The 72,089-nt window shown below is 33.5% G+C and overlaps 3 protein-coding genes across 5 annotated transcripts in view; 2 read left to right on the top strand and 1 right to left on the bottom strand.

Annotated features, from left to right (window-relative positions):
* ttc14 (tetratricopeptide repeat domain 14) overlaps window positions 1–14,540 on the top strand; it is a 16,077-nt gene extending 1,537 nt beyond the window's left edge. Inside the window, exons 2-12 of one of the 2 annotated variants that reach the window (XM_051094831.1) lie at window positions 993–1,111; window positions 1,204–1,403; window positions 5,567–5,651; window positions 5,746–5,875; window positions 5,955–6,110; window positions 6,206–6,277; window positions 6,747–6,866; window positions 6,959–7,081; window positions 8,873–8,990; window positions 10,079–10,185; window positions 13,551–14,540. In XM_051094831.1, the coding sequence (XP_050950788.1) occupies window positions 993–1,111; window positions 1,204–1,403; window positions 5,567–5,651; window positions 5,746–5,875; window positions 5,955–6,110; window positions 6,206–6,277; window positions 6,747–6,866; window positions 6,959–7,081; window positions 8,873–8,990; window positions 10,079–10,185; window positions 13,551–14,256 (1,936 nt within the window). In that variant the 3' untranslated portion in view covers window positions 14,257–14,540. Of the gene's footprint in view, window positions 1–992; window positions 1,112–1,185; window positions 1,404–5,566; window positions 5,652–5,745; window positions 5,876–5,954; window positions 6,111–6,205; window positions 6,278–6,746; window positions 6,867–6,958; window positions 7,082–8,872; window positions 8,991–10,078; window positions 10,186–13,550 lie in introns of both variants that reach the window. The other variant, XM_051094830.1, reaches the window with a different exon arrangement.
* A 20,863-nt stretch (window positions 14,541–35,403) lies between these two features.
* fxr1 (FMR1 autosomal homolog 1) lies at window positions 35,404–52,984 on the top strand. 2 transcript variants are annotated; one of them, XM_051094780.1, is made up of 17 exons: window positions 35,404–35,534; window positions 38,189–38,241; window positions 38,338–38,431; window positions 38,522–38,593; window positions 38,675–38,823; window positions 40,587–40,680; window positions 40,766–40,882; window positions 43,029–43,199; window positions 43,293–43,371; window positions 44,654–44,763; window positions 44,848–44,934; window positions 45,019–45,223; window positions 45,346–45,561; window positions 47,653–47,853; window positions 48,104–48,187; window positions 51,139–51,224; window positions 52,648–52,984. In XM_051094780.1, the coding sequence occupies exons 1-17, from the start codon at window positions 35,484–35,486 to the stop codon at window positions 52,792–52,794; spliced, it is 2,016 nt and encodes a 671-aa protein (XP_050950737.1). In that variant the 5' UTR covers window positions 35,404–35,483; the 3' UTR covers window positions 52,795–52,984. The 2 variants fall into 2 exon arrangements, with proteins under 2 accessions (XP_050950737.1, XP_050950738.1); XM_051094781.1 differs by lacking the exon at window positions 48,104–48,187.
* An 817-nt stretch (window positions 52,985–53,801) lies between these two features.
* dnajc19 (DnaJ (Hsp40) homolog, subfamily C, member 19) lies at window positions 53,802–58,537 on the bottom strand. Its single transcript, XM_051094782.1, has 6 exons — window positions 58,387–58,537; window positions 57,858–57,909; window positions 57,685–57,755; window positions 57,513–57,592; window positions 54,047–54,117; window positions 53,802–53,953 (listed from the first exon to the last, which is right to left on the bottom strand). The coding sequence occupies exons 1-6, from the start codon at window positions 58,387–58,389 to the stop codon at window positions 53,883–53,885; spliced, it is 348 nt and encodes a 115-aa protein (XP_050950739.1). The 5' UTR covers window positions 58,390–58,537; the 3' UTR covers window positions 53,802–53,882.
* Window positions 58,538–72,089: the final 13,552 nt, after the last annotated feature.

Genomic DNA, 72,089 nt, shown 5'->3' with positions numbered 1-72,089 from the left:
CTAACATGTTACTAGCTTGTTGTTAACATGTTTCTAGCATGATTAGCATGTCCCTAGCATGTTTCTGGCATGATTAACAAGTTGCTAACATGTTTCTAGCATGATTAGCATGTCCCTAGCATGTTTCTGGCATGATTAGCAAGTTATTAGCATGATGTTAGCATGATTACCATGTTACTAGCATGTTGCTAGCATGTTTCTAACATGATTAGCAAGTTACTAACATGCTAGCATGTTTCAAGTATGATTAACATGTAACTAACATGTTGCTAGCATGATTGCCAAGTTACTAGCATGTTAGCATGTTTCTAGTATGATTAGCATATAACTAGCATGTTGTTAGCATGATTGCCAAGTTACTAGCATGTTGTTAGCATGATTAGCATGTTAAAAGCACATTGCTAGCATGTTTCTATCATGATTAGCATGTTGTTAGCATGATTAGCATGTTACTAGAATTTTGTTACCATGTTTCTAACATGATTAGCATGTTACTAGCATGTGGTTAGCATAATTAGCATATTACTAGCATGTTCCTAACATGATTTAGATAGATTAGAAATATTAGAGTGAAGCTTAAATGAGTGTAAATGGATTAGAATCAGTACATAGAAGGGAAGCTTGATTGAGCCTCAAGGGATTCTGGGAGTTTAGATTTGAATTTTGTCAGCTGGAGTTTGAATAGTGTTGCTCATTTGAACATTCCGTCAATGTAAGTCTGTGGGATTTTTGGTGGATTTGATAGTCTGGTTTACGAAAACTGTAAGGCGGATCAGTCTGAAAAGATACAGCACACCGAGTCAGACCAGTCTGAAGGTCTGGACCGAGTTTGGTGGTTCTAGCTTGAAAGCTCTAGGAGGAGATAGATACTGAAATTTGTCTCAGAAGAAGAATAATAATAATCTTAAATAGTAGATGAGTAAGTTGGCTTTCTCAAGACAACTTAATGAGTAATAATGAGTCATATGTCATTGGTATGTAATATGTCACAGAGATAAAGATGAGGTGAGTCCTGTTCTGGAGCAGTTCATTGCAAGGAAAGCTGATCTTTTGTTTGCACCGACATGGAAAACATCTACACCTGCAGATGAATGGCAGGAGGAATCTGGAGGTGAGTTTTCTCATTCATTTCTAATGAAATTCAAAATCTCTCTTTTTTTTTTTATGTGAATTTTATCATAAAAGGTTCTGTGTTGTTTTCAGAGGCGTACGCCGTCATGCCTCCACTGGAGCAGTTCATGGAGGTGTCGTTCGAGGAGAGACGGGAGCTTTTTTACAGAGATGTTGAGCGTGGAGACATGGTTATCGGACGGATCAATTCAGTGCGAGAGTTTGGTTTATTCGTAACTCTTCTCTGCACTGCTGGAGGACTGGAACGAGATATTGAGGACCTGGAGATAAAGGTTTGATTTTATGCTTTTTTTAGTGTCTATTTTTACATGACTGCATTTTCTAGATTGTGAATATGTATATGGGACAAAGACGAGATGTCCCATTTTGGTAACCGAAACCATTTATATGTATAAAAGTGATTTTATATACACAGGAAGCTTATTAGATGCAAGTAAAATGTCCAAATAAAATGTTAAAATATGGGTAAAATAGTTACGTCTTCATTCAGCGTAACAGATATACAGGTGCATCTCAATAAATTAGAATGTTGTGGAAAAGTTCATTTATTTCAGTAATTCAACTCAAATTGTGAAACTCGTGTATTAAATAAATTCAGTGCACACAGACTGAAGTAGTTTAAGTCTTTGGTTCTTTTAATTGTGATGATTTTGGCTCACATTTAACAAAAACCCACCAATTCACTGTCTCAGCAAATTAGAATACTTCATAAGACCAATAAAAAGACATTTTTAGTGAATTGTTGACCTTCTGGAAAGTATGTCCATTTACTGTATATGTACTCAATACTTGGTAGGGGCTCCTTTTGCTTTAATTACTGCCTCAGTTCGGCGTGGCATGGAGGAGATCAGTCTGTGCTGCTGCTGAGGTGGTAGGGAAGACCAGGTTTCTTTGACAGTGGCCTTTTTTGGTCTCTTGTTTCTCATTTTCCTCTTGATAATACCCCATAGATTCTCTATGGGGTTCAGGTCTGGTGAGTTTGCTGGCCAGTCAAGCACACCAACACCATCGTCATTTAACCAACTTCTGGTGCTTGTGGCAGTGTGGGCCGGTGCCAAATCCTGCTGGAAAATGAAATCAGCATCTAAAAAGTAGGTCAGCAGAAGGAAGCATGAAGCGCTCTAAAATTTGTTGGTAAACGGGTGCAGTGACTTTGGTTTTTAAAAAACACAGTGGACCAACACCAGCAGATGACACTGCAGCCCAAATTATCACAGTCTGTGGAAACTTTACACTGGACTTCAAGCAACTTGGGCTATGAGCTTCTCCACCCTTCCTCCAGACTCTAGGACCTTGGTTTCCAAATGAGATACAAAACTTGCTCTCATCTGAAAAGAGGACTTTGGACCACTGGGCAACAGTCCATTTCTTCTTCTTCTTAGCCCAGGTAAGACGCCTCTGACGTTGTCTGTGGTTCAGCAGTGGCTTAACAAGAGGAATACGACGACTGTAGCCAAATTCCTTGATACGTCTGTGTGTGGTGGCTCTTGATGCCTTGACCCCAGCCTCAGTCCATTCCTTGTGAAGTTCACCCAAATTCTTGAATCGATTTTGCTTGACAAGCCTCTCAAGGCTGTGGTTCTCTCAGTTGGTTTCTGCATCTTTTTCTTCTACACTTTTTCTTTTCACTCAACTTTCTGTTAACATGCTTGGATACAGCACTCTGTGAACAGCCAGCTTCTTTGGCAATGAATGTTTTTGGCTTACCCTCCTTGTGAAGGGTGTCAATGATTGTCTTCTGGACAACTGTCAGATCAGCAGTCTTCCCAATGATTGTGGAAAGTGAAAGTGAAAGTGACGATGTATTGTCAAGTATGGTGACCCATACTCGAAATTGGCCCTCTGCATTTAACCCATCACGAGTGCACAAACACAGCAGTGAGAAGTGAACACACACACACACACACACACACACTGTGAACACACACCCGGATCAGTGGGCAGCCATTGCTCCAGCGCCCGGGGGGGCAACTGGGGGTTCAGTCCCTTGCTCAAGGGCACTTCAGTCATGGTATTGAAGGTGGAAAGAGCGCTGTTCATACGCAGTCCCCACCTTCAATTCCTGCTGGTGTGGGAATCGAACGAGCGACCTTTGGGTCTCTAACCATTAGGCCATGGCTGCCCCCTTGTGTAGCCTAGTGAACCAAACTGACCATTTTGAAGGCTCAGGAAAACTTTGCATGTGTTTTGAGTTGATTAGCTGACTGGCATGTCAGCATATTCTAATTTGTTGAGATAGTGAATTGGTGGGTTTTTGTTAAATGTGAGCCAAAATCATCACAATTAAAAGAACCAAAGAATTAAACTACTTCAGTCTGTGTGCACTGAATTTATTTAATACACAAGTTTCACAATTTGAGTTGAGTTATAGTTGAGTAAATAAATGAACTTTTCCACAACATTCTAATTTATTGAGATGCACCTGTATTTAGTGAAAATAAAACGACATATTTATTTGTACCTGTACTTATTAAAATAATTAGTGCTGGGCAATAATTAACCGCAACCAAAATAAAAGTTTTTGTTTATATAATACGTGTGTGTGTACTTTGTACATGTATTATGTATATATAAACACGCACATGCATGTATATTTTTAAGAGAAATAGGTTATGTTTATATATTAAATATAGTACTGGGCAACATTTAATTGTTTAATCGCATCCATAATAAATATCATGTATTTGTCTTTAACTATACATAATAAATATACACAGTACACACATATATATAAAAATTATATAAACAAGCGTTTATTTTGGATGCGATTAATCACGAATAATCATTGCCCAGCACTACATAATATAAATTATATGAATATAAATATATACATGTAAATTCATGTATTTGTTTTCAAAATATATATGTGTGTCTTTATATATACATAATATATATACACTGTACACATATATATTATATAAATGAAATCTTTTATTTTGAATGCAATTAATCGCAATTAATCATTGACCAACACTATATTTAATATATAAACAATATTTTTCCTAAATATATACATGCGTGTGTGTGTGTGTATTTATACTGTACGTACATAAAAAAATATGGACAGTACATACACATATTATACATACAAAAACTTTTATTTTGGATGCGATTAATCGTTGCCTAGCACTACATTTAATATATAAACATAACATATATTTCTTTTAAATATATACATGCATGTGTGTGTATTCATACTGTATATACATAATAAACAGATATGTACACACAAATGTCTATTTTGGATGCGATTAATCGCAATTAATTGTTGCCCAGCACTATATTTAATATATAAACATAACATATATTTGTTTCAAATATATACATGAATGCGTGTATTTATACTGTATATACATAAATATGGACAGTGCACACACAGATTATGTAAACAAAAACATTTATTTTGGATGCGATTAATCATTGCACAGCACTATATTTAATATATAAACATAACATATATTTCTTTTAAATATATACATGCATGTGTGTGTATTTATACTGTATATACATAATAAATATACAAAGTACACACACGTATATTAAATAAACAAAAACTTTTATTTTGGATGCGATTAATCGCAATTAATTGTTGCCCAGCACTGTATTTAATATAGAAACATAACATATTTTTCTTAAATATATCCATGCATGTGTGTGTTTATATATACATAATCAATAAACACAGTACACACACATATATTATATACACAAAAACTGTTATTTTGGATGCGATTAATCATTGCCCAGCACTAATTCTTTTAATAAGTACAGGTAGAAATAAATGTTGTTTAATTTTCACATAAATATATGTCTGTTATGCTGAATGAAGTAGCTTTATTTCACCCATATTTTTATTTGCACAAAACTTATTTTAAACATTAAAGTGGCATTTTACTTGTATTTAATATGCTTTCTGTGTATATAAAATCACTTTTATAAATTTAAATGATTAAACAGAACTGTGATCCTTACATAGTCTTTTAATGTCATCTAATGATTCTTGATATAAATATGTCTGAAAAGATTAATTGATATATGAACTATTGTTACATTTAAATTTAATTAAATTCTTTTCTAATTATTTTGGTCAGAATAAAATAAATCAATAATAAACAGGACACATTCTAATGCACAGACAAAAATGAAAGCTGTTTTGTTTTGTTGCTTGAAAACAGTTTTCATCTTTGTGCTATGTAATAATTATATTTATAATTAATTAAATAATTATAGTTATTTATTTATTGATTTTTATTTTTCCATTCATTCATTGATTAATCAATAGTTATTTTTTGGAAAATAATAAAGATGTATAAGGAAAATGGTACTACTTTTTACTTGAGCCTTTCAATTTTTTGTAGATTTTGAAAACACTTTTCATTCAGTTGCAGCTTGTCAGTCAAATGTGATTCTAAAAATAAATGTTGTTTATTTAAAGGCCCTCTGTCCATTAAGAGATGTACCTTCAACTGGAAATCATGATGATCCTTTGTCTTATTACCAAATTGGGGATTTGATTAGAGGTATGATACCTTTTTTGGCTAATATTAAAAATGAATGTCTATATATTAATCATAAAATGATTAGTTTTAATAAAGTGGTATTTTTTTCTCACAGCTGGGGTGAAGGACATTGACCGCTACCACGAGAAGCTGACATTATCACTGTATTCCTCCTCACTGGCTCCACACTTGGATAAAGTTAAACTGGGTGTCATAAGCAAAGAAGATCTTCCTCTTCATTATACGTATGTAAAAAGAAAAAAATGAATTCTGACCTGTTGGTCTTTGATGTCCTATTGTTGATCATTCCCTCCGCTCTTTCAGCCGGGGTGAAAAGGTGGCTGCAGACTGCAGTGAGACGTATGAGAAGCTTTTGGAGAGCTCTCTTGGTTTGTCCAACCCTTTAAATGTAGACTACCTCCTGGGAAAGCTGGGAATAAGCGATACGCAAACTCCTTCACTAATGAGGGGCTTGCAGAGGTACATTTTGTCTTTGGCTTTCATGTTATTCCCATTTTTCTTGGTGTATTCTCAGTTAAAATGATTTTTTTTAATATATGAATTTATATACGCAGCAACCGCTTCAAAGAAGATGATTTTGCAACAGCTATCCGGAAGAAACAGTCTGTATCCTGGGCCCTGAAATGGTTTGTGTTTACTTGATTTTATCTTTATATTTCATAAAATGAATTATTATTGTATTTAAAAGTACATTAAAACTAGTGATATTGTAAGCTACAGTGTTGGGGAAAGTTACTTTTAAAAGTAATGCATTGCAATATTGCGTTACTCCATTAAAAAAAGTAACTAATTACTTATTACGAGTTACTTAGTTACTTTTTATGGAAAGTAATCCATCACTTTACTTTTGCATTACTTTTGTCAACTGGACTGAGCTTGCCTATTTGTTTTTTAATAGCAAAAAAACCTTTCACACCAAAAATTGAAATTAACAAGCCTCCGGCTAAAGAAAACATCAGTGCTGTCAGTGAATAAATGAGAACGTGCGTTACTTATTTGAACTCTTTACGTTTAGTTAGTTAAAAAAGTAATCTGATTACTTGCAATGCACTAATAAGCTAGAAATGACCGTATGATTTTCTCATATCGTTACAGTGTTAAAGCTGGTGTTGACCATTTCAAATCGGGTCGTCACGTTGAAGCGATGAATGAGTACAACAAGGCCTTAGAGATTGACACAAACAATGTGGAGGCTCTCGTGGCACGTGGAGCTCTGTAAGTCACTATAAAATATAGAAACTAATATTTGCATGTTTATTTTTCTGCCTTGTCGCATAATTACTGAACGTGTTTTTATTTTGTTGTAGATATGCAACCAAAGGAAGCTTGATGAAGGCTATCGATGATTTTGAGCTTGCCTTGGAGAACTGCCCTACACACAGGAATGCCAAAAAATACCTCTGCCAGACGCTTGTGGAAAGAGGAGGACAGTATGTCATTGAGAAATGCTGTTACTACTTATAGTTTAAAGGAGCCAGTTCCAGAACAAAGCTTCACATATAATGCACTCGCCCCATTGTCATCCAAGATGTTCATGTCTTTCTTTCTTCAGTCGTGAAGAAATTCTGTTTTTTGAGGAAAACATTTCATGATTTTTCTCCATATAATGGACTGATATGGTGCCCCGATTTTGAACTTCCAAAATGCAGTTTAAATGCAGCTTCAAATGATCACAAATGCGGTTGTAAATGATCCCAGCCGAGGAAGAAGGGTCTTATCTAGCGAAACATTCGGTTATTTTCATTAAAAATAATACAATTTATATACTTTTAATGTCAAAGCCTCATCTTGTCTCAACTGTTTTTGTTCCAGTTCATGACAGTTAGTGTATGTCGAAAAACTCCCATCTCATGTTCTCCCTCAACTTCAAAATCGCCCTATATCGCTGTTTTACCATTTGTTAAGGGTGTTTGATCTTCTTTGCATGTTCACTTTGTAAAGAATGTGTCGGAGTTTTTTAACATACCCTAACTGTCTTGAGTCAGAATACACAGAGTTCAGGGAGAGCAAGACAAGACAAGCATTTGAGAATAAAAAGAATTTAAATTGTATTTTTTTTAATGAAAATAACTGATCGTTTCGCTAGATAAGACCCTTCTTCCTCAGCTGGGATCATTTACAACCGCATTTGGGATCGTTTGAAGCTTGTTTTTTTAAATGTAGTTCAAAATCGGGGCACCATATCAGTCCATTATATGGAGAAAAAACCTGAAATGTTTTTCTTAAAAAAACAATTTCTTTATGACTAAAGAAAGAAAGACATGAACATCTTGGATGACAAGGGGGTGAGTACTTTTATATGTGAAATAAGTGGGCGTGGTGCGCTTTGGAGCGGAGGGGGATAAGGGGAGCGAGTCAATTTCGGGTTCAGACAGTTTCATTTCGCTCCCATTGAGTTAACAACACAAATAAATGCACAGGCATTAGCACTCTGCATCGAAAACATATATATGAACGTGCTGATTTGTGATCGCTTAAATATTTAATTTAACATGGTTAAAAAAAAAACAAACATGCAAGTGATAAACTTTCGTGACAACGCGGCAGTGGCCTAAGCGTCTTTCGCGCTGGCCCCAGGCCATCGGGCACTCCTTATTGTGGAAGTGTGGAAGCTGAATAGTAGCGCGCTCCTTGCATGACAGATGAACAGACTTGCACTTAAAATACTCCGTCATTTTTGCTGATACAGATAACAGTAATAAATCCTTTTGAATCTGTAAAGACTTTACGTTTATTTGTGCGCACTCCCAATAACAGCGAAACATTGTGCTTTTGTAAAATAATGAAAGCAAACATGCACTTTCTGCCGTCTAAGTCTCTGTGAACTTGAGCGCAAAACTTGCCTTACAGACATGAAAAATATATCTATAGAGAGTGAAATGTCTACTTTCAAATGAACCAATTTAAATAGAAATCCGTATGAAATATACAGCTAGTGTCGCCCACGTCACCTCCTAAATCGAAAACAAAGAAAGCACTAGTTTATCAATATTGTCACATTCAGAAATATTATACCATCATAATAAAGGTCTAATTTGTCAAATATCAATATAGACATTGCAGATAGAAGGACTCCACTGCACTGATGTTGAATTCAGTTGTGTACAGGCTGTTGTAACATGATTTTATAATAATCTTTGCAACATGATTTTATAATAATTTTGGTACACCTTTAAATCTATAAAATGAGTTTTGATTATGCTCTGATCTTTTCTGCACAGACTCGAAGAGGAAGAAAAGTTGGTGACCGCTGAGGGTCTCTACAAAAGAGCCATCGTATTAGATGACACGTTTCAAGAAGCAGCAGAAGCCTTGGAGAAACTTCAGCTACGCATCCAGGTGAGCTGGATAAACCTGCCTGTCATGAATGCATGCTTGGAAGTTTAATCAGAAAATTAGCTTCCAGTGTTTTAGGTACACAGATGTGTCATGTTTAAGAAACAGTTCACTCAAAAATGAAAACATCCTGAAAGTTTGCTCACCTTCAGGCCATCCCAGATGTACATAGGTTTGTTTCTTCATCAGATTTGGAGGAATGTAGCATTGCATCACTTGCTCACCAATGGAAGTGAATGGGTGCCGTCAGAATCAGAGTCCAAACAGCTGATGAAAACATAACAGTAATCCACAAATCCAAACCAGTCCATCAGTTAACGTCTTGAGAAGACAAAAGATGCATGTTTTTAACTTCAAACCATTGCTTCTGACTAAAAAACTAAAAAACAGAAGCGTCTCGTCTGAATCAGGAGAGAAATATGCACTTGAAATCTCAAGTACAGATCTCTTAAGATGTTAATTGTTGGACTGGAGTGGTTTGGATTATTTGTGGATTATTGTGATGTTTTTATCAACTCTCATTCTGACGGCACCCATTGACTGCAGTGTTGCAATGTGATGCAATGCTACATTTCTCCAAATGTCATGAAGAAACAAACTGGTCTCCATCTTGGATGGCCTAGGGATAAGTACATTTTTAGCAAAGTTTCATTTTTTTGTACCCTGACGCATTGCTTTTTTAAATTAGTGTTAACAGAAAGTTCATTTTAACTGTCAAGTATTAGAGTACTGATGAAGTATTTTTGTCATTTATGTATCTATCTGATCTTGGACCTGTGAAACCTGACTGATGGGACCTTTAACCCTGATTGCACTGGGTTGACATAAATGCCCCCATGTGGAAATAAAACCCCCTACCACCTTTGGTTTGTATTCTGTTCCTGATACGACGGTAACTGCATCTCACGATCATTGCTAAATCTAAAATGTTTTCTCGCATTTTGTCATTGCTTTACGTATCCTGACGCCTGGGGTGCGAAAAACGGCACTTGTGCGAAATTGCTCACGCTGTGTGCCTGCACGCATATGCATGCTTGATTAATTTCCTGAAAATTATTCCAATTTTACCCTGTCAATGAACTGCTTTAAAGAAATCGCTTAAATTGAAAGAGCAGGAAGCTGCCAAAGAGCAGGAAAAAGCTAAGACCGTGGAGACGAGTGCTGAGAAATTGCGTAAGATCCTAAAAGAAGAGAAAAGGTAATGTCAACACCACCATATTCATTCACATTTTTATTCCTGTTAAGCATATATTTGGTCACATAAACACTGTAGCTACATACAGTTGTTCTGTACACACAGTTTATTTATTTACTGAAATCAAAGGCCTGTTTACATCAAGGATTATACAGTTGAAGTCAAAAGTTTACATACACCTTGCAGAATCTGCAAAATGTTAATTATTTGACTAAAATAAGAGGGATCGTACAAAATGCATGTTATTGTTTATTTAGTACTGATCTGAATAAGATATTTTACATGGAAGATGTTTACATATAGTCCACAAGAGAAAATAATAGTTGAATTTATAAAAATGACCCTGTTCAAAAGTTTTCATACAATTGATTCTTAATACTGTGTTGTTACCTGAATAATCCACAGTTCTTGTTCATGAGTCGTTTGTCCTGAACAGTTAAACTGTCTGCTGTTCTTCAGAAAAATCCTTCAGATCACACAAATTCTTTGGTTTTCAGCATTTCTGTGTATTTAAACCCTTTCCAATAATGACTGTATGGTTTTGAGATCCGTCTTTTCACACTGTGGACAACTGAGGGACTCATATTCAACTATTACAGAAGATTCAAACACTCACTGATGCCCAAGAAGGAAAAACCTTGCATTAAGAGCCGGGGGGGTGAAAACTTTTGGAATTTGAAAATCAGGGTAAATTTTACTTATTTGGTCATCTGGGAAACATGTAAGTATTTTCTGTAGCCTCTGAAGGGCAGCACTAAATGGAAAAAAAATATGATATTTAGGCAAAATAAGAAAAAAAGTACACATCTTCATTCTGTTCAAAAGTTTTCACCCCCAGTGAAAATGCAAGGTTTTTCCTTCTGGAGCATCAGTGAGCGTTTGAACCAATAGTAATAGTTGCATATGAGTCCTTCAGTTGTCCTCCGTGTGAAAAGATGAATCTCAAAATCATACAGTCATTGTTCGAAAGAGTTCAAATACACAAAAATGCTGAAAGACCAAAGCAGGCAGTTTGACTTTTCAGGTCAAACAAGGGACTCGTGAACAACTATCACTAAACAAAAAAACACAGCTGTGGATCATTCAGGTAACAACACAGTATTAAGAATCAAGTATATGTAAATGTTTGAACAGGGTCATTTGTATTTTCAACTATTATTTTCTCGTGTTGACTATATGTAAACATCTATGTGAAGTATCATATTCAGGTCAGTACTAAATAAACAATAACATGCATTTTGTATGATCCCTCTTATTTTGGTAAAATAATGAACATTTTTAATGATTCTAAAAGGGGGATGTAAACGTTTGACCTCAACTGTAACTATAAATGTACTTTTTTTATTTATTTATTTATTTTTTTAGCTGGTGAATGATAAAAACATGTCAGGCTGTCAGAATCCATCTTATTTTAAAGAGCTTGAGCATTTAAAGCGACATAAAACAACAGCAGTTTGTTTGTAGTAAACAAGGTTGTTGTAGTTTTCATTCTTGGTGTGAACAGGCATTAGCAACTAAATTTACAATTAAACTGTGTAGTAGTTTATGTAATGGATGGCATTGTCAGAGGTGGCTCATTTTCCTTATGTTAAACAATAATTTAGGTCATTCAGTCCAACATTTGAATTAGGGCTGGGCAATATACTGAGTATTCACAATATATTTGCCATGTTTATTCTGGTGACATAAAGTTTAAGGTATAGTTTACCCAAAAATGAAAAAACTTTACACTCTGAAGTTGTTCCAAACCTGTTTGAATTTCTTCTTTCTGCTGGACACAAAAGAAGATATTTTGAAGTTGTTGGTAGCCTTGGTAGCCATTTACTTCAAGGGGTCCTTGATTATGGTTTCACTTTTTTTAACTTTAGTTAGTGTATAATGTTACTGTTTGAGCATGAACAACATCTGGAAAGTTAAGACGCTCTAAGGTCAATGCAAAGGGAAATATAAATAAACTAAACAAAGCATAAACACATTGCAGTACACCACATAAACACAATCAAGCCTTTGAAAATAGCTGATTGACCACCCCTTTAAATAGTATTTTTCTTTTCCATACTATGGAAGTCAATGGCTACTGTCAGCTGTTTGGTTTGAACCAACTTCAGGGTGAGTAAATATGACAGAAGTTTAATTTTTCAGTGAACTGTCCCTTTAAGCAGTATTGTAAATACCATGATGGTTTATTTATTTTATTTAATATTTTTGAATGCATTACTATTAGCAGTAATGATTGAGACATTAGTTTCTCAAACTCTTTTTGTATTGCTATTCTCAAATATGAGAAAGTCTGATTTCAAAGCTTGCAAAGCTTCGATTCGTTTGTGCAAATCATTTCTGTTGATTCAGTGTATCAGCCAGTGTATCAGTTCAAGAAAAAAAAAAAAAAAAACATTCAAGAAAATGAATGCAAGTAGTTTAGTTTAGCAACTGAGAAAACATGCTGAGAGCATAAAGTGTTTAAGTACCCAAATTTAGTGAGTTTAAGTACCCAAATTTTAGGTTTAAAAAAATAACTAAAAATATTTTGGCGCATCATTTATAGACCTTTTTAACTATTAAGATGCATGTGTTGAATGTAATCAAAATCTAAAAAAAATTAAATAAAATAAAAATTAACAAATAAATAAAATAAAATGACTTTTCCCCTGCCAGTGTTGAAACAGAAAAAAATAAAGGTACGTCAAAAGAAAGAACAGAGCCTCTGCTTTGTAGCAAAAAAATAAAAACAAAATAAAATAAAAATTCTAGCTTCATGCATTATTATTATTATTTTTTTTTTTTATCAACACTCGAATGTGGGCAAGTTTCTTTTAAGCACAAACAAACAAAAAACTTCTTAACGAAAAGCTGAGGAAAATCATATTTTTGTCGAAGGCTTTGTCCTGAATGGTTTGAGGAGGATGATCAAAACATGGATTAAATCAATTAGATAAAGGAGTAGATCAGTTCCATCAGCACCCACAAATCTTCACAGTCCTAAACCACTTATTGGGTCATAGTTTCATTTGGTAACTTAGTTTTGATTTATATGCTGTTTAATGTTTGATGATTGCTTTATTTTACACGTGCGTCTGCTTATATATGCATGTTCTTGGCTGTGTTTTGATCCAGAGATGTGTAATAGCTGAAAAATTCTGTCAATGGCATGGAAAGAGTATATTGCCTAGCCCTGATTTAAAAATAGTTAATCACTCCAAAAACATTGCAGTGTGTATGTGACCGTTGGAATCTTTTGAGTGTGTTTTTTCACCAAAACAAGGTAAGAACTCTTCTACTTTGCGGTTTTATTCATTGCTGACGCCCATTTTTCTTATGGGCGCTCATAATGTCCTGCAAGTTTCAGCGTGATGTTTGCTTCCATGTAGAATGAAGAAGAAAAGGAAGCGGTCGACCTCTTCCTCTACGTCGTCAGATACGTCCTCAACGACAAGCGACGATTCTCCTTCAACGAGTCGTAAAAAATCGAAGAAGCGAAAACACAAACGCCGACGCTCGTCTCACGGCAGTAAGAAACACAAACGGAGAGTGTCGTCTTGTAGCGATAAAACGGCGGAAGATGACAAAGATTGGTTTCCCGCTCCTGCTAACACCTCCGCGTCATACATCGACCAGAAACAATCCATAAGCAAACTCCTCAGCGAAGGAGAACAGTCTTGGGGCAAAAGCCGACACGAAGACGGCAGAGGTAGGTTGGATGATGCTATCGACAGAAGTTTGGGGAACCTCAAACATGAAGCGTCTAGACTGGGACGTCCAGATGTGAACGGCCAAGATAGAGATCGACACAGGAGCTCAAGCACCTCAGAACGTGCCAGGAGGGATTCGTCCTCCTCCACCCAATCCGAATATTCCCAGAAGTCTGATCGATACTCTAAGGAATTTTACTCGCAAGGCAGAAAACGTAGTGAATCGGAACGAGGCGGGAATGAGAAGATAGAAAGAAATAGTCGAGATCAAGATGATCGCAGGAGGTCTTCTAGTGGAAGTGTAAAAAAGGACCTCCCTTCCAATTTGTTGGACATTTTCAGTCGAATCGCTGAATTTGAGAAGGAGAAAAAGCTGAAGAAGTAAAAGAGTTCAGGAGTAACACTAGTAGTGCTTTCAGTACTAGTACTAGCAGGTTTAACTTTCAAGTATAGCGATGTAAATGTACGATAGGTTATAAGTTGATCAGAGCTGTTTATTTTCATAATTTCAGGGTTGATTTGTTTGCTTTGGTTGGGAAACCGCCTGCCTATAGGAACTGCAACAAAACTGAGCAATGGCCAAAATGTGATGCGAATGATGCCTCAGTATTATGAATTGCATTCAGTGTAATGTCAGTGTTCAAATAAACAAGTGTAATGATCTAACAAGTGCTACTCTGTAGTGTTTGTTCTTTGTCTGGTGACACACTGTAAATTAAAGGTAGTTCAGAAAGCTAATAAAATCATTTGAGACATTTACGTTTTACGATTTTGCACATTAAATTGTAAAGCAGACTTTCAGAAATATGCTGTGGTCAAGCTAAAACACTTTACCTAATATCATGATAATATCATGTATCTGTGATCTCGCAGGCTGAGGATGGGACACAACACTACTGTAGCGTATTATTTACTCACCCTCCGTCCATCCTAGGTGTATATGACTTCCTTCTTTAAAACGATTGCAATCAAAGTCTAATGAAGTCTAATAAACTGCACCCATCCATAATAAAAAGTGCCTCACACGGCTCCCGGGGATCTCCTGTAGTGAATCCATGCGTTTTTGTAAGAAAAATATCCATATTTAAAACGCAAGATTCACTATTAATCTAGCTTCTGCTAACTGCTTTGACAAGGGGCGTGGCAGTACTGAAACACTGTCTAAGTTGTTCGCCAATCACAACGCACTGGGATAATTGTTAGACAATCAGAACACATTTCCTTTTTTCAGAAGGCTGTCCTTCATTAAAACCGAACTAATCGAGGTATTTGTGCCAGGCTGGGAGAAAGGTATTGTAAGAATGTAAATTATATGAAAAATAATGCGTTTTTTGAACCACCAAACATGACAGCATGTTCTAGTACAACCCCCCCCAAAAAAATCAAGACTTTGTAAAAGAGCATAATAGGACCCCTTTTAATTGGAATGCACAGTGAAAAAAAAAAAAATATATATATTTTTGAAAATGGTTAAAAACGCATCTGTTTTTACAAATAACGTTATACACGTATATATGTATATATATATATATATATATATATCATATATACACACACACACATATATATATATCAGATTCAAATCCACATTTATACTTGTTAATGTTTGTACAATTTCCTGGAGGAAGAAATTGGCATGTTTTTGGAGAGAAAATGTTAATAAGGGATTTTATTTAATAATTATTATTATTTTTTTCTTTTTAAAGATTTATTTATTTATTTTTATTTATTTATTTTAAAGCTATTTTACAAAATACTACTTTTAGAAGATCTAAAAAGGACAAAACCTGTAAAATTATTACCAATTTTTTTTTTTTTCAAAATATTTTTGGTTTGGAAAAAAAATCTATATAAAGACTATCTATTTATATATGTTTTTAATTATTATTAACTATTTATATATTTTCTTAATTTCTTTATTTACAAATAAATTGGCTGTTTTTCATGTGTGAAACACATCCACTTATGCCAAGTAACTGAAATGATTTAAAATTCATCCTATGTCCATCCTCTGTTGTGAGATTGTGGATAAAAAAAGCAAACCTCCGTAGTAAAAAAACAAACAAAACAAAACAAAAAAAACATTTAAGTATAGTTCAAGTCTATTAACATATTTACTGACATATTGCTCAAGACTTACTGATATAAAAATTATAATGCAACTTTTTTTTTTTTTTTGGATTACTACTTGTGCACAATGCACATTTCCTATATATTAAGCCTTACATATGGTTTAATGTCGCTATTGATGAGGATTGTGTAATATTTCCATTTTAGTTCCACTTTAGCACAATCAGATATACTTCAGTATATCTTTAGTTGGACTTCTGCACAATTAAAGTGCATTAAGCACAAAATTAGTTGTTCCAAGACTTTAAACATACCAGTTTAGTACACTAAAAGTACAATTGTGAATATTTTTATTAAGCACATAATATGCAAATGTATCTGTAGTATACTTAGCATGAAATAAATGTACTTTAAATAAATTTTAGTATATGTATTTTTCACTAGGGTTTGTTAATACTTAATCGTTTTATTCATTATTTTAAGACATATGATGGTTCATAAAAATCTTGTGTTACCTGGTTTAAATCAAAGATGTAGTATAAAAGAAGTACTATGAATATTCATATTTTTAAAGAAATTTCTTTAATTATTGTTTTCATTTGATATTGTCACTGTACACATGAATTATTGAGTTAAAATGTCACTTTTTTTCAGGTTCAGTGTGCAGTCCATCAGAGGGCAGTGTAGCACTGGGCTTCCTCTGTAATGGGCTTTAATGTCCTTTTGCCCTCATAAAATTGTTGTAACAAAACCATACATAAGCTGAAGCACAGTCCATTAAGCTCAAATGCAACACATACAGCTTTTTCAGTGAAGAAGGAAACAATGAAATAAGATGTTGTGTGTATTAATAAAGTCAGTAGCTTTGATTTAATTGATTGACTTACAGGAGAGTTACTACAGCTGCCTAGTTACTCCTTTTCAATACCAATGGGATGATCACTTTGTAAGGAACCTCCTTTCTAAAATATATTATAGATATTTTGAAGACATGCCGTTTGCAACTTGAAGTAACTACAGGCAAATGCATTTATTTATTTTTAATTACTTGCCAGTTTAAGCTTGAGGAAAAGGTAGAAAACACAAGTAAACTACCCTAAAAATTCAGTTTTATACAATTTGTTTCTCTGCTGTTTTCCACATAAGGTAACTTAAGTGCTACTTTTTGTCTTAATTTTGAATACTGTATTTATACATGATTGAATACATGTTTTAATTAAACATTTTATAAGTAATTACACAGCACTGGCAATTGGCTGAACTTTAGAGTTCTTTTTTACACAGTTAAGTAGGACTTAAGTATCTCTTAGTTCTGAACACTCTTAAAAATAAAGCTTCTTTATTGGCATCAATGGTTCTATGAAGAACCTTGAACATCCATGGAACCTTTCAAATGTAGAAAAGGTTCTTTATAGTTGAGAAGGGTTCTTTATGTTTTTTAAATGTTCTTCGAAATGGTTCTTTTTGGAACTGTTTACTAAAAGGTTCTTTGGGGAGCCAAAAATGGTTCTTTTAATGGCATCACTGCAAAAACACCCCTTTGGAACCTTTATTTTTAAGAGTGTATATAATTTGACAATTTTGTTGTCTTTGAAATATGGTTATATGGTATACCCTCGAATGTACTGACAAGAATACGTAAGTTTGTAGGGCCACTGTATTTTTTTTCCCCAAGTATACACAATATAAAATGAATAAAAGCACATATATACCCGTACAGCAGAAGCTGTGTGGCCCTAAAGGTCCACTAGTCCTTGAGTAAGTCGTAATAATGGCTGTGGGCTCAGGACAGACATGACTGCGTTTGATGAAATGGCAGATTTTCCGTCCAGGAATTACCCATCATCCCCTCTGCGCCACTCAGTGATGGAAAACTGGACGGGCCCTTTCAGAGTTGAAATTTGGTTTGTATGAAGCTATTCTCTGAAGGGATAATCAGACTGAGGAACATGCTGACTATGAAGAGGCTTTCAATTCAAGCTGAAACATGAAAAAGACGACATCTGGTTAAACTAAAGCAAGTACCTACTGAGTTCTTGGAGCATGACTTCATGTTCGAAGGGAAAATGAACGAAAAGTCGTACCAGTGCCTTAAGTTTTTGAATAATTAGAACGTAAAGGCTCTTTAAACTTGTTGGACAAAGGAATACATTAGATATAAATAGCAAGAACGAATAATTTCACTCTTTTAGCCATAGAGAACAAAATCTCATGGCCCACACCTCCCTTGTGAGTTTATGTTTTGTTTCTTCAATTATTTTCATAAGAAAATGTGACTGGGATCTGATATTTCATCTTCTAATGATGAGGTCACACTCGCGAAATCTAGGCGGAATTTCGCGGGTAAAAAACGGTCCGTTTTTCATTGTCAATAGCGTAGGAATGTATGAAACAGGACGCACACTGAATTCACTTTCAAACCAAGCAGTTACCCGCGAATTCGCGTGACCAACGTCACGTGAAGATGAGCGAAATCTGCATAGGGAAGTTTTTCGCCTTGACTCGAAACAGATTCCTATCGAAGCCAATGGAATTCGCCCGCGAAATTTCGCAGAGCAAACGGTAACCGCACCTTAAATTATTATACAAATGTTTGAGCTTATTACAGTAATGTTCTGGGTTCAATACAAGTTAAGCTTAATAGACAGTATCTGTGATACGCTATTACACCAAAATAACGTCTTCAGATTGCAAACTGGAGTAAACCTCACTTATAATGTAATTACAGTTTACAGTCTGAGGCGAGGAAATATGGCGGGAATCGCGGGATAAATGTTACCATAAATAAACTGTTACCATAAATATTAATTCTGTAATTTCTTCCACATTATATTGTGTTTAATAGAATTTGTAGTGGAAATGACTGTGGTGGAAATTTTTGGTGGTCATTTTGGAAATTAAATGGCCAGTTTTCATAGCATTTCATGTATCCAAAGTACACGCATATGGTCCCTGGTGAAAAAACCAGCATATGCTGGTTAGGTAGGTTTTGATGCTGGTTTAAGCTGGTCCTTTGCTGGTTTATGCTGGTCCTTTGCTGGTTTATGCTGGTCCTTAGCTGGTTTAAGCTGGTCCTTTGCTGGTTTTTGCTGGTCATGTTGCTGGTCAAGGACCAGCATGAACCAGCAAAGGACCAGCTTAAACCAGCATCAAAACCTACCTAACCAGCATTCTAACATCAAAACATACCTACCAGCATATGCTGTTTTTTTCACCAGGGGTATTATATGTTTTTTTATCTTCTTAAATAATTTGACAAAATTATACCTTTAGAATTTTTATACCTTTATTGATATCTTATTGATATCTTATTTTCTTTACACATTATAGGTCTGGTATTTATTTCACTCATGCTAGTCACAAATAAAGTACATTAACATTGAAAAAAGGTTATTAGGCACTGTTCAGTGAAAAAAACTGACAACATGAAGAAAATAAATTCACACAGTGTAATTATAATGGTTTATTTCACTCTTCAATTAAGCTTTAAAACATTAGTTTTTCATTTTGTTGAATTTTTTTATAGTTTAAGACTGATAGACAGATAGACAGATAGATAGATAGATAGATAGATAGATAGATAGATATTGAAAACTAGCAACAATTAACAAAGTTGTGATTAAAAATGCCTTCATATGACAGAATTATTTTTTAAATGTTAAAATCTGTTTACATAGACTGTTTTATAGAACTAAACATTCTTTTTAACAATATCATCTAGGTTCATTTACGTTAGTCTGATTGGTTTTTAATCAGATCAAGAAAAAAATGTGAGAAATCACATTGACAGGACGCCTATAGCATATTTTTTGCTCAAATGTTTTTCTTGTTATCAGCAAAACACTATTTTACTCTGCACTTTCAAAAGTACATTCAGACATTTTAGTTTAAACTACTTTCCAAAAAAGCATCCAATCAAACTCAAGAAAAATTACAGTAAGCAAATCCACTTGCAACAAATCACTATGCAAATGAGCCGATAGCGTGCCGTCCGCGCGCACGGCGTCTCCAGGCTTGTTGTTGTGGCAGTAACCGATGATGCAACACGATTAGCGCCAAACACCCTTTTCTGAGCGTTGACATTTTGTACCGCGCCGTCCCATGTATTCAAGCGCATTTGAATATACAGGTTTAGAAAAGCCGGTGAATTGCATTACACTCGTACCCTAGAAAAGATTTGGGTTAATTTGGCAAACACAGACTCTCTGCGTCTACAACAGCGCTATAGAAATACTCAGACACGAGGATGGAAATTTCAAGAGAGCAGAATTTCCGAGACAGGAAGGAGAAAAAAGTGCTGACTCCGGTTGCTGGGACCGGCCTCGGCTAAATCCAGTGAAGAGATATGAACACTTTCTAATTTGCTTCCCCCCTATTTTAATAATAGCTGTGCATAAGTAATTTATGAAAGGCCAGCCGGCACTGGGCATGGGAAAATTAAACTCATTTTATCGTAAAGCAGGTGGATTTCTATTTATCATTAGCATGCATACAATTTTCACAATGTTATTCCTCATACTGATGGAATGTAACCAAATAATGTAGGAAGGGTTTTTTTTTGGGCTTGTGCACAAGTGAAATTCAAAGATAAAAGTGCCAGGCGCTTGCAATTTTCTGCCACCCCAACCTAATTCTGGAAGCTTCTTATTACAGCACAGATTCATTTGCTCTGAGTTAAAGTGACATTAGGATTCACATCTGATGAAATGCAGGACGTCCTTTGTATCATTATTTGCACGCCGCCTCCAAAAGACGTGCAAATTTGAACCTCGGCCGGTGGAAACGTTCTTATTACATTATGCATTATCGCATCTGTGTCGACACTAAAACTGTGCCATCTAAAAACTTGTTTTTATATCAAATGCACATGTTTCCGTCTGTTGCGGTTGTGCGGGAACATGTGTGGGATGGGGAAAAGCGCTAATTCGGAATATATATGAACCCGGGACATAAGCAGATTATGGGCATTTAGAATGGTTTGTTATCATAATATTCTGTGCAGCATATTGCAAACTTGTGTTGGCCAGTTTTAAACATGCCGTTGAAGATCATAGTTAATTCTGCTGATTTATGGTAATTCGGTGGCACTATCACACGTGGCATCAGAAACACTAACAAGCTTAGCATAAGCTTCTGCTGAAACCTTATGAGGTTTGAATTCCTGGAACGACTGCGGACGGTGGCGCAAAATCTCACTTCAGCAGAAACGGTCCGATTCCGGCTCTAAAAATTAGTGCTACTGCATATATTTTTGCAAGGGAAGGTAGTCTGGGCCTTGCTGGAAAAATGCCATGTTAATACATTTGAGGAAAGCCAACTCTTTTCCATAGCAATCATTACGCCGCTGAATTTTGCATGAGTTAGTACATCTATGTTCCATAGAAATAGCAGTTAAATCAATGTAGATTGTGTGATCAATATTTATTTGCTTGTATATTAGGTGTGCTATCTGAACAAACACTTGAAGGGACAGTTCACCCAAAAATGTATTTTTTTTTTTTTTCTTCATTTACTCACCCTCATGTTGTTCCAAACCTGTATGGGTTTCTTTCTTCTGTTGAACAAAAAAGAAGATCATTTGAATAATGTTGGCAACCAAACAGTTGACAACAGCCTTTGACTTCCATACTGTGGAAAATATTACTATGAAAATAAACTGCTGTTGTCAACTTTTTGTTTACCGACATTCTTTAAAATATCTTCATTTGTGAAAAAAAAAAAAAATAAAATAATAATAATAATAATATATATATATATATATATATATATATATATTTATATAGGCTAGTAAACCACGACCTAGCAACCACTCAGAAAACCCTAGCAACAACATAGCAATGTGCTAAAGTCCACCTAGAATGCTTTACCACTTTGAACAATAGCATAACAAGGACCTTGCAACCACCCGGAACACCTTAAGAACTTAGTAACACCCTAGCAATCAAGCAGGACACGTAAGTAACTAGTCAGCCACACTTGAGCATAGCAAAGGCCTAACAACCGCCCACAACACCGTATCAACTAATTTCAGTGCTTTAGCAACCACCATGAACACTATAACAAGCACTTAGCAACACCCTAGCAATCAAGAAGTAAACCTTAGTAACCACTCAGCCACACTTAAGTATAGCAAAGCCCTAGTGACCACCTGGAACTCTATAACAACTTACCAACACCTTAACAACCACACAGAACACCTTAGTAACCACTCAGCAACACTTGAACATAGCAAAGGCCTAGCAACCACCGTGAACGTCATAACAACTGAGCAACACCCAAGCAACCACACAGGACACCTTCGTAATAACTCAGCAATGCTTGAGCATAGCAAAAGCCTAGCAACCACCTGGAACACCATAAGAACTTAAAAACACCCTAGCAACCACACAGAGCACCTTAGTAATGACTCAGAAATGCTTGAGCATAACAAAGGACCAAAGACCAAGGAACCACCTGGAACACCATAGCAATGGTCTACTAATGCTTAAGCAACCACCCACAACACCTTAACTAATTTCAGTGACCAACCCAAACACTATAACAACCACTTAGCAACACCCTAGCAATCAAGAAGTACACCTTAGTAACCACTCAACAACACCTGAGTATTGCAAAGGCCTAGCAACCACCTGGAACACCATAACAACTGAGCAACACCCTACAAACCACACAGAACACCTTAGGAGCCACTCAGCAATGCTTGAGCATAGCAATGGTCTAGTAACCATCGGGATACCATAACAACTTAGCAACAGCATAACAAGCATAAGCATAACAAGGACGTAGCAACCACGTGGAACACCTTAAAAACTTAGCAAAAACCTAGAAACCACACAAAACACCTTAGTAACCTGAGAATAGCAAAGGTCTAGCAACCACCTGGAACACCATAACAACTTAGCAACACCCTAGTAACCACTTTGCAAAACTTAAGCATACGAAAGGCCTAGCAACCGTTCTGAACACCATGACAGCCACTTACCAACATCCTAGCAACCACCCCGAACACCTTAGTAACCACTCAGCAACGCTTGAGCATGGCAAAGGTCCAGCAACCACCCTGAACACCATAGCAATGGTCTACTAATGCACTAGCAACCACCCACAACACCTTAACAACCACTTAGCAACACCCTAGAAATCAAAGAGTTCACCTTAGCAACCACTCAGTGACACTTGAGCATAGCAAAGACCAAGCAACCACCTGGAACACCATAACAACCACACAAAACACCTTAGTAACCACTCAGCAACTGCAGAGCATAGCAAATAACTAGTAACCACCCTGAGCACCATAGCAATGGTTTACTTATGCCCTAACAAACATCTACAATACCTTAGCAACCACTCAGCAACACCTGAGAATAGCAAAGGTCTAGCAACCACCTGGAACACCATAACAACTTAGCAACACCCTAGTAACCACTTTGCAACACTTAAGTATACGAAAGGCCTAGCAACCATTCTGAACACCATGACAGCCACTTACCAACACCCTAGCAACCACCCCGAACACCTTAGTAACCACTCAGCAATGCTTGAGCATGGCAAAGGTCTAGCAACCACCCTGAACACCATAGCAATGGTCTACTAATGCACTAGCAACCACCCACAACACCTTAACAACCACTTAGCAACACCCTAGGAATCAAAGAGTTCACCTTCGCAACCACTCAGTAACACTTGAGCATAGCAAAGACCTAGCAACCACCTGGAACACCATAACAACCACACAAAACACCTTAGTAACCACTAAGAGCATAGCAAATACCTAGTAAACACCCTGAGCACCATAGCCATGGTTTACTTATGCCTGGAACACCATAACAACTTAGCAACACACTAGAAACCACACCGAACACCTTAGTAACCAATCAGCAATGCTTGGACATGGCAAAGGTCCAGCAACCACCCTGAACACCATAGCAATGGTCTACTAACTCCCTAGCAACCTCCCACAACCACTTAGCAACACCCTAGCAATCAAGGAGAGCACCTTAGCAACCACTCAACACCTGAGCAAAGCAAATGCCTAGTAACCACACTGAACTCCTTAAAAACATAGCAACATGCTACCAACCACACTGAACAAATTAGTAACCACTCAGCAACGCCTGAGCATAGCAAAAGCCTAGCAACCACCTGGAACACCATGAGAAGTTAGCAACACCCTAGCAACCACACAGAACACCTTAGTAACCATTTAGCAATGCTTGAGCATAGCAATGGTCTAGCAGTCACCTGGAACACAATAACAACTCAGTAACAACCCTAGCAACCACACCAAACATCTTAGTAACCAATCAGCAATACTTGAGCATGGCAAAGGTCCAGCAACCACCCTGAAAATCATAGCAATGGTCCACTAATGCACTAGCAACCACCCAAAACACCCACTTAGCAACACCCTAGCAATCAAGGAGTAACCACTTGAGCAACACTTGAGCAAAGCAAAGGCCTAGCAACCACCTGGAACACCATAGTATCCAACACTTGAGCTGAGCAAAGCCCTAAACACCATAGCAATGCCCTAGCAACCACCCACAACACCTTATCAACTTATATCAGTGGCCTAGCAAGCACCATTTACATAATAGCAAGCACTTATCCCAACTAAATACAAACTTATGAAGACTCTGCATAAAGACAGGACTCTGAAATCGTCCTCTTTAGACATTCGGCAGTGTACGTCAGACGGTCCGACTGGAAACATCCTTACACGACCTCTAAACCTTTTCGCCCTCATTTCCCGTGTGTAATAATTTAATACGGGACGGAACAGTCACTTGTAGCAGGTTACTTGGAAATTTCATTATTATAAACTCTCAGTATTATCGAAATTATACATTTGGAGCCGTTACAGCGCGGCTCGACAAAAACGGGGGGAAAGACGAGGACAGTCTCATCTCATTAAAAGAGATGAAATAGTGGAATTAGCTTCAATCTAATTACAAGCCACACTATCTAATGTAAAAACATGCCTGTTTTTTTTTACTCTCATTCATTTGGACTAGTAATTAGTTTTGGCCTATAAAATGCCACCCTTTAATCATCCAAAGGCAGATGTGATTTGCAGTGCAATTTAATCTTGCTTTAATGAAGAACTAATGGATGCATTGCAAATTACTTTTTTTTAAAAGTCTATTTCCTGCTTTTGAAAAGATCAAGAGTATCTTTGATAATAGCCGGAGAGGGCCAGAGAGCTCCACTGCATCGAGCCAACAAGCTCTTTTACTCGACTCGCCATTCAATAGAAAGGAGGCCACAATTAGCAACAAAGCAGCGAAAATGCATCCGTACAGCAGAATCGCTCGTCGCGGCTCAACCCCTCGGCTCCCGGAGCCTTGTTAGCGGCAGGGCTAAAGTGTCACCGAGGAACAATGGGCCGTGATAAATTACCCTTGCCCAAAAAAAAGATGTACGGCTAATTTTCAATTATAGCTAAAAATGCATCGCAGATTGAAGAGAAATTGAACACGCGCGGGCCGCAAACTAATAGATACGCTCGCTCCCATGTCAGCCTCTTCAGTTTCGTCTGATTATGAGAAAATAATTATCATTTCTCATTCAGGAAGATTTTAGACCAGTTACGTGCGTTATACGGGTCTGGCTCAAAACACTGATGTTTACAAACTGCACGGCACCGTACCGGAGTGTTACGGGGTGGAAATTTGAGAAATTTGAGAGTTCATTTAATAATGACAGGACATTCCTTGTTTGTATTAAACAACTGCTCTTTCTTACAAAAACTCTGTGGCGTATTAGAGCAGATGAACCCTTGTGAAAGAAGTGCACTTAATAGTAGTAAATTTGTACTTGTAGTGTACTTCAAATCTTCATACATACACACACACACACACACACACACACACACACACACATATATATATATATATATATATATATGAAGAGTTGCAAAACCAGCTAAAAGCCATCTCGGTCAAATACTGAGTGAATGCTCCTGACATATATTATACGTCCATCAAATGCTTTTACTTCAAACTCACTAAATTTCAGCCTCAGCCCAATCAGAAGTACCGGTACTTACGTAGAAACCTATACAAAGTAGCCAGAAAGAAATGCTCATTGTAAAGAAAAATGTCAGATGGATATAGAGGCCTTTTGCATCTGAACTCTTCATATATATATAGACACACATAGTGACTTTAATAATCTTTTGTCATGCTTTAAAGTCCACTTATTTTCATGTGTTGACTAACATAACTTTGTATTGTAATATGCTAAATTGCGACTTCATTACCATATACATACATATATATATATACATACATATATATATATTTATATATATGCATGATAAAAACTTTTATAGAAATTACAATAAAGTATATACATTTTTTAACCATAAATGCTTGTCACTTGTACGGTTAATAACCATATAAAGAGTTAATTTTGCAAAAACAGATATTTTTCAAAAGTCCTTTTTTTTTTTTTTTCATTATGCATTCCAATTATTTTGATTAAATAAAAATCACTAAAAAACCCCCCAGCCAACTAACACAATAAAACACAATAAAATGATAGCAATAAAAAATGATTTTTGAAAATAAAAAAATGTAGTTCATATTTCAAAGGCAATTGAAGTAATTGCAAAATTTCATATAAAGATGTAATCAAGTCCTACTTAAGTGAGTAAAAAGAAACTCTAAATTTGAATTTAACCTAAATTTAAAGTCTGTTTATATATATATATATATATATATATATATGTGTGTGTGTGTGTGTGTGTGTGTGTGTGTGTGTGTGTGTGTTTTATTTTATTTTTGTCTATATTTCTATAATTTTTTACATATATATATATATATATGTGTGTGTGTGTGTGTGTGTGTGTGTGTGTTTTCTGTTATTTTTGTCTATATATATATATATATATATATATATATATATAAAAATAAACACACACACACACACACACACATATATATATATATATATATATATATATAGCAGTCAACATTTGAAGTGGATAAAAAAAGTTCATCAAAGTTGTCCTAAAACAAGAATGGGTATTGTTTTGGTTGTTTTGGACAACTTTGATGAAAGGTTTTGATCCACCTCAAATGTTGACTACTATATATTATATGTAAAAATTTTCTCCAGTTTCAACTTAAAAACTTAAGTTTAGCAGCTGCCTTAAAATTTTAAGTTAAATCAACTTAAATTTAGAAGTCATTACAACTCACTATGATAAAAATATTTAAATGACTTGAACTTTAAGTTGATTTAACTCGAGTTAAAAATAATTATACTTTTAAGTTGATTTAACTTAAAAATTTAAGGCAGCTGCTAAACATAATTCGAAACTGGAAACAACTTTTTACAGTGATATATTTATTTATATTAGTTCACATTGTGATAATAATATTAACACATACAACTTTTGATCTTTTGAATAAAAAAAGTTAATGTTAAAATTAAAATGATTAATAAACGACTGTTAACTCTCAGTTCAGGTTAACTAAAGTACTTAACTAACGTTAACAAACTGTTAATTGTTAGCATTTCCATGAAGTATACTTCTTTTTCACATGGAAAGACTATTAGATAAACAGTAACACATTGAAATTCATTAGTTAACATTAGTAAACAAAAGCTCTACAGCATTTATTAATCTTAGTTTATATTAATTTCAGCATTTACTAATGCATTATTAAAATCTGAAGTTGTATCTGTAACACTTTACAATAAGGTTCATTAGTTACCTACTTGGGTTAACATGAACTAAGAATGAACAATACTTCTACGGCATTTATTAATTTTAGTTAATGTTCATTTCAGCATTTACTAATGCATTATTAAAATCACAAGTTGTGTTTGTTAACATTAGTTAATGCACTGTGAACTAACATGAGCAAAACCAGTATTTTTATTAATGTAATGTTAACAAATATTAATACAAAGTGTAATAAATGCATTAGTCATTGTTTGTTTGTGTTACTTTATACTAACTCATTTTAAATAAAAGGTACCTTGTTGTAAAGTGTTACCAGATAAACTAATAAATAGCAAATGTATGATTTTTTGTTAGCATCCGAGGCAGTCAGCGTTCTGACTGAAATATTAAAGATGGATTTCATCATATAAACGCATTAAAAACATTGAAACTAAGGAAGGGGCTTGTCCAAATGAGCCCTGGAGTATCTCGGTGTGTACGCGTGTTTCCTAAAAATGAGAGAAGACGAAATCCTAATAGAAGTTGGGCTTAACTCCAGAAACAGCCTGCCTGTATATCTGATTACTGGGGGCCAGTAATTTCTTTTTTAAATAAGGGAAAAATTGGATAGAATGAATGAAATTTCCCTGTCGTAGTGCAATGATGGCACCACGGGAGATTATGTATTTTTATAATCATTCATCAGCGGTGAGAGTGCTCGGGCTTAGCATAATGGAATTCGTAAACTGGTTTAAGTCTGAACACGGGCTATACTATCAGTCAGACCATAAACGCTTATATGGCGGAGCGCTGGCGAAGCCCGGCAGACGCTCGCGGCGGCAGGCGCTCTAGGTTATTTGGCCTGCAGATTTTACACATGTGGGGTGAGAGTGATTGCGGGAACCCCTGGCCCAAATATTTATTCCCAGAAAAACATGAGGCGCTCATGATGAATAACATTCACTGGAGAAATTTGCCTCAGCGTTGGGTGCCCAAACCTGTTAATGCATGTAAATGCTTAATGCATATCAAATATGAATATAAATCTATAGTGTTCTGTAAATAAAATATGTGGGTAACTTCAGTTTCATGTCACTTTGCCTATTCAGGTGTTAGAGCAGACTACGTTTTAGTGATTTTTATTAATAATATACTGTATGTCAATGTTAAATTGTGTAATGGCTATAATTTATATTATTTTCAATGCTTACAATAGTTATTTAAACAGAATTTAGATACATAATAGATACATAGTTTATAAAACAAAAATGAATATAAATATAAGCATACTTCATATATTATTATATTCAGAGGTCATTGTGCTTGAAAATGTTGCATTTCTTTAAACTTTCTTTTTTTAAATCAAATATTAGTGGCTCAAATCAGTGTATGAGAATAATAAAATTACTGCTATTTCACCACTAGATGTCAGTATCAGATTTGCCCCATTTTTCCAACTTCTTGCACTTGATTTGTGATCTCATTTTGTTAGTGAAATTGCCTAAGGCAGTCGTTTATTTATTGATTGATTTATACAAACAAGACAACATGGATTTATGAAATTTTTGCATTTTTCATAGCTTTTTATGGTCAATTTTTCATAGCATGGTATTGTTCCAGCCACAATTAAAAATACATCAATTAAAGAAATAATAAAGTGAAGTAAAAAGTAGAAAGAAAGGATAGTGTATATCATTTTGATGTAATAAAGTGCCATTCAAACATTAAATGTGTCATATTCAGAAAACTGAATATTTGGTCGAATTAAATTACTGTTATACTCTCTATATAATTTGATCATTAAAATGCCAAAAATAGGACATTTTGTTTAAAATATGGTTTTATGTGATTATTTAAATATGTAATGCATGGTGTAAATGTGTGAAGAAAGTGTGTATAATAGAGGATTAATGAGTGAAATTAACATTATTGCATTATAATATGCATTATAATTCACATGCATTATACTTTAGTAAAAGTAAAGATAAGTTATGGGAATATATTTAAAGTAGCCCATGAGAAAAAATAATTGGCTAAAAGTATTACCTGATATTAAATGTACCAGATATCAAAGGTACAAGTGAATGACATGAATAATGGCACAGCTGATTATGCAGTAGCCATGGCAACATGGTTGATTGACAGGTGATTCAGTGAGCGATTGAAAACATGCCGGCATGCCTCGTCTTTATATGTAATGCCCTGAATGACGCATGTTTTCCCAGTTTGTATTGCAGCTGCTGGATTTACAATTATGGGTGCTTGATAAGGAAAGCAACTCTATTGCAGATAGAGGTTAGTGATCTAAACAAATGCCTGACCGTAAGTGCAATATGTGAGTCATCCCTAGGCATGAATGCAATCACAAAACAATGAACTAAAAACACTGAGACACCTTAGCAACTGTTTAACAATGCAATGGCAACCACACAGAACATCCTAGGAAACACTAAACAATGCACTAAAACACTGATAACAACTTCTTAGCAATTGTTTCATTGTTTTTCTTGGGCCACATGTAAACTGTTTATGAGTGCAATATGTGTTTAAAGAAAAGTGAGCTGTAATTTCAGGTTAATTGTAATAATTATTTTTACTGTTATTTTAATATTCAAAATATTAGTAAGCTTAATATATTTAAAATCATCATTTAGTGCGTACTTGCAATTTGGAGGTGGGTGTCCCGAACCTTAACCTGTAATTTTCAACTAATGAAAATATTAAAATAATTTTTGTATTTTTATCCATTGCTTTTAAAAATATCTTTTTGATTTAAAAAAGCAAAGTTTTAGAGAGGTCCTATCATTTTGAAGGAATTGTGTTCAAAAGTATAACAAATCTGTGTGTAACTTTAAAGAATGTCACTACCGAACACAATTTTTCTATAATTAAACACACTTTTTTAGGAGTTATTCCATAACTGTGCTAGCTGATCATATGCTGATTAGCATCTTTGAGCTAGGTTTAAGAGTATATAAAATTGCCACTACTGAAATAGTCACGACCTAAATATTTGAGGGAGTTTTGGTAGTGACATCATTGTTTTTTTGGGTGCTATTCCATAAAATGTTCTCTACTGTAACAGTCACAACCAAAACATTTGGCGGAGTTTCAATAGCAACACCATTGTTTTTTTGAGAGTTATTTCATAACATTTAGTTTTTATATTTGTACAACTGTGTTTGTAGAACTGTGCCAGCTAACTATGTGCTTATCAGCATTTTTGAGCTAAGTTCAAAAGTATACAAAATTGTCACTAACGAAACAGTCACAACGAAAACATTTGGTGAAGTTTCAGTAGTGACATAATTGAATTTTTTGGTGTTATTCCATAAATTTGTCACTACTAAAACATTTGGTAAAGTTTTGGTAGAGACATCTTTGTTTTTTTGAGTGTTATTTCATAATTTTGTCACTACTGAAAGAGTCACAGCTGAAACATTTGGAGTTTTGGCAGTGACATCACTGATTTTTTTGGTGTTATTCCATAAATTTGTCACTACCGAAACAATCACGACCAAAACTTCTGGAGGAATTTCGTTAGTGACATCATTGTTTTTTGAGTGTTATCCCATAAAATTGTCACTATCAAAACAGGCTGGACCGAAACATTTGGTGAAGTTTTGGTAGTGACATCATTTTTTTTTTTCTTGGTTGTTATTCCATAAATTTGTCACTACCGAAACAGTTACTACCGAAATGTTTGCTCGATAGTGCCATAATTGATTTTTTTGGAACATTCGGTGAAGTTCCAGTAGTGACATCACTGATTTTTTTGGTGTTATTCCATTAATTTGTCATTACCGAAATAATTACGACCAAAACATTTGTAGAAATTTCAGTAGTGACATCATTGTTTTTTGAGTGTTATCCCATAAAGAGTGTTGTCCCATAAAATTGCCAGTCAGGACCAAAATATTTGGTGGAGGTTTTTTTGGGTGTTATTCCATAAATTTGTCAGTACCGTAACAATCACAACCAAAACTTTTAGAGGAGTTTTGGTAGTGACATCATTGTTTTTTGAGTATTATCCCATAAAGAGTGTTATCCCATAAAATTGTCACTATCGAAACAGTCATGACAGAAACATTTGGTGGAGTTTCAGTAGTAGAACCGATCCTCCCTATACGCAAAATATGCAAACTGCGAAGGTCACCCGAAACACCTTGCTTTCAAAGATGATTTTTTTTTAGTTTCGTTTTGAAGTGGGTCAGCGGTTATCAAAACATAAATGTTCAATTCTCTTAATGCGGTGCACTGTTGCCCTTTCTACGTAAAAATCAGTCAAATCATGTAATGTGAATGTCGTACAGTGTCTTGCTCGAGACAAAAAGCGCACCAAGCCGCGGAGGAGACAGTGTTTCTCAAGCGCTTTCCATAAGCGTGATTCGAGATGAAGTAAAACACGAACAAATGCGTTTCATGCATACAGTATATTTACATTCCATAAAATTCTACCGGTAATGACTGTTTTGAATGAAACTCCACCAAATGTTTCAGTAGTGACATCTTTGTTTTTTTCTTTTGGGTGTTATGCCATTAAATTGTCACTGCCGAAACACCCATGACCGAAACATTTGGTGAAGTTTCGGTAGTGAAATCATTTATTGTTTTTTGTGTTATTCCATAAATTTGTCACTACCAAAACATTTGGTGAAGTTTCGGTCCAAAACAGTCATTACCGAAACATTTGGTCGAGTTTACTGTACTGACATAATTTTTGGGGGGGTGTTATACCATAAAATTGTCACTACCGTAACAGTCATGACTGAACCATTTGGTGAAGTATCTGTAGAGAAATCTTTGTTTTTGGGGTATCCCATAATTCCAGCAGTGACATAATTCTTTGGGGGGTGTTATCCCCCAAATCATCACTACTGTAACAGTCACGACCGTAACAGTCACGACCGAAACATATGGTGAAGTTTCGGTAGTGACATCATTGTTTTTTAAACGTTATCTCATAAAGAGTGTTATCCCATAAAATCGTCACAACCGTAACAGTCACGACCAAAATATTTGGTGAAGTTTTGGTACTGACATCATTGCTTTTTTTGGGGGGTGTTATTCCATAAATTTGTCACTACTGAAACATTTGCTGGACTTTGAATAGTGAAAGTTTCTTTGTTTTTAAATTTGTCACTACCGAAATGTTTGGTGCAGTTTCGGTACTGAGATAATTTTTTTGGGGTGTTATCTCGTAAATTTGTCACTTCCAAAACATTTGGTGGAGTTTCGGTACTGACATAATTTTGGGGGGGGGGGGGTATTATCCCATTAAATTGTTACTACTGTAACAGCCACGACCGTAACAGTCACGACCGAAACATTTGGAGGAGATTCGGTACTGATATAATTTTTTGGGGGGGTGTTATCCCATTAAATCGTCACTACCATAACAGTCACAACCGAACATTTAATGAAGTTTTGGTAGTGACATATCCCATAAATTTGTCACTACGGAAACAGTTTCGGTACTGACATAATTTTTTTGGGGGGGTGTTCTTCCATAAATTTGTCACTACCGTGACAGTCGCGACCAAAACATTTGGTGAAGTTTCAGTAGTGTCATAAATGTTTTTACAACTTTGTCAATACTGAAACATTTGGTGGAGTTTCAGTAGTGACATCTGTAAGGTTTTTTTGGGTGTAATCCCATAAAATTATTACTACCTTATCAGTTACGAACAAACCATGTCATCAGTGTTTTGGTGGTGACACATAATCCCTTTATTTGGGGGAAATAAACAACATTTTAGTACAATTATGCAAAACCTGTATTTCAGTAGTGATTAAGGATGTGAGTTAAATAATAGTAATGTGACATAGGCGCTATTAAAACACTACTGTCACTACCAAAAATGTGCGGTCACTACCAAAACATGGGATGTTTTGTCAAAAATAAAATATATAATCTGACCCTCACAATAGTGACCGTAAAAAAGCTTTTCATTTATAAAGCTCTAAAAACCCTACTGACTGATGTTTTAGTGCACTTCATGAAAATATGGAAAAAATAAAGGATCTCGATATGTGCAGTTTCACATGATTAGTGCAAATTGTCACATGATCAGAGCAGTTTATTTCCAGTTTGCACTTTGAGAAGATGCCTGCATCAAAGCTCCAAAACGAAAGGCTAGTAAAGTATGATAACATAAAAATACGACAAAGATTTTTGGTACACATTATCTTAAGGGTGTCTACTGTCAATACATGAATTCACATATATTCAGTTTTGTTGAGTGTGGTCACAGAATTAGTAAGCAAGTTGATGTTCACAATAGTGACTGGTAGGATAACAGTGAACAGTGAACGTGTTAGTGAAAATTACAGTAAAATGTTGCAATGACAAAATATTGCACTAAATTAAAAATTCAAATGTTACAAAAATTTACAATATTAATGTTGTAATACTGGTAGCACTAATATAAGAATTTGATGTTCAATTTTGCAAAAAGGTAACAATTTTGAAATATGTTGATTTACTGATTTATTTATTTTTATTATTTTTTTTTAAATACATAATAGTAACACTAGAATGTGATCAAAGAGTTTAAAATAGCTGGGCTAAGATATATATAACAGTTTTTATTATAACTGCAGAAAAATGTTAATTCAGTACATACATTATCACAATATATATATACTACCGTTCAAAAGTTTGGGGTCAGTACATTTTTATTGTTTTTTTTTTTTTTTTTTTAAGAAATTAATACTTTTATTCACCAAGGATGTATTAAGTTAATAATTAAAAGTTTATTAAAAGTTCATAATAAATAATTTACATTGTTATAAAATATTTATATTTTGAATAAACACTGTACTTTTTAAACTTGTTATTCATGAAAAATTTACAGGTTCCAAAAAATATTTGGCAGTACAACTGTTGATATTATCCAACACTGATCATTCTAATAATAAATCCGCATATTAGAATGATTTCTGAAGGATCATGTGACACTTAAGACTGAGTAACAGCTGATAAACATTCAGCTTTTCATCACAGGAATAAATTCTACTTTAAAGTATGTTAAAATAAAATTCTATATTCTAATTCTATATTTTTAATCAAATAAATGCAGCGTTGATGAGCATAAGAGACTTCTTTAAAGACTATTACAAGTCTTACTGACCCCAAACTTTTGAACGGTATATATATATATATATATATATATATATATATAATGATATATGATATATGATATATATATATATAATAAAAATATATATAATAAACATTTGGTGAAGTTTCGGTAGTGACATCTTAGTTTTTTTGGGGGTGTTATTCTATAAATTGTCACTGCTGAAACAATCATGACCAAAATATTTGGTGGAGTGAAATCATTGATTGTTTTTTGTGGTATTCCATAAATTTGTCACTACCAAAACATTTGGTGATATATATATATATATACATATATATATATATATATATATATATATATATATATATATATATATATATATATATATATATATATATATATATATATAGGGTTTAAAGGGTTAAAAATTACACCATTTGGATATTTTCATGTCTGGGAATTTTTGGGGGTATTAAATGGGTTAATATAACTCTTCTAATTAAATTATTTTGGCATTGAAAATACAATATGAGAATTAACTGCACATTTACTAGAAATGTGTACGCTGTATATTAAACAATTTGCACACAATTTTTTTTCACATTTTTTTCCAAGACGTTTCCAACTCTGACTTTGAACCAGTTCTGTAAAACGGCTCTTATACGTCTTTACAATACAATCTCAGGCTGACACACTGTCTGTAGTATGAAGGAGTTCCTCAGGGTTCACTGCTGAGCCCTGTAGAGTTCTAGAACTTTACCCAGCATCCTCTTCGCGCTCAACATGGAGGAACTGACGGTGGAGGTCCGTGGCTCCAATGGAGCTTATTATAAGGTAAATACGCTATTTTCCCCCCATTCTCTGTTACTCTACACAAGCGTGTGTCTCTTAAGACAGCGAGGATGACAAAACCTTAAAGGAAAGATTGGAAAACGAGCCACATCATGTACTTTTGACGCGTATAAATAGTACTCAGTGTGTGTTAGCCGTTAGCCGGTTAGCAGCTGCGCCAGGATGATATTTAAAAAAGAAAAACAATACTTCACATAAGGCTAACCTTTATTTAACCTCGACTACAAATACAAAACGGGTCAGCGTTAGGAGAAACCGAGTTTGAAGGTTAAAATAACTGACTTTTGGTTTCAGTTTGTTTATCTGCTAAGTGATATTGAATATTATTCAGTCGGGGATCGGTTATGTCGTGTTTCAACGGTTTGATATAAACAAAAGCGCAATAAATGCTCCGATAGAAGGTGAAATTAATTAAATACTAATGTAAAAATCAATAATTGGACATTGCTGTTCATTACAAGCAAACATGTTGGTTTTACTATCGTTATAGTGAATCGCACAATAACCTATTAATCATCCAGAACCGTTTATAATGAAAACAAACTGTTTAGTTGAAGAAGTAAAATTGAAAAGTGGGTTCAAATGAGCTGAAGAGACGCCAGGAAGCTCATATTCATCATTTAAGGTGTGGTCAGAAATCATCAGATCATATGGAGCTTGTTTTCTCAGACCAGATTTTGATTTGAAGTCCTTTTCCAGTCCTATTGAATGTTAGTATTTTCTGTTACATCACACATAAATCTGTAGCTTTCTACTTTGAGTATAGGTTGATAATCATAAGTGGTTATTATTCGTCTCCATCTCATCCTGTAGTTATTCAGCGCTTGTGGTTTGCTCATGGTTATCTCAGTACATGTCAGCTGTTCACTTTCCATCTGCAGCTGTCATCCAGCGCAGCAGATATTTTAACGCCGGTCTATTTTGAGATGGGCTTTAAGAGATACCAACTTCCATTTTGGAGTCAGTTGCCGTTGAGAGCCAGTGCTAACCGACTAGATGAAGTCAAGTTGATTTTACATTTGATCGTTCAATGTGAACAAAACAGTGCTTCTTTTTGAAACATGTTGTAATGTTTTGCTCGCCAGAAAACAGTTTATGACTTGTACGTATAAACACACGTCATAAACAAGCGCTCTGACAGATTTAGTTATTTGTTGGACTGATTCAGATCATGTTGAGTGATTATTGGAAAAAGCTGGCTTATAAATGTCAAACTACACTGGTTTGTTCTTGTGTGATTTCAGCTAAAAACAATGTGAAAGTGTTTTATTTAATGTTAAAGTCTACTGAGTGTTTATATATATATATATATATATATATATATATATATATATATATATATATATGTATATATATATATATATATATATATGTATATGTATATATGTGTGTGTGTGTATGTGTTTTTTTTGTAATTTGTGGTATAAATGAATATTATATTACATTATACTTGTTATACATGTTATTGTTTTATTGATGTTTTGAATTGGCTTTAATTTTTTATATATATATATATATATATATATATATATATATATATATAATTTTATTTAAGTTTTTATGTAATTTAAGTTTTTGTAATATTTCAGCTTTATTTTAAAAATATTTTTTTATATAAAATATTTATTTTAATATTTCAGCTTTATTTCAGTTAACAATGTTTTATTTTGTAAAATATATATATTATTTCAACTAATTTTGTATTTTATATATAATAATTATATATTTTTTATAATATTTCAGCTTCATATATATATATATATATATATATTTAAACTTTATATCAATTAATTTTATATTTTATATAACATATTTCTGTTTTTTTGTAATATTTCAGCTATATATAATAATATATATATATATATATATATATATATATATATATATATATATATATATATATAATTTATTATTATTATTATTATTATTATTATTTATTACACAAATATATTTCTTATAAAATGCTGAAATATTAAATATATAATGATTTTATACAAAACACAAAGTAATTGAAATAAGATAGATATATTTATTATGTATTAATAAAAAATGCATATATAAAACTGATATATATATATATATATATTCTAATATTTCAACTTTGTTTTAATTAAGAAAAAATACAAATATATAAATTTATATAACATATATATATTTTTTCTAATATATATATATATTTTATAATTTAATATATATATAATTTTTAAATATTATTTAAATAGCATTATATTTTTTATTGATATTTTGAATTGACTTTTTATCTTTTATATTTATATATATATATATATGTATGTATGTATGTATATATGTATATGTATGTGTGTGTGTATATATATATATATATATATATATATATATATATATATAATTTGTATATTTTACTTAAACCTTTTTTTAGTTAGTTACCCAGACTAATTATTTAAACTATTTATACTTTATTTGATTTCAGCTTTATTTTAATGAACAATTTTTTATAACAATATAGTAACCCTACTTTGCCCTAAAATATCATTTAAAAAAAAAAAAAAAAAAAAAAAGTAAATAATTTCATCTGAATGACTTGTTTAGATTGTTTTTTTTTTTTTTTAAATAAATACTAGTTTTATTTTTTTTTTAAATAAATGTCATTATTCCAGGGCTTTGTCAAAGACGTTCACGACGACTCTCTCTCCATTTCGTTTGAAAATAAGTGAGTAGCAGCTAATAGTTTCCAATCATCACATTATTGCTTTAGAAATGAGTTTTGGTATAAATGAGCATCATTATATGAAAATGCTTTTCTCAGCTGGCAACCTGAAAGACAAGTTCCCTTCAGCGATGTGCGGTTACCACCTCCTGCCGACGGCAAAAAAGAGATCGCAGAAGGAGAAGAAGTGGAGGTGTGTAAATATGTTTTATTAGTAGTATTGCATAGTCTTTCCCAGCTGGAAGCAGCATGAAGCTTTCAACACGTGTTGTTTTGTGTTCAGATTTACTCCAGAGCGAACGAGCAGGAGCCCTGCGGCTGGTGGCTGGCTAAAGTGCGCATGATGAAAGGAGATGTAAGCGTGACTCTCTGTCTCACCAAACTTTCTGTTTCCTCTGAAGAGCTCCGAGTTCACTTTCACTTTTGTTTCCTGCAGTTCTATGTGATCGAGTATGCCGCGTGTGACGCCACCTACAACGAGATCGTGACGTTCGAGCGTCTCCGCCCAGTCAACCGCAATAAAGCTGTGACACAAAACACCTTCTTTAAGTGCGCCGTTCCTGTCCCAGAAGATCTCAGAGCAGCGTGAGTTTGGCCATCAGTATGGGGCAGTTAGGTTTCCCCGATTCACAGACAAGGCTTAAGCCTCGTCCTGGACTAAAATGAAACTTGCACTGACTGATCCTAAAATATATCAGTGCCTTTGTTTTGTTCTCATGTTTTGTTTCTAAGCACTTTTATAAAAATTACTGACATTTCCTTATTGAACTATGACCTAATCCTGGATTATTCTAAGTTCTGTCTGTGAAACCAGGCCTAAATGTTATATAATGTAGTATATAATAATTATATATTTTTAAATAAAATAGAAGCCGGCATTTGCATTTGTTGTTTAGTCTTTTTATCCAACAACTTTTGGATGATTTTATTATTATTTTTTAAATTTTATTATAGTTTTTACTGATGTTTTGATTAGCTTTTATTTTCAGTTTCTGTTTAGGTTAAATTTATTTTTAGTTAAGTTTTAGTTTTTATTTATTTGCAGTTATTTTCCAGTTTTATTTAAAAAAAAATATAGTTAATAAATATATATAAAAATAAAAAAATAATATAAAATATTTGTAATTAAAAATATTAAAAGAGTATTTTGTAATGTGAATATAAAACTTTATGTGAATGTAAAAAATGTGTAAATATAGTTTTGAAAGTTTATGTTTAAATTTAAGTTAAAATAAATATTGAAAATATAAAAATCTTTGAATTAGTTATAGTTCTGAATTAGTTCTAGTTTTCTTTTAAGTTAAAATATATAAAAAAAAATAAAAATCTTTTATATTTTCAGTTTCTATTTTGATATAGAATTTATTGTTAGTTAAGTTTTAGTTTTTATTTATTTCCATTTTTTTTCCAGTTTTATTTAAAAAAAAATTCTTTCAATTTGTAAACCATTTAATTAGCTTTTGTTTTTTTTATATTTTCAGTTTCCATTTAGGTTGAATTTATTGATAGTTAAGTTTTAGGTTTTATTTATTTCCAGTCTTTTTCAGTTTTATTTATTAAATACATTTCTAAATGTTTGAATTAGTTTTAGTTTTGAATTAAAATATTTGTTTAGAAATTAAAAAGTTTTGTAATGTGAATAGTAAAAAAATTAAAAGTTAAAAATATATTGAAAATATAACAATATATAATATTTTATATAGAAATATTAAAAATATTGTGTAATTTAAATGTTTAAAAAAAATGAAATTCTTTCAATTTGTAAACCATTTAATTAGCTTTTATTTTTTATATTTTCAGTTTCTATTTAGGCTTAATTTATTTGTAATTAAGCTTTAGTTTTTATTTATTTCCATTTTTTGTTTTCTTTCAAAAAAGTTAATAAAATATATATTGAAAATATAAAAATATAAATTTTTGATATAGACATTAAAAGTGTGTTGTGTAAAAAAAATCTCTATTTAGGTTTAATTTATTTGTAGTTTGTAAAAGCTTTAGTTTTTATTTCCGATTTTTCTAGCTTTCTTAAAAAACAGTTAATATATATTAAAAAATAGAAAAAATAAAATATTCTGTATTAAAAAGTGTATTGTGTAATGTAAATATTAAAAAAAAACAAAAAAACAAATTCTTTGAATTCATAAACCATTTAATTAGCTTTTATTTTTAGATTTTCAGTCTCAAAGGTTAAATTTATTTGGAATTAAGTTGTAGTTTTTATTTCCATTTTCCTTTTTATTTTAAAACGTTTCTGAAATTTATATTAAAAATATTAAAATAAGATAAATTCACCTATTGCATGAGTGTTGATTAAAACCATGAACTCACTTCTTCATTGCTCATGTTAGATGTGAGAGTGAACAAGCCCACAAGGACTTCAAAAAGGCGGTTGGAGCCATTCGGATTGTTTACAGCCCGGAGCAGAATGAACTGACAGTATTGGTGAGTCCCAGTTAAGCTCGACACTTCTGTAAGTGGGTCTAAATATGACAACAGCTTAATGAACATTATGTTCCTCAAACACCAGTCCATGAACGAAGCCACCGTCAAGCGCGTCTCCCTGCTGAGTGACATGCATTTACGCAGCATCCGCACCAAACTCATGCTCATGTCCCGCAACGAAGAGGCCACCAAACATCTCGAGGTAATGTCATTGTAAACTGTAACTAAATGAGTACAGCTGAGAACAAACTTTTGAGTCGGCTTGAGAAAGCCTGGTCTGAAAGTTTGAAGCAGTTGTACAAGTACGAAATTTAATGTTGCTATGAAGATTTAACACATTGCTTACATCATTTAACGTACTGTTAGCATGTTTTAGCATGATTTGCTTGTTGTTTGCATTTTTATAGGCTGATATACAATGTTGATTAACATGTTGTTAACATGTTAACATGTTACTAACATGTTGTTAGCATGATTAACAAGTTACTAGAGTGTTGTTAACATGATTAGCAAGTTACTAGCGTAATTCTAACATGATTAATGTTACTAACATGTTACTAGCATGTTGTTAACATGATTAACAAGTTACTAGAATGTCGTTAACATGATTAGCAAATTATTAGCATGTTGCTAGCATGATTAGCATGTTACAGGCTTGTTGGTAGCATGTTTCTAACATGATTAGCAAAGTACTAGCATGTTGTTAGCATGATTAACAAGTTACTAAAATGTTGCTAACATGATTAGCAATTTATTAGAATCTTGTTAACATGAGTAGCAAGTTGTTAACATGTTCCTAGCATGATTAGCATGTTACAATCTTGTTGCTAGCATGTTCGTAAGATGATTAACATGTTAGCATGTTTTTATCATGATTAGCAATTTACTAGCATGTTCTTAGCATGATTAGCAAGTTACTAGCATGTTGCTACCATGATTAGCAAGTTACTAGAATATTGTTAACATGATTAGGAAGTTATTTGCATGTTGCTAGCATGATTACCATATTCCAATCTTGTTGCTAGCATGTTTGTAACATGATTAGCAAGTTATTAGCATGTTGCTAGCATGATTACCATATTCCAATCTTGTTGCTAGCATGTTTGTAACATGATTAACAAGTTATTTGCATGTTGCTAGCATGATTAGCCAGTTATGATTAGCAAATTACTAGCATTTTCTAACATGATTAACAAGTTACAACATGCATGTTGCTAACATGTTTCTAACATGATTAGCAAGGTACTAGCATGTTACTAGCATGATTAGCATGTTACAGTCTTGTTGCTAGCATGTTTGTAACATGATTAACAAGTTATTAGCATGTTGTTAGCATGATTAGCAAGTTAATAGCGTAATTCTAACATGATTAACGTTACTAGTATGTTAACATCTTTCTAACACGATTAGCAAGTTACTAGCATGTTGCTAATATGATTAGCACGTTGCTAGCATGATTAACAAGTTACTAGAATGTCTTTAACGTGATTAGCAAAATTACTAGCATTCTGATAACATGATTAGCGAGGTACTAGCATGTTGTTAGCATGATTAACAAGTTACTACAATGTTGTTAACATAATTTACAAGTTGCTAACATGTTATTAGCATGATTAGCATGTTACAATCTTATTACTAGCATGCTTGTAACATGATTAGCAAGTTACTAGCATGTTGTTAGCATGATTAGCATTTTGTTAGCATGATTAGCATGTTACAAGCTTGTTGCTACCATGTTTCTAACATGATTAGCAAGTTACTAGCATGTTGTTAGTGTGAGTGGTAAGTTACAAGCTTGTTGCTAGCATGATTAGCAAGTTGCTAGCATGTTTCTAGCATGATTAGCATATTACAGCTATGTTGTTATCATGATAAAAAATGAAGCAAAAAAAAGTGTCCAAAACACATTTAAACCGTTTTAAATGAGTGTAGAGAGCTGCAGTCACACAGTCGTTCAGCTTAGGCTGTGTTTTTTAACTAGGGCGTTTGTTAATTAGGGAGTCAAACCGTTTAGATGCACCATAGGTCTCTTGTTTGTATAAAAGTTTTCACCCCCTCAATGGGATTTTAGGTGGATTTGATGGTCTGGTTTTTGAAAACCGTAAGCTGGATCAGTTCGAAAAGATAGAGTAACTAACTTCAGACCAGTCTGAAGGTCTGACCCGAGTTTGGTGGTTGTAGTTTTAAAGCTCTAGGAGGGATTTTAAAGTAGGGATTGTCACACTGTTTCCAATCCAAAATATGTAAATAAACAGTGAGCCAGTGATATTTTAGATAGACCTGTAATAATAACAGTAGCTCTGCACTTTGATTCACATTTTCAGTGTGAGATGTGTCTGTGTTTGTAGAGTACAAAGCAGTTGGCCTCAGCGTTTCAAGAGGAGTTCACAGTGAGAGAGGATCTGATGGGTCTCGCCATCGGGAGCCACGGCAGTAACATCCAGCAGGCCCGAAAGGTGCCGGGAGTGACCGCCATCGAACTGGACGAGGAGACGGGAACCTTCAGGATTTACGGAGAGGTGCGTCGACTTCTGTGCTCGCTGTCATTACATCATTACATTACATTACATCTTTGTAACAGATACTGTGCATTCTTCAATATCACATTACAGAGTGCTGAGGCCGTGCAGAAAGCAAGGAATTATCTGGAGTTTCTGGAAGATTCAGTGCAGATTCCTCGCAATCTTGTTGGTATGTGTTTGGTTTTTTTTCATTTTGAAACAGATTGTATAAAGCTTGAAGTTAATGTGAAGCAACTGTCTTATTCTAGTATTATTTCTGTTGTGTTCAGTGTTCATTAATGCATTAAATTAGCTTTACTTTATAACTTCAGTTTTTGTTCTAGTTCTAGTTTAAGTTTGAGCAATTCTGGTGTTTTTTTTTTGGCAGTAATTTATTTTTATTTCAGGTTTTTATTTTAATATTTCAACAAACTTATTTCAGTTATTTGCCAAGGCAAAATAAAATTTCAAATGTATATAAGGCAAAATTTGTAATGTAGTGTTTTTTTTTTTTTAACTATTAAGTCTTTCATATGATATTTGTTTTACTTTATTCTAGTTTTATTTCCATCACAGATGTTTTTTTAAATATATTTTTTGATAATTGTTTTTGTTTTATTTAACAGTAACCACATATTAGTGCAACAGTTTACTAGCAAGACTTTTTTTTTTTTTTTCTTAATAGGTTTTCATTTTGGCATTGATTTATTTTAATTTCAGGTTTAGTAATTGTAATATTTCAACAAACCTATTTTAATTAGTTACCAAGGCAAAATTTGTAGTTTTTTTTTTTTTTTTTTTTTTTTTTATTAAGTTTTTCATATGATATTTATATTTTACTTTATTCTAGCTTCATTTCTATCACAGATTTTTTGTTTTTTGTTTTTTGTTTGTTTAATAATGTTTTTTTATGGTTTTATTCTTTTAGTTTTTGTATTATTTAACGGTAACAACACTAGTGCAAAACTAAATTTTTATTTTTTAATAGGTTTTTTGTCATTATTTTATTCTAATTTCAGGTTTAGTAATTGTAATATTTCAACAAACTTATTTTCAGTTATTTTCAGTTGTGTTTTTTTTTTTTTTTTTTTTTTTTTTTTACTATGACGTTTTTCATATGATATTTATATTTTAGTTTATTCTACTTTTATTTCTATCACTGATTTTTTTAATATATTTTTAAAAAAATTTTTTAACAGTAACAACACTTTAGTTCAACAGTTTACTAGCAAAACTATTTGTGTTTTTTTTGTTTTGTTTTGTTTTTTGTTTTTTTTTTGCTTGCATTAATTAATGTTAATTTCAGGTTTAGTAATTTTAATATTTCAACAAACTTATTTCAGTTATTTGCCAAGGCAAAACCCAAAACTTTTGTGAGAGAACACAAAGACAAGAAATAGGGTTAATTTTTAGTGTCATGTTTGACTTTACCTGGCAAAATTATATTAACAAATCAAATTTTCCCTTTGTAGGAAAGGTTATTGGAAAAAACGGCAAGGTTATCCAGGAGATCGTGGATAAATCCGGCGTGGTGAGAGTGCGCATCGAAGGCGACAATGACAACAAACTCCCCCGACAGGAAGTACGTCACCTGAAAGTAGCACAAAAAGCATAACAGATCAATATACACACATGTAATAATGCATTTATTGTGTTTTGTTAATAGGGAATGGTGCCGTTTACATTTGTTGGTACGAAGGAAAGTATCAGCAACGTACAGGTCCTACTGGAATATCACATCGCTTACCTAAACGTAAGTATTAGAAGCCCATCAGCCGTAGCGATGAAAGGCCGCTGACGTGTTTGTGAAACTCAAGCGTTTGTTTGTGTTTTGCAGGAAGTGGAGCAGCTGCGACTGGAACGGCTGCAGATTGATGAGCAGCTGCGGCAGATCGGGATGGGTTACAGGCCCGCCCCAAACCGACCCGCCGATAAGGACAAGGGCTACGCCACTGAAGAGAGCACATCCAACACCCATATCAACCGCTCGTACTCCGGCAGGGGCCGTGGGCGCCGGGGGCCCGGCTACACGTCCGGCTACGGTAAGGCTTCTGTTTGAAAACTGGTAGTTTTTAGCTGAATTATCGCTATCAAAATAAAAGTCCAGTTTATGACATATCAGCCAAATGAGCACTAATTTATACAACATATTTTTCCTGCACAGGCACTAATTCGGAGCATTCGTACGCCTCGGAGACCGACTCTGAGCGCAAGGAAGAGCTGAGCGACTGGTCCATGGCAGGAGAGGAGCCCGAGCGCAACCCCAGACAGCAGAGAGACAGCAGGAGGAGACCGGGAGACGGCCGGGGCAGGGGACGCGGAGGACCCGGGGGCCGAGGACGTGGCTCAGGAAGAGGGGCGTCCAACTCCATTAGCTCAGGTATACTGGATCCCCTCAGCCTTTTATCAGGAACTCATTCACCAGCACAGATTTTAGGGCAATATGAAATGTGTTTCATTTTGCCCCAAATTCAGTGTTTTTAATTGTATTTTTTTCTGGATTCTGTTTGAATGGTTGAAATAAATTAATATATCATTTCAAGAACTTAATAATTTATCAACATTTTAACTTTTTTTTTTATCAACGTTTTTTGTTTTTTTTTACATTAATTGTGTGTTGTCTGTTTAATTTGTGTTGATTTTATTTGAATCTAGATTTATTATGGAAAATAGTGGTGATCAAAATTAATGTAAAAAAATAAATAAATTAATGCATATAAAACAATGTAATCTTTCAAAATATCAACTGAAAATGTAACAATTCCTTGTGATATGCTTTTATGTTTAAATTAATTGTATTAATAATAATAATAATAATTATTATTATTATTAATATTAATTTAGGGCACTGTGAAATCTGTTTTATCTTTCTGGACTCTGGATTTTTTTTTAATGGTTAAATTACATTTTATTAGTGAAAAAAAAAAAACAAGTCTAATTAATTAAAATGATGAAACTTCTAAAATTTAACATCAGTTTATTAAAAGAGTAACATAAATTACATGTTTAGGGCTCTATTAAATGTTTTGTTTTTTCTAAATAAAAAACAAATTATTTGAATGCATAAAAGCAACTTAATTTATTATTAATAATATTAGTTTATTAAAATAATATTAGTTTATTTAATTACAATATTTACATTTTTCTAGTTATCAGATGAAGGCATAAAATATTCTCCATCATCATTATGTCCTTTATTTAACCAGGTAAAAAAAAAAAAAAAAAAAAAAAAAAAAAAATATATATATATATATATATATATGCATTTAATGCAGTTAATTAGTATAATATGACCATCTTTTTTTAACTTAAATGAGGTAACAAATTAATAAATTGCTGGAACAAATTCTTCATTTGTGGCCACAATATAATTTTTTGTTTGTTTGTTATTTCAGAAACAATTAAATATCCATTTTCGTCTGAAAAATATCTAATCTAATCTAATCTAATCTAATATAATATAATATAATATAATATAATATAATATAATATAATATAATATAATATATACACTACCAGTCAAAAGTTTTTGAACAGTAAGATTTTTAATGTTTTTAAAGTGTTTTTAAAATATTCTCTCTTCTGCTCACCAAGGCTGCATTTATTTGATCCAAAGTACAGCAAAAACAGTACAATTTTGAAATATTTTTACTATATAAAGTAATTGTTTTCTATTTGAATATACTGTAAAATGTAATTTATTTCCGTGATCAAAGCTGAATTTTCAGCATCATTACTCCAGTCTTCAGTGTCACATGATCCTTTAGAAATCATTCTAATATGCAGATTTGCTGCTCAAAAAACATTGATTATTACTATTATTATGTTAAAACCAGCTGAGTAGCATTTATCTGAAATAGAGATCTTTTGTAACATTATAAATGTCTTTATCATCACTTTGGATCAATTTAAAGCATCTTTGCTTCCTGACTCCCAAGCTTTTGAATGGTATCGTGTATAATGTTACAAAAGCTTTTTATTTCAGATAAATGCTGATTTTTGGATCTGTATATTCATCAGATAACCCTGAAAAAATGTACTCAACTGTTTTCAACATTGCTAATAATCAGAAATGTTTCTTGAACAGCAAATCAGCATATTAGATTGGTTTCTGAAGGATCATGTGACACTGAAGACTGGAGTAAAGATGCTGAAAATTCAGCTTTGATCACAGAAATAAATTACATTTTACAGTATATTCAAATAGAAAGCAGTTATTTTAAATAGTAAAAATATCACACAATATTACTGCCTTTGCTGTATTTTGGATCAAATAAATGCAGGTTTGGTGAACATTAAAAATCCTTTGACTGGTAGTGTATATAATATTTGGTAGCATGTATTTTAAAAACAAACTTCCAAAACTAAAGTTTTTGCACAGGCAATTAAAATAAAACGTTTGTTCTTTTTTCCCACGTACATGTTATATTACGCAGTAAATATTCATTTTAGTTCTTGTCTTTCACGTCAGTCCTGAAAGATCCAGATGGGAACCCCTACAGTCTGTTGGACAACACCGAGACAGATCAGACAGCAGACACGGACGCCAGCGAGTCCCAGATGAACACCAACCGCCGCAGACGCTCCCGCCGTCGCCGCACGGATGAAGACACCACCATCATGGACGGCATGAGCGAATCCGACAACGCCTCCCTCAGCGAGAATGGGCTCGGTAAGCAGGATATTTACCTCATCCCACTATCTAAAATGAAGTCTAGAAACAAATTCAACTGCAGTACATACACATATCGCAAAACCAACAGCTTGTTCACAATTTATAATCCCAAAATTTTAGATTAAAATAAATGTAAGTTTTTTTGGTTTTTTATTGACTAATAACACGACAAATTCCATAGTCTGCAGCCAGCTTGGAAAAAAAGTTGTCAGTATTTAAGGTCAGGCTTTGCACCGGTGTCTTGTAGATGATGCTGAAGCTAAACCCCAGCGGCGCAATCGTAGCCGCCGCCGCCGTTTCCGCCCTCCCGAAGAGAGGCAACCAAGTACCGGTATGAATTAACACTGGGTTTGTGTGATCCAAACCGCATGGCACTGATCGCCTGCAATAACATCAGGACTTCAAATTAAACCCTCATGATTGAGATCACAACAGCCTGTGGCAAATAAAGAAAGGTTTCTCTTTGTTCATTCTTTAAAGGAGAAGTCCACTTCCAGAACAACAGTTCACATATAATGTACTCACCCCCTTGTCATCCAAGATGTTCATGTCTTTCTGTCTTTCTGTCTTCTGTCGTAAAGAAATTGTTTTTTGAGGAAAACATTTCAGGATTTTTCTTCATAAAATGGACTTCATTGGTGCTTCATTGAACTTCCAAAATGCAGCTTAAATGCAGCTTCAAACGATCCCAAATGCGGTTGATCCCGGCTGAGGAAGAAGGGTCTTGTCTTGTAAAACAATCAGTTATTTTTAGGGTTGGGTATCGTTAGAATATTGTTGATTCTGATTCTTTTTGATTCTCAGTTTCGATTCCAATGTGAATAAAAGATGATATCAAGCATATTTATTCTGTTTCTTTTTTTGCTAAACATTTAGTTGCAGCTAAATACCATAAACAAAATTCAACAAGCTACATAAAAACAAGATTCATTTAAAGTGGTCATCGGATGCCTATTTTCCACAAGTTGATATGATTCTTCAGGGTCTTAATGAAAAGTCTCTAATATACTTTGATTAAAAATTCTCAATGGTTGTGTAAAACAACACCCTTTTTACCTTGCCAAAATCAGCTCTGCAAAAATCATCTTATTCTAAGGGGCTGTTCCTTTAAATGCAAATGAGCTCTGCTCGCCCCGCCCCCCTCTTCTCTCTGTGGAGTGACGAGCCTGTTTACTTTAGCCACATTTAGCCGCTAAACTTCCTAACTACCACGTTATAAGGAAAGGCGATCGCAAAGATTCATGAAAAACCCTTGTACTCACTTCTGCTGTAAGTGAAGCTGGATCATGAATGATTTGCGATAACATAGACGGATATATGTAGATCGGGAGGCGCATTCCCTTCACAAACAAACATAATCTACTGCATCTTCAGCGGCTCAGATGTCGGGAGTAAATGACGACCACTATGTTCATTATTACATCCAGCAACACAACACCTCAATCGCTCAATCGGAGATATTCTTGTCTAACTTACATCCCTGCTCCGGCATCGAAACAATGGAGGTCTGACTGTTACAGCTGATCTGAGGTAAAACGCTCATGTCAATCAACTATCGTGGGTGTGATGCCACAATGACAGGCATCTGAGAATGGCTCGATTTGAAAAAGGGAATATTATTTTTACAGATTAATTAAAAACCACTGCATGGATTTTTATCATTATAGTGTAGATTTGTACATACACTGCCAACACACATTAATGTTCAAACAACATGAAAAAGTGAACTTTGCAAAGTGTTTGCAAAATATAGCTGTGTGATTCTGGATAAATTGGGTTGTTGTTGATTTTTAAATGGAAGTTGTGGTTCTCTTACGATTCTGAAGAACAAAAACATTAGACAAATAAACTAAATCACATGTAGGCCTAATTTATAAGTAAACGATTCAGTGATTCACTCAAGATTTACTTGGTTTATTACTGGATGAATCAGTGTTTTTGAATGAATAATCAAAGACAAATACATCATTAACAGCCCCCTTTCGCCATCTACTGGCATAACAACGTAATCAATAAATCTTTAACATTATTTGAAATGTCAAATTAACTTTTAGAAGGATGATTCACTCTGTTTTGCTCTCTATCGTACATATCAGAGTTTACATCCAAACTATGAACTTTTATTCCAATTCTTCTGTGATTATTTAAATGTTTGTAACACAGAAACAATCAACTGGGAATCTGTTTCATTCATATACATAACAGTGGCTCGCTTTAGGTCAGCGGCAGCACGGACACAGATTTAAATGTTTAAATCACACTAGTATGATCGTACGGAAGAAAGGTTGAGGAATCAAACAGACAAACCTGTAATTTAGGAACTGAGTCACGTTGGTATTTGAATCGTGTTGTGATCTTTAACAATCCGTTAAATTAAAATGACGAGACAATTATCCCACAAGACGAGACGAGATTTGTAAACTTTTCTTAAGAAATCCTCAGTGATGACATATATAGGGAAAATAGTCTTTTATTCAACTGAAAAAGACAAAATGCAAAAAAATCAACATACTCTAACTGTCTTGAGCCAGAATACACAGAGTTCAGGGAGAGAAATGCAAGACGAGGCAAGTATATAAATTGTATTATTTTTAACGAAAATAACCGATCGTTTCGCTAGATAAGACCCTTCTTCCTCAGCTGTGATCCTTTACAACCGCATTTGGGATCATTTAAAGCCGCATTTAAACTGCATTTTGGAAGTTCAAAATCGGGGCACCATATCAGTCCATTATATGGAGAAAAATGCTGAAATGTTTTCCTCAAAAAACATAATTTCTTCACGACTGAAGAAAGAAAGACATGAACATTTTGGATGACAAGGGGGTGAGTAAATTATTTGTAAATTGTTATTGTGGAAGTGGACTTCTCCTTTAAGGCATTGAATGTTCATCTGGAACATGAATTTAAACCGGTTGCTCAATTCCAAATAACATTGTTTTTAATGCTGGGTATTAATTTGCATGGTTTATGTAAACGCATGTAAGTCTTTTACCTCAAAGGAGTCGTTTACCTACGAGATTCTGATATTTGCTCATCGTCCAACTGCTCTTTTCCAAAGGGAAAGTGAATCTTCCTTTCCACACCTGTTCTTGAATCTCTGTTTTTACATGCACATATTCAAATTTTGCATATTAGATCATGGTTCACTTTCAGGTGTGAGGTTTCTTGTGTCTTGCAAACATGGGCAAGATTTCCGAATTTAACCGTCGGTCTGTTCCTATATTTGGTTTAAGAATAATAAAGCTGTTTAGTAAGTGAAATCATTGGTGTTTCTTGCAGTTACAGTGGCTGACTACATATCACGAGCCGAATCTCAGAGCAGACAGAGAAACCCAAGAGATCTGAGGAAGAACAAAAAGGATATGGTGACTATATTTCTTGTTTTATTTCTCTCTGTGATTAGTTTTAAATTGTAGAATGGGTGCGCAATATTAATGATATTTAATCATGATGATTGACATTTGTCTGTCTGTCTGTCTGTCTATCTATCTATATCTGTCTATAGAGAGAGAGAGATTAAATGTTTTTCTATAGCAGATTTCAAAAGAAATAATTATTCATTTTTGTGTGCAGTGCATTATCATGTTGTGATCAGGGTTATTATACAGTAGTTAACTAAAACAACAGCAAAATGTTGTGTGTATATATATATATAGAGAGAGAGAGAGTGTGTGTGTGTATAGTGTCTCAGTTTGATGCCAGTCAGTATTTCCTAAATATTCCTCAGTATTTACTAAACCTAAATGAAAAAAATATAAAACAAAAAACTATATAGACATAAAAAAAAATACTTAAAATGGCAAGGATTATTTATATATATTTTAGTGCAGTACATTTCCCATATTTATATTGATTTATATTTATATTATAAATGTTTTGTTTCAGTTTGATGCCGAAGGCAACATTCCTCATTTTTTATTTTGTTAACTGGATGTACTAAAACTAAAAAACAATTAAAAAAAAATAATATAGACATAAAAAAAATAATAATAATACTTAAAATGGCAAGGATTATTTCTATATATTTTTGTACAGTACATTTCCCATATTTATTTATTTATATTGATTTATATTTTTTAATATATTATAAATTTGTTTCAGTCGTTTCTCATTTTTATTTTGTTAACTTGATGTACTAAAACTTAATTCAAAATTCCTAAAAACAATATATACATATTAAAAAAAATAATACAATAAGGTGTTAACTGAAACAAAAAAAAAAAGTACTTATAATAAATTTAAACTAAAATGTTTTCCATATATTTTTGTATCTATACTTTTTTACATTTTATTTGTTTATTAATATGTGTTGTATCAGTTTGTTGCCAAGGGAACATTTCTCATTTTGTTCACTTAATGTACTAAATTAAAAACGGTCAATGAAAAGATATAAAAATAACAACTAATTTGAAATAATAGTATTGAATTCAAAATAATAAATTTAACTTCAAATAATAGTGTGTCAATAATACCAAAGTAACACATTAAGGCTGTAATGGCTGAATGAACTTGTAGCATATACAAACCGTTTGTTTTACTACAGTTTGTAAAAAAGTGGTTTAGTTTAATAATATCACTTATTTATCATGTATCTACTATAATGTAGTCTAAATGTTTTATTATATTGGTGCATCTCTACTCTAAGGTTATATTGATCGGATATTGATTTTATTTTGTAAAAACACTTATTCAGTGATCACCACAAACAGCTGGACTAGTCATAGAAACCCATTGCTGTGTTTAGATTGCGGCTGAGTGAAGAGTTTTGCTGTTTTGCGTCGTCCACAGGGTCAAGTGGACTTCATATCGGAGCACAGCCCGACTGAAGCCGTGAGCAACGGCCCCACCAAAGCAGACGATCAGAGCAAAACACCACACGCTTCCGCCGAGGAGACGCCCAAAGCCAAGCCAGCCGTCGTCAACGGAGTCTCCTAATCAGTTCGGTTCAATTCTCCAAACTCATAACCTTTACGATTTACAATAGTGCTTGTACAAGCTTGCCAAAGATAGACGTACGGACTTCCACATTCTCGATTGCACTTTTCAGTTCCTTCACTATGGAACAGATAATTACAATGGAAAAAAAAAATTATGAGACAAAAAAAGAAAAAAAAAAAAAAAACAACCTTAAGTCACACCTGTGTTCCTGATCAGATGTTGTGCCTTCAGAGCGTAGTTTCAACATATTATGTTGGCTGGCTATAGAGCAAACAAACAGAAAAAAACAACAACAGCAACAACTTGTCTGAATACGGAAAGACTCCCAGACATCCTTAGCTGCTTTTTGTTACGTTTTAATATGCAACCACTTCTTCACGAGGGGTTACGGGGGAAAAAAAAAAAAAAGAGAGGACATTTTGCACTGAATAGTCATTTCTTGACCTTTAGAATAATGTTAGTCTGGAAACTGGTCTGCTAACTGTCCATTTTAAATGCTGTATGTAAAACACTTCCTGAACGATTGATTGGGTTTCATTCTTTGCCTGTTGGGTTGTTGTAACGGTGGCAACCGAGACTGTTTCGCTAAAGGAGCCTTTTGTTTTTGTTTGGTTTATTTATTTTAAAATGTACAGTATTTAAAATTAACGACGCAGTGGTTTTTAAACACTAAACTGCCTGAACTTCTTAGCACGCCGATTACAAATTTGGACTACTGAAAGATCAATTTCCAGATGTTCTGTTCTGTAAACTACGTTCGTTAGTCCTTATGGGTTTTTTTTAAGATCATTCTGGTTGTTTGATGTGCAATATGTTTTGTATGCAGGTAGTTCATAAATAAACATTTGATCTTCCAGCCAACCTTTCAAAGTTGGTGCATCTGTTGTTTTCGTCTTTCGTTGTTTTCGTAAACGTCTGGTAACTTTTGCTGAATTTGAATGGGTGCAACGGCGTGCAAATTTTGCAACAATAAAATCCACTTGCATATAAAAGGAAATGAGATCTAGAAGAAAACATGGTGTTTAATGATCACGTAGGAATTCAAGTACATCAGACAGGGGCTCGTTCAAACATTCGATGAAGATCTATTTCTTCGTTTGTCCGTCAAGTAAATCTTTAGCCTCGTTGATTTTTGCCGCCAGATATGGGGATCCGCCTGCCGAAGAAACAAAACACACTGACGGCTCAGAGGAATTCAGATCCTGCAGAGTTTTGTAGCTTTTGCATTTTATGAAACATGAAGTCTCACCTCGGTCAGGATGGTTTAAAACCATCAGTTTTCTGTGTGCCTCTCTGATCTTGTTTTTGTTAGCAGTAGGACTAAAGGAAAAGAGAATGAAAACTTTTTTAAAAAAAAAATGCACATGGGTCAAACTTTGTACAATTCTTAAAGAATTTAAATGATCAAAACTTTACAGATTATCGTTATAGTTATCAGTGCTCTTAAGTATTTCCGCCACTGAATACAAAATTTAAAAAGGTATTTGTGACTTTTTAATCTCACATTTTTTTTTTTTCAGTTCAGAATTATTTTCTTGCAGTACTGAGAAATAAAGTCAGAATTGCGTAACATAAACTTGTAATTCTGACTTTTTTCTCAGAATTGTGATAGAAACTCATAATTGCGAGTTATAAAGTTGGAATTGTAAGACATAAACTCACATTTCTGAGAAATTAAGTCGCAATTCTGAGAAATGTTGACTTTAATAATTCGCAATTGCCTGTTTCGTGTTAGAAGTCAGAATTGTGAGATATAAACTCACAATTGTGGAAAAAAAAGGTCAGGATTGCATGATATAAACTGACAATTGTGAGAAATAAAGTCAGAATTGCAAGATAAAAACGTATATCTCACAATTCTGACTTCATAACTTGCAATTGCCTGTTTACATTTCACAATTCTGAGGAAAAATGTTGCAATAATTTACTTTTTATTCTGTGGTGGAAATGGGCTTCCATACTTATGTGCTCTTATAATAAACAACAACAACAAAAATTGCATTTTGTGTGAACGGCCCACAAGCAGATTTTAGAAAAGATGAAAATGTGGTGTAACAGTGTTGAAAAAACACTCAAATTTCAACTTTGTCAGCTGTACATATTCTCTGATTACAAATGAATAACCATTATTAATAACAACTAGCCTGTAATATATTCTACACTGTTGTGGAACTAAACTTGGTGGAAATGTAAAAGCTGTAAAGTAAGATTAAGCTGATTTTTTTAAATAAATGAAATGTGAAGTAACAGGGTTGAAGAAACGCAAATTTCTACTTTGTCAGATGTACATTACAAATTATGTTATTAAAAACAACTATACTATAGTATTTTACATTGTTGTGCAACAGGATGGAACTTAACAGTGAAAGGTGTAACAGGGCTGAATACTCAAATTTGCACCTTGTCAGTTGTACATATTATCTGATTATGAATCAATGACTGTTATTAAAAACAACCACTCTGTGAGATATTCTACACTTGTGTAACAGGGTGCAATCAAATATGGTGGACATGATGTAAAGTAAGATTAAGCAGAAATAAATCATGAAAAGTGAAATAACAGGGTTAAAGAAAAATTAATTTCCTTCCTCGACAGCTGTACGTATTTCCTGAATACAAATGAATTACTGTTATTAAAAACAACTACATCATAATATACACTGTTGTGTAACAGGATGAATCCTAACTTGGTGGTAAATGTAAATGATATAAAGATTAAGCAGATTTTAGATACACATTATGAAATGTGAAATAACAGTGTTGAACGAATACTCAAATTTGTACTCTGACAGTTGGACATACTCTATTACAGATTAATGACTTATTTAAATCAACTACAGCATAATATATGCTATTGTGTAACAGAATGGAACATAACACAGTGGAAATGTAAATGCTTTTTGGATGTAAATGATGAAATGAGACATAACAGGGTTGAATACTCAAATTTCTACTTGGTCAGTTAATCATAATATCCTGATTACAATTACTGTTGTTAAAAACAACTACACTCTAATACATTTTGGAGTGTTGTGTAACAGGATGAAACCTGACATGGTGGAAATGTGAATGATGAAAAGTAATATTAAGCAGATTTTAGATATAAATTATGAAATGTGAAATAACAGTGTTGAATGAAGTTTGTACTTTGACAAACATACTCCTTGATTACAATTTAAGGACTTATTAAAATCAACTACAGTAATATACGCTATTGTGTAACAGGATGGAACAGAATGGTGGAAATGTAAATGCTTTTTGGACGTAAATGATGAAATGCGACATAACAGGGTTGAATACTCAGATTTCTACTTTGTCAGTTGAGCATTATACCCTGATTACAAATACTGTTGTTAAAAACAACTACACACTAATATATTTTGGAGTGTTGTGTAACGGCATGGAACCTAACATGGTAGAAATGTGAATAATGAAAAGATTAAGCAGGTTTTGGATATAAATGTGGAATAGCAGGGTTGAAGAAATACTCAAATTTGTGCTTTGACTACAAATTAATGACTTACTAAAAACAACTACACTGTAATATACCGTATTGTTTAACAGGAAGAAACTCAACAGTGGAAAGGTCAATGCTTTTTGGAAAGTAATGATAAAATGTCACATAACAGGGTTAAATACTCAAATTTGTACTTTGCAGTTGTGCAATTACCTGATTGTGATTTCTGTTGTTAAAAACAACTGTACTGTAATACATTTTAGAGTGTTGTGTAACAGGATAGAAGCTAACATAGTGGAAATGTAAATGATGTAAAATAAGATTAAGCAGATTTTAGATATAAATTATGAAATTTTGAATAACAGGGTTGAAGAAACACTCAAATTTGTACGATAGGAGTTAAACATATTCCTTCATTACAAATTAATGACTTATTAAAATCAACAACACCGTAATATACACTACTGTGTAACAGGATGGAACATAACATGGTGGAAATGTAAATTATGTAAAACAAGATTAAGCAGATTTTAGATATAAATTATGAAATTGGGAATAACAGAGTGGAAAAAAACAACCACACTGTAAATTTTAGAGTGTTGTGTAACAGGATGGAACCTAACATGGTGGAAATATAAATGATGTCAAGTAATATTAAGCAGATTTTAGCTATAAATTATGAAATGCAGAAAAAAGGGTTGAAATCAAAACAACAACCCGTAATATATTTTAGTGTTGTGTAACAGGGTGGAACCTAACATGGTGGAAATCTCAATGATGTAAAGTAAGATCAAGCTGATTTTAGATATAAATTATGAAATGTGGAATAACAGGGTTGAAAAAAAAAAACTGCACTGTACTATATTTTGGAGTGTTGTGTAACAGGGTGGAACCTAACATGGCAGAAATGAAGATGCTGTAAAATAAACAGCTATAGTCCTGTGATGTTTCAGGGTTAATGGCTGATCTAATCTAATCTTGACGTTTTATACACTACCTAAAATTTTACAATTTAATTGGCATCCCTGTAAGTTCAGACTAACAGGGTGGAAAGCAGTACTAGGGATCTAAAAATGTTATTTATCATTTTCTGTTTTTATTATATATTAAAGCACATGTATCCTTTAAAAACACTGTTGTTGTAAAATCTGTGTATTATTTTGAGTAAATATAGGCTTTATCTAAACTTAAAAAGAGCAGTTTAAATGTATATGATATTTGATATATGACAAATACATCATTTGTGAAAAAACTCTACCTGACGCCAAGAATAAGGGAAGCTTCTCTTCTGGTCATCTTTGGTTCAAAACCACCTCTGTAGTATCCGCTACCAAAAGCCTGTCACACACATATCATTTGCGTTTGTTAAAATTAAATTGTACGAGTTTATTGAGATGAATGGATTACATGATATGAAAAATATAACTTGCAGATTTAGAGGCTTCCAGAGCTTGTTTCACTTGCGGCTCCATATGTTTCATTGCTTGCATTGCATAGCGACCTGTAAAAATGGGCCATTAGAAAACAATCAGGCTTAATTAATCGACGGTTGGAAATGTATCATGTTCCTGTGCAGATTTCTCATGTTCTGCTGGAGCTGTACCTGCAAACCCTGCTGCTGCCAGGGTAAGGCCCACGGCCACCATAGTACTAGCCTACAACACATAAAACAATAACCCTTGATTGTGCAATTTGCATTAATTGAGAGGCAATTTGCATTATTTAATGCAACCACACATCAGACACGCCAATCATAACACATCCCTTATATACGGACTATTTCTCATCCACAGCATTGATTACATGTATCATAATCATATCTCACAGTTCTCATAATCTACACTGGCACACAATATCAACCCATATACACATTGCAAAAGTTTCACTTGAAGCTACACGTTTTATATTGTGAAGATGACACATACTATGTTTAATAAACAGGTTTTGAACGTATTTCTACGTCAGATCACTATAAACACGAATGCTTTGCTCATGCTGTCAATCTCTAACAGCACTGAATGTCACTATCAGTTAGCACTGTGCTAATGCTACCTCTCTTTTGCTTCTAATTTACTTAATAAACGCATTCAAATCACGTCAGACTGGGTTGAAGTGAAAGAGGGAACACTTACCATCTTCTCTGCTTTTCTCTGCTAAGATCTTGTGTTGTGATCGTCTATAATCATAACTTTATTCATAACTGGCTGCTAAATGTCAGGCTCATGTGTTGTTGTTGTGGTGACTTCTGAACTTCAGAGAACGACCTGCCGCAAAACGAGCCAGCACGTCGCAACGCCTGAACTGACGTCGTAAAGGCAAGTGCAAAGGCAAGTCACAAGTTTTTTTAAGGAGCTCCTTGGTTTCGTTCTGTTCAGAAGTGTAAGGTAACCATAGCAACGGTAACAATGATCTAAGCTGAGTTTGAAAATGGAAACCTGTGTGTACAAAAACACATCACAGACTAAACATTATATAATTTAAGCCTAGGATTTCTAAATGAGTAAGTGAGTGAAAACATTTGAAAAGACGAAATCTATTTGAATCGTAAACATATGAATAGATAACTACTTTATGACAGAGGGCTATATTTCACTGAGAACATGTCACCCAAAATCAATATTAAAATAAAATAAATTAATACAGTTTCTGTAGTTCAAAAAAGAAAAACATAATTGTAAAGTGTTTACAGAGTATTTACAGAGTTTGTTGTACTTACCGTAACTTCTGCTGATTTAGTTGTTTAATTGTAGTATAGTCATTTTAGTAACACAATGAAGACATTTATATAAAATATACATACATTTAAAAGTCCTAAAAGTCCTAAATATGGCATAAAAGTCTTATTTCGTAATCAAAGTATGATTTCATAATTCCAACGTTTTATGTAATAATGTCAGAATTTTGACATTAAGTTATAATTATGACTTTTTATCTCACAGACCTTTTATCTCATAATTATGACTTAGCATGTCATAGTTTTGATTATGATTTGCCAATCCATAAAATGTCCATAAATCTCATAATTATGACTTTTTTTTTTTTGTTGTCATAATTTGGACTTTTGCCATAATTATGGCTCAATTTGTCATAGTTGTCACTTTTTTTTTCTCATAAATACTTATAATTTCAACTTTTATTTAATCATGACTTAGTATCTCATAATTGTGACTTATGTCATAATTTTGACTTTTTTGGTCATTGTCTCAGTTTTCTCTTTTTATTCTCTCATAATCATCAGTAACATTTTTGACCTTTTATGTCATAACTGTGACTTAGAATCTCATAGTTTTGACTGTTTGTTCCATTATTGAATTATCTCATAATTGTTTCTGTTGTCATAATTTCAGTGTTTTGCTGTAATTATGGCTTTTGGTTATCTCATAATCATGTAGACTGTCTCATAATTGACTTGACTTATGTCATAATCGTTTTTGTTGTCATAATTTCAGCTTTTTTCATAAGCATGGCTTAGTATGTCATAATTTGGACTTTATCTCATAATCATGACTCATAATTTCAAACTTTCATACCATAATTATGACTTAGTATCTCATAATGTTGATTTTTTTATCTCATAATTCTGATTTCGATTTGTTATAATTGTTTATGTTGTCAAAATTTCAGCTTTTTGCCCTAATAATGGCTTAATATCTCATCATTTTGACCGTTTGTCTCATAATTGACATAACTTATAGTATTGACTTATGTTATATTTCTTTTTTGTTGTCATCATTTCTGCTTTTATGCCATAATTATGATTCAGTACCTCATAATTGTAACTTTTTAATCTCATAATTTCGGCTTTGATTTATGTCATAATTGTTTTTTTTTTTTTTTTTTTTTTTTTTTGTTGCTGTAATGTCAGATTTTTGCCATAATTATGTCTTAGTATGTCAGAATTTTCATTTTTGAATCCCATAATCATGACTTATAATGTTGACCCTTTATGCCATGATTATGATTTAGTATCTCATAATTTGCAATATTTGATCTTATATATTTATAACTTAGTATATCATCTTGGACTTTTGTATTATTTGTCACTTTTTAATCTCATAATCATGTCTCATAATTTCAACTTTTATGTCTCAACTCATGACTCAATATCTCATAATTTTGACTTTTTATCTCATAATTGATGTAACTTGATGTAACAAATGACTCATGTCAAAATTGCATTTGTTGTCATAATTTTTTTTTTTTTTACCATAATTATGGCTTAGTATGTCATAATCTGGACTTTATTTAATAATCATGACTCATCATTTCAAACTTTCATACCAAAATTATGACTTAATATCTCACAATTTTGACTTTTTATCTTATAATTCTGGCTTTGAATAATGTCATAATTGTTTATGTTGTCAAATTTTCATTTTTTTGCCGTAATTATGTCTTAGTATCTCATAATTTTGACTGTTTGTCTCATAATTGACTTATCTTAGAATATTGCTTTATGTCATAACTGTTTTTTGTTGTCATAATTTTAGCTTTTTCAAAAATATGACTTAGTATCTCATGATCTCATAGTTCTGACTTCAATTTATGTCATAATAGTCGTAATTGTTTATGTTGCAAAAATGTCAGCTTTTTTCCATAGTTATGGCTTAGTATTTCATAATTTGGACTTTTTACCTAATAATTCTGACTTTGATTTATGTCATCATCATTTTTGTCATAATTATGGCTTAGTATGTAATAATCTGGACTTTATTGACATTTTAATTCTGGCTTCGATTTATGTCAGAACTATTTCTGTTGTCATAATTTCAGCTTTTTGGTGTAATTATGTCTTAGTATCTCATAATTTTGACTGTTTGTCTCATAACTGATTTAGCTAATAATATTGACTTATGCCATAGTTGTTTATGTTGTCATAATTTCAGCTTTTTGCCATTAATATGGCTCAGTATTTAATAATTTTGACTTTTTGTCTCATAATTAACTTATAACACTGAGTTATGTTATAATTGTTTTTGTTGTCATAATTTCATTTTTTTACTATAATTATGTCTTAGTATGTCATAATTTGGACTTTATCTCACAATCATGACTCGTCATTTTGAACTTTCATACCATAATTATGACTTAGTATCTCATAATGTTGATTTTTTATCTCATAATTCTGATTTCGATTTATGTCATAATTGTTTATGTTGTCAAAATTTCAGCTTTTTGCTCTAATAATGGCTTACTATCTCATAATGTAGACTGTTTGTCTCATAATTGACTTAAATTATGTAAAAATTGTTGATGTTGTCATAATTTCAGCTTTTTGTCATAATTATGGTTTAGTATGTCATGATTTGGACTTTATCTCATAATCATAACTCGTCATTTTGAACCTTCATGCCATAATTATGACTTAGTGTCTCATAATTTCATAATTTGAAGTTTTATCTTATAATTCTGGCTTCGATTTATGTCAGAACTATTACTGTTGTCATAATTTCAGCTTTTTGCTGTAATTATGTCTCAGTATCTTATAATTTGTCTCATAATTGATTTAGCTAATAATATTGACTTATGCCATAATCGTTTATGTTGTCATAATTTCAGTCTGTCATAATTCTGACTTTTAACTTGTAATTCTGTCTTCAATTTATGTCATCATCATTTTTATTGTCATAATTTTTATTGTCTTAATTTCTTAGTAGTCATAATTTGGACTTTTTCATAATTATGGCTTATTTCAAACTTTTAATAATTTGGTATCTCATAATGTTTTTTTATCTTATATTTCTGGCTTTGATTTATGTCATCTTAATATTTTTACTGTTTGTCATAATTTGACTTATGTCAAAATTGTTTTCTGTCATAACTATTGCTTAGTATGTCATAATTTGGACTTTATCTCATAATCATGACTCATCATTTCAAACTTTCATACCATAATTATGACTAAGTATCTCATAATGTTGATTTTTTTATCTCATAATTCTGATTTCAATTGATGTCATAATTGTTTATGTTGTCAAAATTTCAGCTTTGTGCCCTAATAGTGGCTTAATATCTCATGATGTAGACTGTTTGTCTCATAATTGACTTGACTTATGTCAAAATTGTTTATGCTGTCATAATTTCAGCTTTTTGCCATAATTATGGCTTAGTATGTCATAATTTGGACTTTATCTCATAATCATGATGATCATTTCAAACTTAGTGTCTCATAATTTCATAATTTTGACTTTTTATCTCATAATTCTGGCTTCGATTTATGTCGTAATTATTTCTGTTGTCATAATTTCAGCTTTTTGCCATGATTATGACTCAGTATCTAATAATTTAGATTTTTGTCTCATTATTGACTGATTTTGTCATAATTTATCTTAGTATGTCATCTCATAGTTCTGACTTAGATTTATGTCATAATTGTCTCTGTTGTCCTAACTGTGACTTTTTGCCATATTTATGGCTTAGTATGTCATACTGTTCACTTTCTATCCCATAGTCTTGCAATTTCAACCTTTAATATCATTATTATGATTCATCAAACTATGATTTTTCTTCTTCTGTCCACAGATAACGTCATTTTTTAAAATTTATTTTTGGAGATGATCAACTTTGGCAAGTTTACCCAGGCTGACTCGCAGGAAACACGAGACAAAACGCAGAGGGTTCTTCCCATCGGGATGGATTTCACTCCAGCAGCACAATGAACGGCTGAAGGTCCTAATTATTGCCCCCATCATTTGCATAATTACAGCGCTTTTCCTCCGGCAAAGGACAGTATAGAAATTGTAAATTGTAGTGGACGGGGCCGCAGTCAGCGAAAGTCACGTCTAATGACGAGCGCGTCCCCCCGCGAGCTCCTGGCACGCCGGCTGGAGCTCGAAAAGGACGGCGAAAGCCAACGGCGTGCGAAAAATGAGAGTTTTGCCCCCAAATCATATGGAATTACAGTGGCGGGCGCACGCGCCGCATCTCCGCACAAAAAAGCCCAGAGGAAGCAGCCGTTTCTGTTGGTTTTATTAAACCAACCAAGCAATTTAATTCTTTTGTTCAGGAGAGTTCTACTTCATTGATTAACAAAAGCAGGGATATAATTTTTTCAGCCTTTTTCAAAAGCCTGAAATGTCAAGCCTTTTAAAGCAGATTATTCTGCCTGTGTGCAGTGAATGCAGCCCGAGTAACCTTTTGTCTACAATTAAATATTCCAGCATAAATATAAAAGAAAATCAGAGATGGGGAAGATTGACTCAGGAGAGATTGGCGAGGTAGATCCTCACACTGATAGTGCAAACAGCTTGCTTCTAATTAAATATGCCACCGAGTCTCAAAGCATTTGCTTTCTGCCGCAGAGAGAGGAAGCTGCTGAGAATGTGAGGAAGAAATGTATCGCCCCATCTCTCCGGCCGCAGGCTTCCTTTGGGCATCTCCAGGTATTTGGGGATCTTTTTTCTCCCCTCTCTGTGTGTGTGTGTGTGTGTGAGAGAGAGAGTTGTTTGTTTGGATAATTATTTGCTTTAATATCAAAGGCTATTCCTGCCGGGAGCCGCCTGAATGGAGCGCAAATGAAAAGTTCTGCGCTTGTTTATGATGCGCACTTTGATAATTGGGCTTGACAATGTGACTTCGGGGACGTGAGCTGTTTATTTGCCATTTGCTCAAGGCTCTTGCTGTGGGGAGTTTTTCCACAAATGCTTTTTGCTTCGGAGAACCTCTTTAAGGACTTGCTGTTTGCATGCGTGTTTACTTGTGGAAGTTTGGTGTTGGGGTTTATTAACCCTCAAATCGCACATACTCGTTCAGATGGGATTTTAGAGTAAACTGAGGTTTGGATTTCAGCACATTTGCTTCTGTATTTCGACTCAAAAGGACAGAATGGCAGTTTTATGCAATTATATTATAATAACATTATTATGCAATTATATTTCAGCTATGCAAGGAATGCAAGAGACTAAACTTGATTTAGCTTAAAGGGTCACGTTTATTGCTCAACTCTTTATGTGTTTTAAACAGGTTTGTTGAAGATTACATATTGTTCTGATGCCTTATGATGCAATCATAAATTATATTTTTTAATGTTACAAATGTATTTAATGAAGGAATCACATTTTTTTTTTTTACATTATTAAGCAGTGGATATCTTCAGAAAATATGAAGCTTCACTTTTTTATAAGTAAAACAACAAATGAAAACTAGAGTTAAATAGTTCATGTGTATATGTACGTATATACACATATTACATATACATTATGATACAATCATAAATCATATTCTTATGGTGACAAATGTATTTAATGAAGAAATCACAATTTAATTATTTTTTACATTATTAAGCAGTGATATCTTATGAAGCTTTGCTTTTTACAAGTAAGAAACTGATGAAAACTCATAGTTCAATAGGTCAGAAATTATATATATATATATATATATATATATATATGTAACATTGTTCTGATGCCTTATGATGCAATCATAAATTATATTTTTAATGTTACAAATGTATTTAATGAAGGAATAGCACAATTTAACTATTTTTTTTTACATTATTAAGCAGTGGTATCTTCAGAAAATATGAAGATTCGCTTTTTTACAAGTAAAAAACTTGCAGAAGTAGAAAACTAGAGTTGAATTAGTCATATATATATATATATATATATATATACAGTATATATATATATATGCACACATACACTGTAGTTTCATACTTGTAAACATTGTGAAAATAGCTATAAAAATAAATTAAAAATAATATCATAAATTATAAAATATTAGTAATACTTGTAGATAAAGTATGTTAATTTATTTATAAAATCGAAAATTAAAATATATGTAAACATCTGTCTATCTATCTGAACACATCTCTCTCTCTGTCTCTATATGCATGTGTGTGTGTGTGTGTGTATTTAATTTGATATCTTTATAAATATTTTGACTACATCTTCTGGTATGAAACTATGTATGTGTGAAAGAGTTTACATGCAATTTATTTAAAAATATTGCCTGCATCTTGAAAATTTTAGTAATAAAGCTGTAGTAAATCGTATCTACTTAAAAACAAAACAAAACAATAAACTGACTGCAAAGCTACTGCCTTAAGCAGTGAGGTGTATGTCATTACTTTAACAATTAGAAGCGACTTCTGTCATTTTTCTGGAGACATTGTGAGGAGGAAGAAGTCTGCATTTGTGGGTATTATAGATTTAGAGACTCTCTCTTTAAACAGATAATGGCTGCACTCCAGGTCATGAGAAACTCACACACACGCGTCAGCCTCACATTATGCTGAATTTTACTTACAGGAATAAGACTGCCACGTGTGCGAAAAGGAAACAGGAAATATTCGAATCAAATTGGCAGATTTCTCGGCGGCTGCGTAATGTGCTTCAGTAATCCCTTTATCAAATACTACGATTAAGTGCTTTCACTGGAAGCTGGCAGAAAAAAAAATGACTTGACAGGATATGTAAATATAGTTAAGGTCACTCTATCACCTAGTCTAATTTTATTTTAGAAGTGCAGCTTTTTTAATCTTAGGAGACAAAATGACTGAGATTTCAAATGTGTGACACTTAGTTCACGTATTTATGTAGTTTTTCGTGGGGGATTCTCTTTAAAATGAGATGTCATTTTTATACAACTGATAAATCATGCACATTAATATTCTGATATGCTTTTGTGTTTAACAAAGTCATATCAGACTTATAAGTTAGTCAGCGTGTCAGTAGATATGACATTTATCAAATAATTTCACATATCGTATACATATAACCACACATACAGACAAAAAAAAAAAAAATTTGGATTTTTGAAGTGATAATAATGACAGAATTGTCATTTGTGGGTATTTTAAGGTCATTTTCACAAACATTTGAGGCTAGCTAGCCAAGAGTCAGTATAAGAATCATAATCCTTGTATAATGTGACCACAAAAATCAACATACAGTATATAGAGACAGTATAAAATATCTTTTTTTTTTTTTTTTTTTTTTTTTTTGTAAATAGGAATATTAGAAACACTATTACAACAATTTGGTTTATTTTATATGTATTTTATATATATATATATATATATATATATATATAGGTACTACATATTAGTACCTTAAAGGTACATTTTAATACTTTAAAAGTACATATTTGCACCTTTTCACTTTTTGTACCTTAGGGTACCGCCCCACCGACAGAACTGGACCTTTTTTCTGACAGTGTACATATTTTGTTTATTTATTTATTTATTTATTACAATTATCTTAAAAAAAAAAAGTATCTGCCAAATGCATTAATGTAAACACCCTCAGTTTTTTTTTTTTTTTTTTTTTTTTTTTTCAACCATGAAATTGCAGGTCAAATTGATTTTGTGTTATAGATCAAATTGTGATAATGCCTACTTGTAATATGTAATCCTACAACAAATTGATAAGTAATGAAAAATATGTGCTTCAAACTAGTAAAACTGTTCAAGAAGTACCTCTCAAAGTTTCATTTTGACTTCTTATGGGGAAGCTCAAGCCCCCAAACCCCCTGTAATTGATAAAATAACCTTATGCTGAAGTTAGTGGGACTTTTAACTATCTTTTCTTGAGAAAAAATTACGTCAATCTAAACGTATGGTTACATTAACAAATTTCTATGAAATTTGGCTTGCAAAACAAGGTCCATTATCTGTTGTTAATACTGTCATTGCTTAATTTGAGCCAGATTTCAGTTTCAGAAAATGCCAGATTTTGGATTTTTGTTTTTAAAGATCTGGCATTAACAAGCATTACTACTAAATATATTATAAAAATTTTAATTTGCTGTAAAGTTGCTTTGCAACGATATGTATATGTGCTATACAAATAAATTTGAATTGAATTGAACTGACAAGTGCATTCTTGACAGTACATGCGTGCATGCGAGGCAGAGCAAGCGCGGGTTTATATAGATGTATTTGGAGGTTATGTATTAGTCCTCAACATATTTTTGACCAATCAGCTTTCTTAAGGTCAAAATCGCTCTCATTGATTGGTGCTCACTGCTTAACCCGCTCTCTCCAAACGTGCACTGCTCGCAAAACATATTGTTTAGTTAGCAGCGGAGTGTTTAGAGAGAGTGTAGTAATACCAGAAATAATACCAAATCAAGTGAAATATTATAATGTATAAACATTATAAACACTAGAAACTAGAAACAACAGCTATATGATAGTTCCCTGACTCCAAAACAAATCATTTAATTGTAATGGTTTTTAGAACAGAACAAGAATAAATATATGAAGAGTTCAGATGCAAAAGCCTCTAAATCCATCTGACGTCTTTCTTTAAAAAAAAGCATTTTTATCAGGCTCCAATGTATATGTTTCTATGTAAGTACATATATATATATATATATGTATATATGTATATATATATATATGTATATATATATGTATATATGTATATATATATATAAGCTAAAATTATCAAGCATTGGGTTTATGTACCTCTGTAATTCAGCACAAATCCAAATGTTTTCATTTCCACAATGTATTTGACTGATAAACTGTTATTTATAATGTAGACTAGGCTTTGTACTTTACACACATTCCTATATTGACGGAAAAAAAATCATCCTCTTCACATGAGCAAAAATGTGCTTGAAACATAAAATACTCCACTATTTTTGGTCATACAGACAAGAGGTAGACATAATTTGAAACCGCAAAGTGTTTACTTTTTGCACACACACAGTAAAACAGAATATTTGTGCTTTTGTAAAATAAAGCAAACAAACAGGATGCGTGTTCTATCATCTTCAGGGTTTTCCACATGTCTTAAAGTCTTAAATTGCTTTTCTGTGAATTAAGCAATGCTTAAATTCATATGATCATGGCATTAATTTTCGTGAGGGATTGTTTTCTCATGTGTTTATTTTAAAGTGAAGCAAAAGCGCAGTTTCTGTGCTACATGGCTTAGGTCGCTCAATATTAATTAAACAATACGCGGTAGATGGCGGTATGTGCTGCTTCATCTGTCAGTCACCCGAAGAACTTGTTGTTTTGATTTTTTTATAGTAATAAAATCATTTAGGTAAGTTAGAGAACAGACAATACAATTAAATCTGAACACGGCTGCTCAGTGCAGTGTGCTGAACGACAGTCTCATCACAGATCAGATTTCATTTATCATCTGAAGAGAGTACGTCGAGCTGACTGACAAGAAGAGAGGTGAGAAAGACAAGACAATGGCAGAAGAGTTTCAAAATGAAATGCAACTAAACAAACTAAAAACGAATGAACAAAAACAAACAACTGCTTGACACCGAACTGCCGCTAATTTGAAAGTGAAAGTAAAATGTGCAAGAGGGAAAACTTAAACGAACTAAAAAGAAACAATTGCTAGACACTGAATCGCTGCTAATTTAAAGGTAAAAGTAAAACTCGACTATACTTAGAGAACATATTGCTGTATTGTTTTCCCTTCGATTTTTTCCTTAATTTTTTTTTAGTTGGTCTTAAAAAAAAGTCTTAAATTTACCCTCATAAAACCTGCAGAAACCCTGATCTCGATTTCCTTTCTGTGAATTTGTTTGCGGACCGCCGCACCTCATATCTGTTTTAAATCTGTTAGTTATTTAAGTCAGATATATTTTGCATATTTATACCTTTTAGATATACTATGATTGTATTTTATTTTTATGACAACAAATTTTGTTTTTAATGTAACTTACATATACATTTTCCATCATCCTGGCGACCAATTTTTTACCCAGGGTTTGAAAACCTGTAGTTAGATTTTATCTAGCAAACCGATCTGTTAAATTTGGAAAAAATTGACAATTTCTATACTTTTTAACCTCAAACGCTTGTCTCGTCTAAGTCTACATCAGGTTTTTTTTTTTGGGTTCAATGCAGTCAAGAGAGTTAGGGTATGTCGAAAAACTCCCATCTTGTTTTCTTCCCCAACTTCAAAATCGTCCTACATTGCTGCAGAAGTACAAAGTGAACATGCAAAAAAGATTAAACACCCTTTACAAAAAAATGGTAAAACAGCAATGCAGGACGATTTTGACGTTGAAGAAGAAAACGAGACAGGAGTTTTCGCCATCATAGAGACGAGACAAGACGAGCATTTAAAGTTAAATAGTATAGAAATTGTCAATTTGTTTAAAAAATGACCAATCGTTTTGCTAGATAAGACCCTTCTTCCTCGGCTGGGATCGTTTAGAGCCATTTGAAGCCATTCCTCAAAAAACATAATTTCTCAATGACTGAAAAAAGACAGACATGAACATCTTGGATGACAAGGGGGTGAGTACATTATCTGTACATTTTTGTTCTGGAAGTGGACTTCTCCTTGAAAGACTATTAGATTAAGCACAGCAGAACTGAACATAAAGTAAATAAACACTCAAACCACTTATCCATATGCAAATATGCGCCCCCCCCCCCCAAATTCCCCATTATTCAACTATAACTTGACAGTTTTCAAAATAACCCCTTTTTCCACAACCCTCAAACAGCATTCCTGTGAAAACACTACGTATGTGCTAGAACATGTATGAATGATATCAGAACAGCTGTCCCTCAAAATGACACGTTTGTGGCTCGCACGATTTGAAATGAATCCAAATTGGAATTCCTGCCAGCGACATTTGACCTTTTTCCATTCGGCTTATCAAAAGCTCATGCAAATGGGGACGAAGGCAAAAGTCTGTAATTACAGGAATTAAATTTGTCGCATCTGCTCTGCTCAGCGTTTGCCACCGCGACCGCCTGTAAGTGAGCGCCTTTCAGGTGGCCCATTGAATCAGCCATTCATTCAGATATCTCAAACAAGAAGTGTCATGTGAATGTGTCTCTTACTAACTGAACACTATCCCTCTCTTTCTTTCTCTGAGTTGATGTACATTTGATTATTCAAGCGATTAGAAGAAACAGTAATCACCATATTGTTAGTGTTAAGGAAGCTATATTGAAACTGAACCTTTCGAATTACAGTATATTCAAGCTTTGTATAATTTGTCAAGTAAAAGTAGTTCGCTAATAATATTAGCTGCTAACAAAAAGTAGCAAGCTACACTGATGCTACTGAAGGGGGGATATAGGTTTGTCAAGTTAAATGCCACTTTAATTTGTCAAGTTACAAACTGCTTGTAATTTAAGTAATTTCTCAACTGCTTTTTTGAAAAACTAGCTAGCTACAGTACATGACCAGCTGCTAACAAAAACTAGCTAGCTATACTAATGCTAGTGAAGGGGAAATATAGATTTTACCAGTTCCGTGTTGTAAAAAAAAAAAAAAAAACTGCATATGCTGGTTAGGTAGGTTTTAAGGCATGGATGCTGGTTTGAGCTGGTTTATGCTGGTCCTTTGCTGGTTTATGATAGTCCTTAGCTGGTCATGTGCTGGTCATCAGCTGGTCCCTCCTACTCAGGACCAGCACATGACCAGCTAAGGACCAGCATAAACCACCTAAGGACCAGCATAAACCAGCTAAGGACCATCTTAAACCACCTAAGGACCAGCATAAACCACCTAAGGACCAGCATAAACCATTTAAGGACCAGCATAAACCACCTAAGGACCAGCATAAACAAGCTAAGGACCAGCATAAACCAGCTAAGGACCAGCATAAACCAGCTAAGGACCAGCATAAACCACCTAAGGACCAGCATAAACCAGCTAAGGACCAGTTTAAACCACATAAGGACCAGCATAAACCACCTAAGGACCAGCATAAACCACCTAAGGACCAGCATAAACCACCTAAGGACCAGCATAAACCACCTAAGGACCAGCATAAACCACCTAAGGACCAGCATAAACCACCTAAGGACCAGCATAAACCAGCTAAGGACCAGTTTAAACCACCCAAGGACCAGCATAAACCAGCTAAAGACCATCTAAGGACCATCATAAACCACCTAAGGACCAGCATAAACCACCTAAGGACCAGCATAAACCAGCTAAGGACCAGCATAAACCACCTAAGGACCAGCATAAACCACCTAAGGACCAGCATAAACCAGCTAAGGACCAGCATAAACCACCTAAGGACCAGCATAAACCAGCTAAGGACCAGCATAAACCACCTAAGGACCAGCATAAACCACCTAAGGACCAGCATAAACCAGCTAAGGACCAGCATAAACCACCTAAGGACCAGCATAAACCAGCTAAAGACCATCTAAGGACCATCATAAACCACCTAAGGACCAGCATAAACCACCTAAGGACCAGCATAAACCAGCTAAGGACCAGCATAAACCACCTAAGGACCAGCATAAACCACCTAAGGACCAGCATAAACCAGCTAAGGACCAGCATAAACCACCTAAGGACCAGCATAAACCACCTAAGGACCAGCATAAACCAGCTAAGGACCAGCATAAACCAGCTAAGGACCAGCATAAACCAGCTAAGGACCAGCATAAACCAGCTAAGGACCATCATAAACCAGCTAAGGACCAGCATAAACCACCTAAGGACCAGCATAAACCCAGGACCAGCATAAACCAGCTAAGGACCAGCATAAACCACCTAAGGACCCAGCATAAACATAAACCAGCTAAGGACCAGCATAAACCACCTAAGGACCAGCATAAGGACCAGCATAAACCAGCTAAGGACCAGCATAAACCACCTAAGGACCAGCATAAACCACCTAAGGACCAGCATAAACCATCTAAGGACCAGCATAAACCACCTAAGGACCAGCATAAACCACCTAAGGACCAGCATAAACCACCTAAGGACCAGCATAAACCAGCTAAGGACCAGCATAAACCACCTAAGGACCAGCATAAACCAGCTAAGGACCAGCATAAACCAGCTAAGGACCAGCATAAACCAGCTAAGGACCAGCATAAACCAGCTAAGGACCAGCATAAGGACCTAAGGACCAGCATAAACCCTAAGGACCAGCA

Source organism: Labeo rohita, chromosome 22 (assembly GCF_022985175.1).
Source record: "Labeo rohita strain BAU-BD-2019 chromosome 22, IGBB_LRoh.1.0, whole genome shotgun sequence".
Classification (NCBI taxonomy): Eukaryota; Metazoa; Chordata; class Actinopteri; order Cypriniformes; family Cyprinidae; genus Labeo; species Labeo rohita.
The sequence above is the reverse complement of the archived record's forward strand: the minus strand, read 5'-3'. Positions and strand labels throughout refer to the sequence as shown.

Excerpts from the sequence above, each read along its gene's own strand:
- fxr1 (XM_051094780.1), top strand. The coding sequence starts at position 35,484 with ATGGAGGAACTGACGGTGGAGGTCCGTGGCTCCAATGGAGCTTATTAT. Across the intron at positions 38,594-38,674 it reads TGCGCATGATGAAAGGAGAT|TTCTATGTGATCGAGTATGC; the intron begins GTAAGCGTGACT and ends TGTTTCCTGCAG. Across the intron at positions 40,883-43,028 it reads AGGCCACCAAACATCTCGAG|AGTACAAAGCAGTTGGCCTC; the intron begins GTAATGTCATTG and ends CTGTGTTTGTAG.
- dnajc19 (XM_051094782.1), bottom strand. Across the intron at positions 57,756-57,857 it reads GGCAGCAGCAGGGTTTGCAG|GTCGCTATGCAATGCAAGCA; the intron begins GTACAGCTCCAG and ends CCATTTTTACAG. Across the intron at positions 57,593-57,684 it reads CTCTGGAAGCCTCTAAATCT|GCTTTTGGTAGCGGATACTA; the intron begins GCAAGTTATATT and ends TGTGTGTGACAG.